General features: G+C 43.2%; 1 protein-coding gene and 1 long non-coding RNA gene across 2 annotated transcripts; one reads left to right on the top strand and one right to left on the bottom strand.

The window, feature by feature from the left end:
- Nucleotides 1-6479: 6479 nt before the first annotated feature.
- Nucleotides 6480-19739, bottom strand: LOC142363319 (uncharacterized). Its single transcript, XR_012765655.1, has 3 exons — nt 18110-19739; nt 16942-17029; nt 6480-7697 (listed from the first exon to the last, which is right to left on the bottom strand). It is a non-coding gene; the product is annotated as an uncharacterized LOC142363319 (long non-coding RNA).
- Nucleotides 19740-20105: 366 nt separating this feature from the next.
- On the top strand, nt 20106-41060 carry EMP2 (epithelial membrane protein 2). Its single transcript, XM_075436987.1, has 5 exons — nt 20106-20362; nt 36305-36416; nt 38602-38695; nt 40038-40184; nt 40765-41060. The coding sequence occupies exons 2-5, from the start codon at nt 36339-36341 to the stop codon at nt 40947-40949; spliced, it is 504 nt and encodes a 167-aa protein (XP_075293102.1). The 5' UTR covers nt 20106-20362; nt 36305-36338; the 3' UTR covers nt 40950-41060.
- Nucleotides 41061-72089: the final 31029 nt, after the last annotated feature.

Consider the following 72089-nt stretch of genomic DNA (forward strand, 5'->3'; position numbering starts at 1 on the left):
AATTCCACCCTCCTGCGGAATTCAGCGAGCACTGCCAATCAGCATAGCAATCTATAAACTATCATGAATACTTTGGAACAACTGCCAACAGATTTATTGACAGCTGATTACTTTAAACTTCTGTTTTGATGCAAGTAAAAGCTTTAATCCTATTTAACAAACACTGACAGGTTAACATAGATGAGAATGCCTTGCACCACAGGAAGCAGCTTTTATCTTCTACAAATGTGACTGTCAAAACTTGCAGGGGATTAAAAAACTAAAATATAATCTTGTTAAGACTAACAAAAATCCCAGAACCTACAATCTCAGAAACAAGCACAATTTTAGGATCACAAGATAAACACTCGGAAGTCAAACTGTCCAACTTAACTAAGTATCAAGTAACCTGTGCCCTTGTAGCAGCTATTACAATAAGGTTTATTATTAGATCCCATATTGAGATTACAAAATAAAGTAAATAAAAGCCTTGCCTTCTCTCTTCTGAGGGTAACACTGCAGAAGTAAGGATATTACAGGAATGGCTTAAAGACTCCACATGGTTTATATACACAAGGGGATGAAACATAGTGCAGTACTGGCTGACAACATACAACAGTTTCCATATGTGTGACACTGAAGCAGTTGGAAAAAGTGAATCATCTTGTACAGAATGTGATGAGCAGTTTATGGCATTTAAAATGCACATGAATCTAGATTCACAACTTCACAATAGCCCTCACTCATAGCTGGACTCTTCTTTATAGAAAAAAAAAAATATTTTCTTTAAAGCATTCCCCCCCTTTTTTTTAAAAAAAAAAAAAAGTATTGTACTTCGGTCTTACTGGCATAACTGAAGTCATTTATGTTCTCAGGTGCAAGTAATTATCTGCAAGTGCACCTCGCTAGCATATAGCGGCATGCTTTGGGCTGAAGAAGTTAAACTGACACTGCATAGTATCTTGTGGTTTGCAAGAAAGATAACAGCTCTTGCTGTGCATGTTTTGATAAAGCTAGTGCTGGAAGCAAGTAATAAGTGCAGCTAACTCCAAAGATGAAGCTGATTTTTTAAACGCTGATAGCAGTCCTAGCAAGTAGAAGCTCCTTGTTTATAGCAAAGCCTCACTGGAGAAAATGGGTAGTGTTGTGTACCTCAGTGGACTCGCTGTCTCCTGTTCTTTCACATCCACCTCAGGACTGCAGGTTCCTTTTGACTCCTTGTTTACCCTGAGGCTGCTGCCAGGGCCAGCTCTGCACCAAGGCCCCAAGATGTGGGCTGTCCACAGAGCCAGCTCAGGGCACCCACCTGGGGTGGCTCAGCACCTTGCTCCCGGCTGGAACCAGTGGGACAAGCATCAGCAACTAATTTATGAGAACCCGAAAGGACAGGGAGTTAGGCAAATGTTATAGGCTAAACACAAGAGGAACCGAATATATAATTCTTGCAATTAAATGAGAAAGGCTATATATTATTATTGGGAATGTATTGATAAATTGGGGGAATAAGTCACTATGGTGGCAACAAGTTTGTGCATAATTAATAAAGGAGTTAAGAGAAAAGATTTAGAAAATTTTTTTCAATTATAGTTGAAGAGACTATGAAATAGGCTCCCAATGAAAGGAAAATAAACTGCTTGATATGGTTCATGCAGAAGACTTCAGTAACACAGGAGGCTCAAAGTTCTCAGACTCCAGATCTTTTCAGACTTCAGTGCTGTCTTCCTAACACATTGACTGGAATGAATTCTGCTTTTCCCACGTAAGGAAAGCAGCCTGTCTCAAAAGAGCTAGAACATGTAAGGAGAGAGAATATATGAAAGAGAAACTTAATGCTGCTGCAGGATCTTTCATATTTGTGCCCTTCTGGGGCTTAAACAGAGAGCTGCTCTTATCGGGTTGAGCCAAACCTGTTCATAGCGAAGGCAGGATACCAGCTACACTTAATTCTAAACATCTAATAAAAAAAAAATTATCAGAGCTTCTTTATTAAACAGGCAGCGTTAGCTTCCTCAAACCACAAAGCTTGAATAGAAGTTGGCCATGTGGCTAACAAAATGGGACATGTGGGTGAAGAGAGGGAGGAACTGATCCGATTTGGGATGGGTATTGGAGGTACCTCTCTGTGACGGCAGCCTCTCGGGCAGAACAGGTACTGCACCATTAGACATGTACACCCAGAAACCGACACACAAAAATCCAGTCTCTCTTCAGTTCATATTGCATTCAAACCAGAAAAAGCCTGTTAGGACAGACATGTACCTAAAACCAGAAGTTTGCAAACTGAGAGTCGATGCAACCTTTTCTTAAGATGAGGCGAAAAGCTCCCCAGGAGCTTCTGCAACACCATCCTGAACTGAATGAAGAAACCTAAGACAAATATCAATGGATGAGACTAACAGAGAAACTCAGATGAGGACATATGGGCAAAATGACTCAACCCAACAGACTTCACATGCTCTTTCAGAAAGAACTCAGAAATCCCACACAGCTTTTGAACTCAAGCAATTTAAATGCTGATGACAGAATGTTGCTACAACCCACCAAATCCACAACCATTTGCACTTACAAAGCATTGTTAGGTCTATATTTTTACAACAACTACAGTCTGTTTAGATCTGTTAACTACAACAGCTTCCACATACATAAAAAGCTGCTAAGGACAAGACCTTTACCTTCTAACATGTTCTGCAAAGCAGCACTGCACTGAGACTAGAGCATTCCTACAAGGTTGTGGGAGAGTAATGAAACAAGCCAATTTTTCCTGTTTGCAAGGAGGAAAAAGCCCAGAGGTATTAAGAAAACATGGAAAGTGCTTCTAGCTTTCAACTAGATAGAAGTATAAGAAAACAAAATATTCTCTCCCTTCTTTCGAGCTAGGGAATCAACCAACAACCCAGTCCTGGAAGAAGGAGAATTTCAGGGACTACAGCCTTACAGAAGTTACTGATACACATGAAATATTCTGTTCTCATCCTTTAAGGGGAGTTTTCCCAAGTACAATGTTTTTCCTGGGATTGCCTATCATTATGCTTCCAAATATCTGACGCTTCTTAATGATGTTATGTTTGACTCTGGACATGTTTAGATGCTGTTCACTGCTGCCTCAAGCCAAGCAACAAAGCTCTCCAGAAACTAATAATATTTGACATACATTTGGCCAAGGTGTAGCTTTCTCCACCCTTTCACTCCTGTGCAAGTGTGAATTTACATATATCTATAACTGTTCCAGGAAAAATACAATTATATTTTCAATACCCTAATTGTGTTATGAAGTGGGTTCTTTCAGGGGGTTATTGGGGTACTTCCCCCAACAGCTAGAAACCACTGTTTCATACAGACATTGAAAGAATATGGTCTATGCCAACTGTCCAACTTAACGTAGGTGGATTACCTGATGAGCAGAACATTAATACAACAAACAACCATGCTACCACCAAACTGAAAAGCACTGGCTTCACAGACAAAAAAAGCTGTGGCTCTTTCATCACTGCTTTGCAAAGTATCCATCATACTAGGTATGATCTTTTTCCTAATCAGAGGAAATGAAATACGTCTGAACAAGCAAGCACACTTCAAATAAGCTTCATATCTAATGGAACATTACCATCACATCCCTGCCTTCCCAACATTCACCATACAAGACAAAGAAAGAAAAAACCCGCACATTTACTTACTCCACCAAAAATCCTCTGATTTTGTGACTGACCCAGGCTAAAGACAGCAAGTTCTCCCCCCCGAAAGCCTGCAACTCACCTAAAGGTGCCCAGATAGATTTATACTATGCAGCTGGGGGACACTGATAGCATAGTGGCAGCACCTGCTCAGATTTCAAACAACAAGTACTCAGTATCCTGGGTGGAGAGCTAGCTTAAATAGGTCATCTTGTATGCTACCATGATTATCCTTCTCTGTACCCTAATTAACTGGTGCAGTTAGTCTAGACACAGCTGTACAAGTTACAGCTCTGTCTCTAGCTTACAGAAAATTTACCTTTTCGGACACCACTGATGAATGATCTAGGAATTCCTACCTATGTTGCAGAGCCACTTGTTGACATTAATATTACTTGCTGAGGAAAAAAGAATCAGAAAAATAGATATTGCACCAGCCTGACAAAACCAACATTATGAAACAAAACAAAGGAACTACCTAGTGCTCTAGGTAGACAAAGGCATTTTATTACAGCCCCAACCTTTTGAAACTGTTACAGTTAACACTGCTAGCTCTTTCATCACTTGAAAAGCCATCACCCATTCCCAGAGAGGTGATAAAAGCAGGCTTGTCCAGACCTTGATGATAAGAATAAATTTAAATTCACAAAGAAAGGAAAATACATTGTGGCACTCCTGAGTAGCCAGTGGAGACTGGCAAATGTGTACATTTCCAGTTACATTCACTCACCGTTTATACCACAATACTACTGAAAAGTGTACTTATAAACTAGAAAGAGAAGGCACTAGGAAAAAATGGAGAATAAGATTTGAAGCAAATCCAAGGATCTGCTGTGGACATGGTCTACAAGTGACAGAAAATTAAGAATCAAAGGATGACCCAATACCTACAGACAGATTTATACTATGCAGCTGGGGTACCCAGCTTAAAATGCAGTTGGGTGTCTGTTCAAAGTCCCCAAAGATTTTTGACAAGTTTAGTAAATTGTAGATTCACTGTGAAGATGCAGATTCACAAACGCCAACTCGTAGATGGAAGGAATAAAGCAGTCATTACTATACAGAGTTTCCAGGCAAAACATTTTTGTTTGTTTTAAGGAGGAAACTAGAAGGAAGAAAATCGTTAAGTAAAAGGTAGAAGACTTAAAAATAAAAAATCCTATTTGAATTAAGTGCCTGTCTCAGCCAGATCTACATTTATCTGCATGAAAATCCGCTGCTAGGGCAAAAGAAGAGAGAGCGGAAAAAACCAGCTCAACCCTTCTTAAGGTCATTGGGTTTTTTTAAATGGAAAGACTCCACACAATTATTTGACTCCAGATTTTGTTACCTAGTAAAAGCTCTTAGGAGAAATTTAGAGATAGGTAATAAAAATCAGGGCACGGGAAATATCTTGAATGAGGATGCTTAAAAAGAATGGGAGTCTTCAGCTCATTGAAAAGTGAAAGAGACAGTACAGAAGAAAGTAAACAAACTAGTGAATTGTATAGTTACTGTACTTCAGAAACATTTGTTGCATTGTGCATACTGAAAACTCACATTAGAAGAGGTGACAAATTCAGAGCTGGAAAAACAAACACTTTTCAGCAGTGCATAGCTGACTCACTGTCACAAAACATCACTGATGTTTATTGCTTCACTGGACTCAGAAATGGGCGAGATGATTCTACTAATAATAATATCCACAGTGCTAAAAGAGGCATTACAAAATAGCCAGAGCTCTGAAAGAGGTATCGCTTCAGCTTTGGAATGGGAAGAACTCTGGCCTTTTGAAGGTTAAATGAACTGTAGTAGTAGTGACTGTAGTATAACTGGTAGCACATTAACAGCATTTTACCATATGATACCTAAATATTTTAAATTTTTATATTTATCATACTAAAAATGACCAGAATGAATGCCAATACAGTCTGATTTTCCAGCAGTACTCTTCCTTTCAGCCTGTGTATGCAGACCAGCCTTTTCTCCTTGAGTGGAATAAAGGACGACATGGAGAATGTGAGATGTCTAAAACATTCTCTATGTTCACTTCTTTGCTACAAGGGCTGAAAGTGGATATTACTGGAAAAAAACCCCAACTATTCCATGTCCCACTTTATTATTTATTCCCTGTATTGTCTAATCTCTTCCAACTTCTGCCCAACAATGGAGTCTGTCTGACAGCAGTTGGCAGGCACAACAGCAGACTAGGCATTACGCAGTCTGCCGATCGAGGGAGAAATTCTGCTCTGTGGTGTGATCTCAGTGCGCTGCTTTTCTTGCACCTCTCTAGTACGAAGGGGGGAAAAAATCTATGAATATAGTAGATGGTCCACATAAATAATAAAAGAGCTTCTTGATCAGACCTGCTGGTGGACAAAGGTTACCACGGGAGTGCACTGCAAGCAATTAAAAACTTCGCACAGGTTTGTATATGTTTCTTTGCAAAAGGCATTGTTACTTTTATACTGATCTAAACGGCCAGTTCTTACAAGCCCTACTACGAGCGGCTAGAGATCTTGTCTGTGCATTTAGTGACTTCGTAATGTATAGACCATTAATGTACTGAAACGTGTTTGCTATGCAGTAAATCTCCTCAAAGAGGGACTATTACCAACAAAAGGTTGCATATGAGTGATCCTAAACAAGTTCAACACCCTTCCTGTGAATTTCAACAAAGCAAACACATACTGTGTTGCAGACTGCTCCACTGTTTGGCCTTCAAACAAAATGGCAAATGGATAGTTCTCAGTCAAAAATGACGGAGGTACAGGAAGCAAAACTAGCAAATAGAATTTAGGACTATGCTCTTGGCAAACAGAAGTTTATTAGAGCATAGAGGAAAAGATTTGTCAGTGTTTTCCAACAGAACCAGTGGTACTTATGAGCTGTACTTATACCATTGCAGTTTTTCACATTGAATGTTGCGAGATCCAAGAAGTAAAGACAGTTTCATGCCAAAGCATCATTAAAGGTACTTCTGTAAATTTATCACTAGAACACACTGCAAAAATAACATAGAGGTTATATTAGTTTATGTTATTATACTGTTTATATTCACTTATATTTTTTATATATCCCTTGACATCAGGTCAATTCCAGTATACTCTATCACCTACATTCTTAACTCCCCCTTGCTTTGTGCTGTGTTTAAACAAATCATTTTGCTCTACTCTCAAAACCCTCTTAGATGAGGATGGACACTGTAATTTACTAAATTATATGTATTGCTAAGCATACTGGCACAGTGACAAAATAAGAGCCATTAAAACCTGTTAACTGAAACATTCTCTCACCCTGATGCAGTGACAGCTTCAGCCCAAAAAAGACCAAGCCAAACAGCTCATTTGTAACTTTCTTCTAGCGCGTTCATGCTAACATATGCCCTGTGCCACAGGGGACAATTCCCAAATGCATATTGTTGCATACATAAACACAGAGCTTTAAATGATTAATTTATACATAACTGGGAGCAAGATAATCTTGTTGATCTTGCGCTACTGAGGGCCATAGTTTCTCCATTCCTAAGACAAACTGTAGGTTATACAAAAATGTAAATTATCATATGTCCCGACTGGTAGATTTTATATTGGATATTCTTCTCTTCACAGAGGTCTCCAGCACATGGCCCCTGCAGGCTCACAGATCTTTATTCCTAGGGTAACCTGTGCACATGTGAGCACATTCAAGTAGAAACAGTAGGGAAGGGTTAGACACCTACTATTCATACTTCATGTATGGCTGTCATTTTTAGAATTTTTAGCTTCCTGACATGTATATAAAAATCCACTTATTGGCATCTAAAACCTGACTAAATAGGGAACTAATGACACAGATATGTCCTTACATCATTAGAAAAAGCCATTGCTAAGAAACTTCTTGGCAGGCTCAGCACCCGATCCCCTCCAGTGCATCGTGCCCAGCAGGCGTCGGGCAGCCCTCCCTTGCATGTGTGCAGTGCTATTCACCAGACGCAGCTGTGGTGGCATCACGCTCGCAGGCAGATCTCTGGCTCATTCTCTCCCTGACGGTTTCATTCTGTACTGTGTAGGAAATTTTCCACATGTCCTGCAAAGAGAGAATTTGTTTAGGCTGGCGAAAAGGCAGCTAACAGGAATTCTACTAACTGCCTGCAACTATCTGCAAGGGATTTGTGACGACCGAAGAGCCAAAGTCTCCCACGTAGTGCTAAACAATATAGCAAGGGCAATGACCACAAACTGCAGCTTGGAAGGTGCAGATTGGATGTTAGGAAACCTTTTTTTACCAGGGGGGCAGAGCAGTACTGAGACAGGCTGACAGACAGATGGTGGGATTTCTGTGCTCCGGGGATTTAAATAGGCAGCTAGGCAAGCTTCTCTCAGTCTTCCTCCCAACATTTTTCTAACTCTGTCGTTCTTCAGATGCAAGTGGAACTTGGATCACCATGAAAGTAACGCAAAAGTACTACACTAAGAATCATTTCGGACCTATGGAAATAATCATAACCGCTGTCTTGAAAGGTTCATAGAATTCTTCATACATGGTCTGATTAAGCTTCATAAGAAGTCTGGATGGCAGGGAAGTATAAATTCCATTTCATAGGTAAGAAGTGAAATCACCAGCTAAGAATTATGAAAAGAGTCAAGCAAGCAAAGGCTCTGGAGTCTTGAACTTGTGTTCTAGACAACGGAATAATTTACCACAGCAGAGAAGCAATCTCCAAAACCCTCTGCAGTGTTCCATGAGCTCCCCAAGAGGGGGGGGGTTGGTTACCTGCTCCAATCTCAAATTACAATAATCATCATCATCATCATCATAATCTGATTTTGAGGTTTCTAATCATTGCTGCGAGTGCCCTTTTACCAAGATTTTACCTTCAAGACAGGTTCAAGAGATGCACTTGGCCACTTTGGTTACTCTATAGGCTAAACAGACCAATTTATTCACATAATTCATGTGGAAATAAATGGCAAAAGCTCACTTGAACTCCTGTTCTTCCTTTCCTTCTGAAATATTTTGGAATTTATCTGCCATAAAATCTTTATGAATACACACCTACCAACAGTTTTGTACAGGAACAAAAATGAGATACAGATTGTCTCAATACTTAGTGCCCTTCCTTGAATCTCAGCAGCTATTAGCAACCCAGTTTAAGTGAAAGCAGAAGAAGTGCAAGGCTAGATTTTATAAGAGAATATGCTTTTCCACATATAAGATTGTAAACAGCATCCTACATGACGTTTTTACCACAGAGAAAAGAACACAAGACACTTTAGATGGAATTCTTAAGAGGAAGAGAGATGAAGCTGCTGTGGTTTTCCGAAAACAGGCCAGCCTGGGCACTCCAGCCGCAGCTCGGTCAATCCGAGCAGCCCACATGCAGCCAGCAAGACATCTGTTTCCTGCAAATCGCCAGGAATGCAAAGCAATGCTAGACAAGTCTAGACTGATCGCAGGCTAAACGCAAGAAGCAAAGAAGTGGATCCAGCTGTGGGGTAGATGACATTTGCCTGGCAAGGGAACAGTTACAAGAGTTCAAGTCCTGGAACGAAGCGGGATGGAGAAGGAAACGATTTTCCCAGAAGTGCACTTGGTTCCAGAAAAGAATTCATCTCCCATCGGCAGGGAAATTCAGCTTAGCTAAATTTGCTCTCCTTTTTGCTAGACAAATACATCTCCCTCTTTCTTAACACAAGTATGTGCAGCTCAGGTTGAAAAGCCAAGTCCTGAACACAGCTACTGCCCAAGTCATGCAAACCATTCTCACTCAAATCTCTCTGCTTCTACGCAAAACACAACATTCTGCCCTTAACTGTTGCTCTCCCCACCTTTTGTAGGCACATACCTGCTGCCCCTTCAGTTATCTGAAACTTGTTTGCACAGATCCCATAATCTGCCCTGTCTCACTTCCTGAACATCCTAATGATGCCCTCCCTTATAAATAAAAAATAAAAATACAGCTTTAATAGTTTAGCAAAATCTACAATGCTACTCCTGCCTTCAGCAAAGTCCTGCTCCTTGATTTAAACCCTACCACTGTCCAGTTTACTCCCAATTATGCTATTCAAATTGCCTAGCCAATTTGTTACCTTTAATGCAGGGCAGATGTCAGTCTTGGACAAGTGGCCAGCCTGGTGGAGCACACTCCGACTTGCTACTCCCTTACACATGTGTACCTCCTTCCTGTGGAAACAGGGAGTGGGGCAAAGGGAAAGGGGAGGAGGGCTGTACACACCCAGGTCTGCAAGCCCAGTACAGACAGACCCAACTCTCTCATTAGTACTTTCCTTCTCAACTTCAAATCTTCTTCCAGTCATTAGCAGTCTTTTTTGTTTGAACTAATCAGTATCTTTTGTTCATTCCCTTTATATCAACCCAATTTTTACAATCTGTTGCAATGCTGTAACATTTACTTCCTTCCCAAAGTTTACTTAAAATCAGAATACATATACAGGTCCCAGCTATTACAGTACAGCTGCATCTACTTTGTGGAATTCCTAATGTTTTTAAAATTTGGTTCAAGGCCCGTGTGATAATATCTTAGTATTGGCAAGTATCTACACTCAAGAACCACAAGTCAGGTCACCATATATTTTATGCCTGGCTTGAAAAATGGTAGGTTTCAAAAAGTGAATTTTGGGCTTCCTTTAGATGACAAATATGTTTTCTTCCTTTTAATTAATATGAGGGTAAAAGGTTTTCTCATATTGCTATGACTGACTGTGAGAAAACACTAAATGCCTTGAGACTCCTACTAATGTTGCAAGAGTTATGACACACTGCTGTTTCCCGATAACCTCATGCACTGTTTACATAGGAGTTAAAATGTAAAATTTGTAAGAATTGTTAATGCTTCAAATTTATGGTTTTTATTAAAATTGCCTGTAATTCACTACAAACTCAGCTCTTATTAATGATAGGGTTTATGCTTTGCCCATTTAGTATTAATACTTGGAATCACTATGAAAACAATTTCCACTTTCAGAGCACGCAGGTCCAAATCCTGCCTGTGGCAACATCCACTTAAGTCAATGAGACTAAAAAATGCATATCTAAAGGTAGAATCTGGTTCATTGCCACGTCTGTGTCTCTTGCAGCACCCCAATGCTCCCACGAAGACTTAAATGCCTATTCCACTGATTTCAGCAAGTGTTAAAATCTGGTGAGGGTAAGTTTTCTCCCTTTTCTGCACTGCCTTTTCTGTGAGATTTAGTTAAGTGAACATTGAAATACTTAAACTTACATAGGAATTCAGCAGGGATAACACTACTGTGTTCTTCTAATAGACAGCCTTAGAAGGAGCTAACACTTACATGCACGGAGACATACCGTAACAATAAACAAAGATGATGAATTTCCAAATGGTGTACAGAATAAGAGCCTTTGTAGTGTGTGCTAGTCATCAGAAAATATGCTAATCCAAAAATTCTTTTCAGATGACCCAGTTCCTGGATTTGAATTTTTATGCGTACAAATTTGGAAGTGTACATGTGTATGTGTGCACACATTTGTAGGGAGAGAAGTGTATCTGCACAGCAGGCTTGCTCTTTAAGTGAGAAAGCTGTAGGAATGCTGTGGCTTGCTCCCCGGGGAGGGCAGCAGAACCATCTCATAGATGGGTCAGAGCCCAGAGCTGTTTATTTACATGTGTGTTTTGCAGAAGAGATTCGTACAGAAAGACAGTGTCCTCAGTGGTAGAGCTGTTTGTCATGCACCTTTGGCTGCAAATGGGTAAGTCTCCTCATGTGTTTGGACACTAATAAGAAACAAAAATGCTGAGTAGCTTATTTTATTTTACAAATCAGATGAAAACGTGATTTATTCATTCCTTACATTCTAGATATTTGATGTTCTTAGGAATGTGCTGAGAGTGAGCAGTTCCCTTGGGGGAGCAAACAGGCATATTTTCTAATTAACGCTTAATGATTTGTGAGTGATTAAAGATTTGCACTTTCTTGGATGACAAGGTCAGTAACCAAAGTGACAAAATATACCCTTCTTCTAAGCAGTACAAGTGGCTACTTTTTAAAACAGTGTCTTCTTGTAAGGGCACTTTGACTGAGTTTTGGGTTTTGTTTGTACAATTGAAATCTTAGTCCTGCTATTTTAACCACACACTCCCGCGGATTTCAAACAATGGTAAGTTTTCTGTGGCCAAGTCCTTCTTACCCCTCTTTAACAACACAGTTTAGTCTCCTGTATTCATATCTCTAGCAGAGTGACTGGTTAGAAGTTATTTTTCTTTGCATTTGATTTGGAAAGCTGTATGTTTGGAGGGTTGGGTTGCTATTGCAATCGTTTTGGCAGGATGGTAAGCAATGTACAGGTTTATTTGTAACGTATTAAGTCCTTGGCATACTTTACTGTACTTCAGAGGCTCCACTATTTATTTTTTGTTGTGGCTTCCCTTTAGTCCTTGCCAATTTATTTCCCGTCCTTTTCCAAACAAAGCTATGGTTGTCAAATCCTAACGTTAAAGAATTTTAATAGCTAGATCCAGTTACGGAGCTAATTTTTAATTTAACATTGTTCTTACAACTTTGACTAAACAGAAAAACTCTGCAAATGGGCTAAAGAGACGTGACCCACTAGCCAACACTGTGAAAATACCCTCCTGACTTCAAGGCCCCTGGACTCCATGCTTTTGCTACCTTCGCCCATAACCATTTTCTGAAATACTGCTTTTAAGAAGTTCTCACAATGAGATCACTGGACCGACAAACAGCTTTGTCTGATCCGGTAATAACATTTCCAGGGGCAGCACTACAGTTTGTCCTGGTTAGTTTTTGCCAGAAATTTTTATTGGTTTTCTTAAAGTAACTGCAACATTAACACAAAAGGAGCATTTTTCAAGAGAACACACGGGAGTGGGGAAGACACAAGAGTGGGGGAGCAAGGAAGCATAAGCTCTTCCTCTTCATTTAATGTCATGCCTACAGATTCGCAAATCCTGCAGATCCGCATGGTAAACAAAAATTTGAATTAACATATCCTATATACGTTTGCTGTATAAACCATGGAATGTAGCTCCCTGACATGTTGTGCTGTTTATGCCCAAGTCTTTCACTTGTTCCAGCAAAGCCTGACTGCAGCTAACTAAAGCATTCCTTTTCAGGAATATTTCTGGACTCGTGCATCTTTTGGTTTGGAGGGTGACAGTGGGATAAGAGGCAGTGGAGAAGAACATTAACTGAGGTGGAAGTGAGTAATGAGAACAAGGAAGTATCTTCAGATCCCTCAAGATCCGTAAGTTTGTCAGAACTCCTTCCAACCTCCTTGTTCTAGGCTCAGCAAGCCTTAAACAAGGACTCCAGTTCTCAAGGAGTTAAGGATTGTTGGGAAGCTGCTGCTCTTACTTCATCTCACCACAGTTCCTCTGGGGGAGGAGGTAATGTTCCCAAGGCTGGAGTGGGAAGGGGTATGTGGGAAGGGGTATGTGAGTAAGGTCGTTTACCAAGGACACACTAAGGTTTATAGAGGTCTGAGACAATTTTTATGAGCGTACCATGGCTCTTGGGGATGAAAGCAAAGAACCCTTTGACACCTGCAGAGGGGAAGGAGAAGGGAGACAAAGCTGTGAGAACCCTGATGTGCCTTAGTGGTTTTTAAGGTGACTAATCACATGATGTCCCACACTGAGGATGGCAGCTCCCTTTGTATGGACTTTTAAAGAACCGCGAGAGAGGAAAAGTCCATTTCGCTCTTTACTTTCTCTTTGTTTTCCCCATTCCTCCCCTCACAGAGCTGTCCAACAGTGGAATCGTTCCACAGCATGCTTCCTAAGGTCCACAGCGGGGAAGAAATCATATTCATCTGGATTTTGATCATTAGCAGAGTGTGATTTTGCTCTGAAAGACGTAATGCATATTTATGGTAAACTGAATGGTATTCCTGTCTCTCTGTCCCTAACACTATGTGCATCACATGATCAGGCATGGATGCTTCCCAAGCGAGCAGTTTAAGAATCTCAGGTCCAGATTTTCCAAAATCGCCAATGTTGAGCATTTACTGTCATGTTTCACGTTACCTTTCAACTCTCCAGGCCCTATTTTACAGAATTTCCTGCAAGAATTTCTAACTGTAAATAAACAAAATATGAGTCTCACTTTAGCATTTCTGCAGAGCTTTTCTGCTTGTCAGACCTTATGTTCAGAAAAAGTGACAAACAACGGAAGGATAAAAGCTGCAGCATGGGAAGCTCTGTGGACGACAGCTCTAGGCATTGTGGGCAACATTTTACTGTTCCTAGGAACTGCTAGACAAAGTGTTACAAATTACTTTTTTTTTTGTAAACAGGTGCATTTGTAAGTTGACCTTTAAATTACCCAAAGCTGCATGCTAATTTTCCCCATGCCGCTGTACCTGGTAGGAACTGATGGAAGAAACACATGAGGTTTCCTCCATCAGTGCTCTTTTAAGAATGCTTTGATGTCCATTCCACTCCTCCCTAAGTATTTGGCAACCTCTGCCTCTTCATGATTAAAACTATTATGGAAAAAACATAGCTCAAAAAGCAGTATGTTCACTCTCAAACAGTGGGGTTTTTTGCAGCCAGAGGAAGCAACAACTGGGGTAATTCAGCATCCATCCTGCTGGAAGACAGAAACTAAGAGAAATCTAACAATATGCAATCTACTTCTTAGATTTGTACTTTCAAAAAATATAATGGTCAAATCACAATGGAAGGGTTATTCTCGTGCTCGTCTATACACAACAATCACCAGTAAAAATATCCATAGGAAAATATCAGATGTTTCAAACAGGTCTAATGTTTGACTTCAGAGAAGAATAGGTGAGTGAGAGTAACACTGCCTTATTGGACTTTAACTCATCTCATATTTGAGGAATATATAAGCCGTCTGCTGGTACTGAAAAAACAGTTCTAAGCTTGCTAAATAAAGCCATTATATTCAAACTTTCATTCTTCTATTTTGGATGCAAAACTAGATGTGTCTTACTAAAAACTTAGTAATACAAAATCAACCTGACAAGAGACTGAGTTTGTTAGGTCATCTTACACAAACTGCTTATACAAACCCCTTACACAAACCCACGAGCTACCGTTTACAGGCCTAATGCATAAGTCACCAGGTCTAATAGTGGTAACCATCCTATATTCCAACATAAGAAATGAAGTCAATAGGAGGCAAAATAAAACTAACCCAGAATGAAAGACCCAACTACCGGAAGAGAAATACTCCTTCAACACCATCGCTCCGAAATGCCTTGTCCAAATGGTTTAATGATATCATTAATGATATTATCACAACCACAGTGAGATATAGGCTGGAGAAGTGGACTATACAGTGGCTGGAAAATTGTCTGAATTGCCAGGCTCAAAAGATCGTGACCTGTGCTGCAATGTCCAGCTGGCAGCTGGTGACCTGTGGCATCTTTCAGGGGACAATACTGAGACCAATGCTGTTTAATGTCTTTATTAACGAGCTGGATGATAGCATGGAGTGCACTCTCCAGAAGTTCACAGTCTACAGCAAACTGGGAGGCACGGTTGATAAGCGAGGTGGCAAGGCTGCGAATCAGGAGGACCTTGACAGTATGCAAAAATGGACTTGCAGCAACTGCAAAAAGTTCAACAAAGTTCAAGAAACTGCAAAATCCTGCAATGGGGACTGAATAATCACAAGAAACAACATAGGCTGGGCACCAACTGGCTAGGGAGCAGCTTTGCAGCAAAGGACCCTGGGGTTGTGATGGGCACTTTGAACACGAGCCAGCAGCGTGCCCTTGCAGCAAAGGAGGTTTACCACATGATGGCCTCTGTTAGCACGAGCTGCCAGTAGCCTAAAGGATACGGTTATTCCACTCTACCTGGCACTTTTTAGCCCACCTAGGGAATCCTGTGTCGAGCTTTGGTCCTCCCAGTTCAAAAGAAACATTGAAAAATTGGAGAGGATCAAGCAGAGGGCCACTAAGATGACTAGAGGGTGGGAGAACTTGACTTCTGAAGAAAGCTTGAAAGAATTGGGTTTGTCCAGCCTAGAGAAGTTTCAGAGGAGATCTAATCATGGTCTTCCAATATCTAGAAGACAGTTACAGGGAAGACAGAGGTACTCCCCTCACCAGGATGCTTGGTGACAGGACAAGAAGTGACACAAAGTTGCTTCATGGGAAATTCTGTCTGGATATAAAAAAAAAAATCTTCACTGTGATAAACAACTGTGAGGTTGCCCAAAGAAGTGGTGGAATCTACCTTACTGGTAACACTCAAGACTCAGCTAGACAGGCTCTTGGATAACCTAATCTAAGGCCCTGCTTTCAGTAGAAGGTTGGCCCAGGTGATCTCCAGAGGTATCTTCCACCCTAGACTTTTCTATCACTCTCTATATGCAAACACTTAAAAAAACCCTAATGGGTGAAAATGAAAAAGATTCATAATAGTGTACACACATATCGTGGAAAGCATATTATTTGACCCTTCACGCTGTCCTTAAATCATGAAGTAAACTATTCCATAAACCAATGAAAAAACCGAGCTATTTTTAAAGTAAAATGACGTTGGTGTTTTATTACAATGGAAGACTAAGCAATTTAAACTTCTAGTCCCATTTATTTTACTAGTGATACCTTATGTCTGAAAGGCCTTATGGAAGTTAAGAGTCTCCAACTTCCTATCTGAATGCTAAGTTCAGGCTTCTATACCCTTGTTGAGATCCCTAGATTGAAATCTAGTTGTGCTTGCAAGTAGCCCTGGGGTTTTTTTCATAAATACGTAATTTTGGGTCTTTCAGCTTGTGAGCCTCATTTCCTGATCAGTGGCAATGAGCAAAATCAAGCCTCCAACTTTCAGTCTTGCTTACAGAATACGTACATCCATATCTCTCCTCCTAGCAGACTAAGAACAGTTTATTCAATGATAAAAATGCAGCACAGCCATACAAGCCCGCATTTGAGCTCAGTTTCATTGATGAAACCTCTTACGGTTCCGCACTGGCTCACCAGTATTACTTCTGGCTACATGGCTGAATATTGGCAGGAAATGTAACTTCTTTTTGAAAAGTAAGCACGAGAAGTAGTGTTGTATGCTACGAATCAATAATGTGGAGAAGTCTCACACAGATTCTTGAAGGAAAATACCGTGTCAGCTTTGTCACTGTGCTAAAAGTCTTTCATTGGTACATTGTCTTCTGTTGCGACAAACTAACCGATTGGTATTACAAGGATGCCTACAGAGAATGTTCCCTTGTGTTCCTCTTATCAGGAGTTTTCGCACAGCATTTCCACTTTGAGAGAAGTCGGATTACAGCCTATCCAGGCAGAGATATTTTTATCAGGAGCCATTTAAGATTTGGACAAGTAATTACTCAGTTACCCTACTGATGAGCAGCTCCCTCAGTCTGAAGGCTTCTCGGAGTCATTGGCAGTCATGAGGTTCCTTTCTTGCAGGTTCCCTCCTTGTCCTGTTCGGATAAATCCAAAGATCTTGTTAGCCTCTGTTTCTACTTACAACCTCTAACTGCACAGCAGAAAGCATGTCCCAATCCCTTCTAGCTACATAAATACTGCACTTGTTTACTAATTTTGGCAGGTACAAGATAAGGCATAAACTGTAGCTATGTAATCACTAAATGTTAAAAAAACCCAAAACTTATTATTCCACTCCGTATACTACAAATTATAATGAGACCAACACTTATGCCACTGTCCCATTTCACATATCTGCAAATTGTCTGTAAACTGTTTCACATCGAACTTTGAACGTTCAATGCACATACATATGCCAGTAAGACCAGCATCTGAGCCTGTGTTTCCATTACACAGTCTCTCTTGGTCATGATGACTACCCAGCCCGCACTTTCAGACCTCGCTCTGAAAGCTCCTCATGTATAAAAGATAATTATGACTACTGGAAAAAATGCTTATCTCAGATATACAGGCAAATTGTGTCCACTGTGTAACAGCTGGTAGTGGGCAGTGGGAGAGATACATCTGTTTGTTTATGAATTCTGCCTGGTTTCAAAGATAGTCTAGGATACGGCAAGACAAGCAGGAAAAACTGGCAGAGAACCGTTGTCTTGTGTTTGCCCACTATGACCTCTGTTATCAGTAACTGCTTTCAAATAGCTTATGCCTCAAGATAAGCTACCAAGGTAGAAGGAGGTACGTGGATATGCCATCTTTTCCTTGCCACTGTCATCCTTCATGCAAATGAGGAAAGGAGAAGGCAGGAGAAAGGTCAATACCACTTTCAGATACTTCGCACTGAATTAAACAGAAAAAAAAAGTCCCTCAAAGCACATCAGTTCAACATAAGTCTGAAAAGCAGAACCTGGATATTTTGTTTCCAGGAAAAGCCTGAAGTCATCTGGCAGTGTGTTGATACTGCTTTAAAAATGTTTATTCTTAACTTCTAGCCAAGATAAAATATGGATGACAACTATACAAGAATTAAAAACACAAGTGAGAGAAACTGAGGAAGAAGAAGGGAGACTATTTTTAGTGGTAAATGTTTTCTTATAGGGACAATATTATACACTTACTAGCTAGCAGAGCCTTTAATGCAGTGCATGATGAAGTAGAACAGTCAGCTTTCTTCTTTCTAGTCACTTAAGCTGTAAGCAAAACCATCTTTTGTTTAAATCTCCAGCATTCTGTTTCACACCACAATTCCACTGGCAAACTTAGCTCTGCGTGAGGGGAACGTTTCAGGTGACTTCAGCCCAGTGGAAGTCAGGCTGCTTATGCTCGTAGCGGTTGGCTCAGCCTGAGGTACCGCTTTCTTTCCTGCAATCCCTGGGAACTGACAACAAGCAGGGCTGCGTCCTTCACCGATACTCCCAAGCTTCTCGCTTCTGCTCCTTCAGCCCCAGAGCTATGAGCATCTCCCCCAAGAGCCGCTTCGAGTCCCTATTCCAGCCTAGCCACAAGGCAATGACCACAAAACAGGTGAAGTATGAAGGAAGCAGCCGCTCGAGGCCTTTGCCAGTCCCTCCTACCCAGAAACCCGGAGTATCTGAGCATACAGAAACCGAAAGATTCGTGAGCCGTGGGGACTGTCTATGGCACTGGATATTCTTGTGTAGGATTCCAAAGTGATTTATGAACACAGGGGTCTTTTGAGGTTTGATAGTCATAACAGAGCTGAAGTCAGTACCAGCATGAAAGGGATTGCCATGCCACCAAATGCCAGTTCCTCTGGTTGAATTGCTTGTAGTGTTCGCTGGAGCTGGTGGCACTTCAACTGCCGAAGCAACACTTTCACAGCCTGTTATTTTGCTTTTTAGCAACACATGGGATTCCTAACAGCTGTACATGGCCACTCATGCTGCACTTCAGAAGGGGTGAAGGTGAAATGAGGTAAGGTCATGCTACCACTGTTTGAGTAGTAACCAAGAGTGTTTTGGTCAACATAGTAGTTGCCATTTTTGTGAAGGCTTCAGGAGCAGGGATGGTGTTGCTGGAATTCACTGCAGTTCTTACAGAACAGGTAGTCTCTGGGATTGGGAAACACTGCCCACAAACTCCCACACACGGTCTGAATCCAAAGAGTCACGGTCTGGCTGATTTTTAGATAACATCCAAACCAAATGTTAACAGCAGCTTGTGTGGAAGTGTAACAGAAGGTGAGGCAGAAAAGAAAACAAACGTAGAGCCAGGCCGAGCAGCCAGGCTTCCTGGCCAGCTTTCCGCAGTGGTACGAGCTAACCCGGGGCAGCAGGCGAGGCCTCACGACCCTCCGAGCGAGCCGGGAGCCTGGGCCCGCGCCAAAGCCTGCACGGCAGCCAAACACCCGAACCGCAGCCTGCGAGTAGGAGAGAGTGGCATCACCCAGCCGGCGGTGGCCGTTATTTCATAGGCTTTCTCACGTACTTGCTGAAAACGAAGCTGGAGACGGACACAGCTCCTTCCCGAGGCGCGCTCGCGGCGATGGCGAGCGGAGGTTCGTGGGACCGGAGCGGCTCCCCCGGGGGCTCAGCGGAGCTGCCCGGGGATGGCCCCGCACGCACACGCTCCCTCAGCTCTCCCCGAGTTCCGCTCCTCGGCGAAGGGAGCAGGCTCCGGCGGGCCGAGTCCGACGGGCGCTGCCGCTCCCGGCGGGCCGAGGCGCCGGAGCCCTTCCCGCCGAGGGGGGGGGCTGAAGGGCGGGAGGCGGCGCGGAGCGGCGCGGTCAGCTACGCTTCGGCGGAGGCTCGGAATGGCGGCGACCCCTTCGCCCTCTCTGGGCCCGCGGTGCCGGGACGCGGTCCCCGGACGGGCTCCCCTCCCCACAGACGGCTCCTGGCCCCGGGTCTCCTCCCTGGGGAAGCGCTCGCCCCGCCACCGGGCAGGCACCGTCCCCCCCCCGCCCCTTCCCTCGCCGTGGGCGGTGGGACGGGTGTGCTGAGGCGGCACGAGCCGCCGCCGCCCCCCGCTCTCCGCTGCCGGGCACGACGCGGCCGCTCCTCCGGCGGGGCCGGCGCCCGGCCCGCTCCCGCCTCAGCCAGCGCCGCCCAGGCGAGGGCGGGAGCCGCCCGCGGGCATACGTGCGGCCGGGGATCGGCCCCCCGCCCCTGCCCGGGCCGGCGCCTGGCTGCCCGCCCGCCGCGGCGGGGAAACGGGCGGGGAAAGGGCCCTCCCTCGCTCCCTCCCTCCCTCCTTCCTTGCCTTCCTCCCTCCCCGCATAGCAGACGCCGCACGGCCGCGCACACACCTCTGCGGGCGGCGGAGCGGCGCTGGGGGAAGGTGCCGCCGTGCCCCAGCCAGCCCCGCCGCTGCCACCGTCCCGCGGGAGGGCGGCCCGGAGGCACCCGCCCGTGAGTAGCCTCGGCGGGGGGCACGGGGGGAGCTCTGCCGGCAAGGGGAGGGGGAAACCGCCAGAAAAGGGGGGAAAGGGGGAAGACCGAGGGGGTGTTCACCACAGAACGCGTCTGACGCGTCCCGGGGCGGGACGGCGGGGCCGGTGGCGGGGGACTCTCAGGCCGGGCCGAACCAGCCCCGAGCCCGCTTCTGCGCAGCAGAGCTCTTGTTTTACCTTCCCCCCCCCGGTGGAAGCGGGCGGAGTCCGGTGCGGGCTTGAGTCTGAGGAGTTTTTGCAAGCGTTGAACTTTTTTCCCGCTCGAGTCGAACGCTGGGTTTCACGCCGGGTTTGATGAGCCGCTGGGGCGTTCTCCCTGGTGGGCTTCCATGGGAGGCGGCTGCCAGGCAGCGACCGGCAGCCCGCAGAAGCACGCGTCGCCTGCGGTACCCAGCGCTGGGCCTTGGAGGGCAGCGCCTTGTTTGGACATCTCTAGAGGAGCCGCGCACTGCCGGCCTTCCCGCCGCGGGCGCGCCCCGGGCTTGCCCTTACTCACCCAATGCTGCCGCCAAGGAACCTGCAGTTCGGCCTGGACGCTGTTTTCTTGGCAGAAATACTTTGTTCACATGGTGCAGGAAAGTCTTCCCCCCCCCCCCCCCCCCCTCCCCGGGAATAATATGTAAATGATCAGTAATTACTGCAGTCGAGCATCTTAGAGGCACCTTCTGACTTGCTACGGGGCTGTGAAGGAACGCATTGAGTAGCTGTAAAACACACACTAGATTTTCTTCAGAATTTTCTTCAGGAACTTTGGAAGTAAACAGCCATGGTTAGCTAATCTCCATTGGAAAAGAAAAAACAGCACTTTCTGTTCACTTAGTTGCAGACTCCGTACGTACCGTGCTGGTATGTTAACTATGTAAAATAAGCCTGCTTGCCTGCCCGAGCAGATGTTTTTCTTGTCTAATAAAATAGCCTGTAATGACTCTTCCAGCGAGACCCGCTCTCTGATGCTGGTTTTGCAGGTGGTGCTGTGCAGGCAGGGCAGGGTGGTTCAGGAAAAGCACGGTGAGGCTGGGCTGCCGGGACGGAGCTGGCACGAGACTGTGGCGACCGATGCGCAGGAACCCGCACAAATGGCGGGGGAGCGCTGGGCATGGGTTTCGATCAGGGGAGAAATGTGAATTGCCGTTTACTGGAGAATCCAGCTGCTCTTTAGTAAGGGGGTGTGTGACAAATGAAGTGCTGTGCTACGGAATGCAGCTGGGGTGTAGGTACTTACCACAGCTGGTGAAATCAAAGTGGAGTGGAGACAAAGGCATCTGGAAAACATGTTCACCAGAGGCTGATGTGAGTTCATAGGACATGGAAAGAAAGAACTCTTTCTATCCTCTGCATCCCTTGTGAACTTGTAGAATAAAGTTGGAGAATAGACTGCTGGGACACCTGGGGGAAGAGTAATCCTCCGTGCTGAATAAAGACGTGCCCAGAATTTACCGTGTCAGCTGCATGGCTAACATGGATGTTATCAGGCCAGCTGTCTGCCCAGACAGGAAACCAGGAATTACTCTGCTGATAGTCATCAACAGTAACTCCAGGTGAAATGCACTATTACCATGGAAGCTCTTGGGAGATAATCACTTTCTTGTTACTATACTTCTTTGGGAAGGAAAGCAGTCCGTTGATACAATTGGAAATAAAACCAGCATACTATCAGTAGACAAGACACTACTGGCGGTGTGTTCTTTGTTTGTGGTCTCTGGAAAGACTCCTATGGTAAGCACCCCAACAGTGTTGATTGTGCTGTGGATCTGCCAGTGAGAAGAAACAATGTGTTCTATTTGTTTACACAAGATTTAAAACCTTGTTAATAAAGGAAGTTGTTCAACAGACTGAGCAAGTCAAGGCTGAAGGCTGCTGCAACATCATCCTCTTAGACCAGGGTTCTGGCTCAGTTCTTAGACGCTGTAGTTCATGTTGTTGGCCAACATAGCTTACAAGAAATTGGCATCTCTACCTTCATCTTATCATAGAATCATAGACTGGTTTGGGTTGGAAGGGACCTGAAAGCTTATCCAGTTCCACCCCCTGTGCCCTAGACAGGGACCCCTTCCACCAGCCCAGGGTGCTCCCAGCCCCGTCCAGCCTGGCCTTGGACACTGCCAGGGAGGGGGCAGCCACAGCTTCTCTGGGCACCCTGGGCCAGGGCCTCACCACCCTCATAGGAAAAAATTTATTTCTTATATCTAATCTAAATATCTTATATCTAAAAATCTAATCTTATACCTAATCTTACACCGCCTCTCAGTTAATGTGTTCTTCACCCCTTGATTTTTTAGCAGCCGTTGCTCCGTATCTTCCTCTTGCTTCCATTGTCATGGCTTTTCTTTTGTTGTCTTGTTTGTCTCAACGTTATTTCCCATCTTGGGTTTGATGTTCTTACAGTGATTAGAAGAACGTTGTATTGACGAGTCCCATATGGAGGTTTAGAGGAGCAAGACCTTCCTCCACTTTTGCTAAGTATATTAGCAGTAGTCTGTCTCCTTTCATAATGCTGTTTCCCTGTCCGTTTAAAAATGAGATGGATGGCAGCACAAGGAGACTATTCCCTTTCCACAGCAGTGGTTTGTGTGTATTTTGATTTTCCACTTACACGTCATGTTCTATTTGTGTCTTGAGCATCACGTCAGACATGACACCACCACGTAAATCAGTACAAGAATGTATTTAATTAAGAGATAAGCAGATCTCTGGGGACTAGATCTTTTATATTTCTAGCTGGCAGAAGATGTGCTTTCCAGGTGCTACTACCATGTTTCTGTGGGAAGAAGACGGAGCAGAGTGAGGCACTGTGTTACACAGGAACAAAGAAGAAAGAGATTTGCTCTGAAGTGTACCGAACACTTTATATAAAATCCATGCAATACTTCAGCGCAGCCAAATTTGAAAGTAGAAAGGAATGCACAGCTTTTATTGAGATCAGATTGGTCTCAGAGGGAAAGCAGGAGGAAAACAAGCACAGCACTAAGGAATTCCATTCATGGAGCTGTTCAACTTTTGTTAGGGTTTGTTTGTTTTCAGGAAGCTCAAAGCAAACCACTGATCTTTGCGGTGGGGTCTCAGTCTTCGTTATTTTTGTTGAAAGCTTTACTACTTTAGAGAGAAGGTAATTTCATAAAATATATCTCTGTGTGTCAGGTGATGCTCATGACTTCATCAGGAAGATAAGCATCTTAATTTTCAGAAAATAGATCTTGCTGGGTGGGATTCAAGAGAAAGCCTGATGGCCTGAATTCATCCATCAAAGGAATTATTATTTCTTCGCTGAATGGGGAAAATGTAATTACGCCTTTTTATTTTGCCTATGAAGTTTCATGGGCAGGTTTAATGACGGTATGTGCATGCCAGGTGAAGCCTCACAATTTGGGTGTGACCTTAAAATACAACCCTCTGGCTGTGTAGAGCTGTTCACAGGAGTCTGTAGGTGGGGCAGAAAGTGGACTGACTTGAACACCCGTAGAGATGGCTATAGGATATATATATATTTATGGTTTACTTCACTGATTCTTAAACACTGTGCTGTGTTTGGAATGGCACAGGCCGCAGACAGCCGAGGCGGGCAGTACGAACTCTCCCTCCGGTGTTTCGCGCAGGTGTTACCTGTCCTGAAATACATCAAAACGATGGCCTTCTTCCAGGCAGCAAGCGGCCTTCCGGAGTCCCCAGACAGCCGTGCTGGGATGCGCGTGCTGACGGCGGTCCCTGCGGTCGCTCTGCAGACTCGTCTGGTCTCTAGGGCTGGCGGTGCCCGATCCATGGAAGCAACAAACCAGTCGCTGAATTCGAACGCCGAAGCAAGCCGCAGCCTGAGGCCTGTGGAAGAGCCCTGTGCAGAGCTGGAGAGAGCTGGCTGAGCCTGCCCGTCTGTCCTGTGCCGCCACGCTCGGCGGGGCCTGTACCTGGCGCAGCGGCTTGTCCAAAGAGACGTGGCTCTGCCGCGACCCAGCGCTGCGAGGTGCAGCCGCAGGGCAGAGTGCAGCCGACACGGGGCTCCGTCTCCATCGGGCAGCCGGAGCGCAGGACAGAGCAGCTGCGGTGCTCGAGTGTGCGGCGAAAGGGTTAGGAGTCCTTCCACCTGAGCTGGTAAAGTTCACACGGCAACCTTTAAGTTCTCCTTTAATTGCCAATTACGGATTACAATGTGGCATTCTGAAGGTGGGCTGAGTATTCGATCCAGTCCTATGCTACAGTGTTGCTGTGGAACAAAATAGTGGTAGTTGTGGAGGAGTTTGCTCTTCTTATTTTACGGCCAACTGTTGTACTGCCAGTAGGGATGTATTTTCACACTCTTGATAGATGATGTGCAAACTCTGAAATAACTAAACCCCAAATTTCTCAAGACAGAGCTAGTCAAAGCCAAATCCAAACAAGCAGTTTGAAAATTTTACAACAGTGAGTGTAACACATTTAATTGCTAGCAATTTCCATAGAGCATCTGCCAAAGCTAAAGCAATATCAGCTTTCATTTCTACTGAATTAAACACATTGCTTTCAGTCTGGAAAGACAGGCCCTTTCTGCCTTTGTTTGTTGGTTAATTAGGTGGAACAACATAAATCATTCGAACTGTTCTGGTGTATCTGGAATAATCTCTGGGTAAGCAGCAGCCTGTGGTCAGTTGAGCTCAGGGTCTGAGATTTGCTCTCAGAACTATGTCAATGTCTAGAGTTCAACCTGCAGGTGCAGGGTTTTTTTGTGCTTTTCATTGCGTCAGACTGAGGACACATTTAATCTGTCAACCTGGTGAAAAGGTCGGGTATTAGGCTTGGTCTGTCCCTCCCTGCCCTGACGAGGTATTGAACGGGAACAACCTCGATGCCAAAATGTGGCCACGCAGTGATTGAGCAGGGGTGAGGCCAGGCCACACCTGGGCTCGGTTATTTGCTTCGAGAGCAGGTTCCCAGGAGGCTTCTCATAGCTCGGGTAGCTCCTTGGTACAGCCCGGTGTCTTGCCCCGGCTCCGCGCTCTGAGTCCCTGAGCCAGGGGCAGGGCTGTGCCCACAGGCTGCAGAGCTCTGCGGTTCCTCTCTGCCGCTCGGGAGGGTCGGGAGGTGGCGGCGGTGGCCCTCAGGTCACCTTCCCAAAAGGGGGTCAGGCCTTGCTCGCTCCGTGTAACTTCACCACCTGAGAAATGAATCCTTCCCTAAAGCTGGCTGTGTGTCGTCAGTCCCGTGGTCACCGCCTGTACTGCTCCACTGTGCAGATCAGCAGCCGGCCTTGCTCCTGGCATTACGTGAAGTCTTTGAAAGACAGGAGAGAGTTCAGCGGGGTGCCAAGGGCCTGGGCACCATGCAAAGGCATGTTGCAAAACATGCAGAGACCTCAGGGAAACTCTTGGGATAGCCTTCATGGGAGTGCAGGAATCGGGGGACCTTTTGGGTCTCCAGGTCTGCTCCCCTGCTAGCACAAGCACTGAATCACGTAATTGCTTTGTGTGGAGGCAGGTCTTTTTTACCCCTGCTGTGGTGTTTGTAAGGTTGTTCCAGAACTGACAGCTCGGAGAGTTGCGATTTCCATCGTAAATATGGTCACACCTGATTTATGGCCATTTATTTTCATCTATAGGTCAAACAGTGCTTCTTCCTTCCATGTGTTTGCCTTGACCTGCAAGCAAGTCTATCGCCAGTCTGTCTTCATCTTTGAAAATGAGCAAGTCAGAACGAGAAGTTCTTGTCTTGTTTAGCTTAGGAAAACAAGCTTTTAGTACTTTCAGACCAGCTTGATTGTTAAGAAGGTTTTAATGTATACCACAACTTTGTTTGTACTGAAGTGGTACCTGGTGTACAACTGAAAACAAACTGGCTGAACAGAGAGGGTGTGTTGAAAACCTGAAATCCTGTGTGCTTTTATTTCATTTTCTAAGGGCACAATTAAGCTCTGCCCATGTATACTTCGAGTTACAAACATGTTTTGCAGATACCACTGTGAAAGCTGAGAGAATACATTCGTGTTTTGTAAGAAACCAGAAACTACAGTATACAAGCAGTTCCTTCTTTCAAATTACTGCTGAATCTTCTCAAATACTGTGTGCCCTTTGAGAGCTAATCTCTCGAAGAGATTGCTTCCACGGAGCATCCTTCATTAACGACCAGTTTTCGTTAGCATTATTCCAGAGGCATGTGACTCTACGTGTACACTCAAGTGGATGAGCAGACGGCGGAGGGCACAAGCAATGGCTGTGATGGGAGATGGAGAGGAATTGTGACCATTTCAGGTGTTATTTAGTAATGAGGCAGCCTACCTTGCACCGCTGTGGGTTGTGCTGGGGATTAGAAGCAGACATAGAACAGGTTAAATGGGAGATTGTGGTTATCTAGTGCAAAAGTGCAGTTACAAGAAAAAGCACTCCAGGGAAAAAGAAGTATATATAAAAGATTTACTTTTGAGGAAGATGCTGGTTGGTGCTGCTAGAGGAGGGCAAACGTTGTCTTTCTGCTGAACACACAAAAACCTCTAAAGAGCAGTTTTGAAAGCTTAAAGACTATTATTTGAATATGCCTGTAGTGAAGGGTGTGTCGGAGTAGGTAGCTGGCTTCTGTACCTGCGAAGCTGTCTTCCAGCATATAGGGGCTGTTGCGCTTCTCTTCCAGGTTTTGCTGGAGTATTTGAACACATCTATCTTGAACCTTTTGATCTTGAGGCTATGCTTTAGGATTTTCAGGTGAGATATCACAGGGCTTGTTTTCCCTGTACGTGCCGCTTCCCCACCCGGCGACAGGGCATTGGGTTCATGTTTTTCCAAAGGTGCTGCCTGCTCTCTTTTGCTCAGTCAGCCCGCGAAGGCTTCACAGCAGGGTGGCTTCCCTCTGCAGCGCACGCAGTGGGGCTGTAGTGAAGGAGTGGTAGGGCAAGTCTAAACCCAGTCCAAGCTTGTTTGCAAATAAACGACCGACAGAGTTACAGAAGTGGCAGCATTGCTGGCATCCCCAGGTTAAAACTTTATTAAAAGCATTCCTAAGAAATTAGAAATGTCAGCTTCTTTGGGTCTCAGTACTCAAAGCTTTTTTGCTGTGATTTTTTTTCTTGTTTTTGTTTGGGAACTTGTGGGATAGCAGGGTTATAGTTTCCCAGACTTTGGAGTTCTGGCTTAATGGCATAGATCTAATGAGGGGGACCTGGTGAGAAGGAACGGAAGAAGTTGGGGGAAGATCTGCCAGGCCTAGCTGTCAGCACAGTCTGTTCTACTTCTGGTAACTAGGTAGGATTTCTGAGGAGGGGCGAAGATGTAGTGTTTATGCAGTGGATTCAGGAAGAGCTGAAAGGGTGCTTCGGTATCCCCTGATACTGTATTTCACTATCACTAGCCCCTGTATTTCACTATGAAAATACATCAGGCAAAGTGCTTTACTTGTGCTGGAGTTTGCTGGGTGATAGGTAGGCTGAGAACACGAGCTTGTTTGCTGTAAGTTTGCTATTGTTGAGGCAGTCCCACCCAGTACCAACAGGGTGGACACACACCCAACCGCCATTGTAACGAAAGGCTTTGTCAAGCTGTAGATGCACGTATGTGTTACCCTTGGTGCACACAAACCTCAGGGCTTTGGTTGCACAGCAAGATTTTCTGAAAGAAGCTGGATAAGGACTAGATCATACCATATCTTGTCAGTTTGTCTCCAAGTCTCTGTATTTCACTATCAAAATACATCAAGCAAACTGCTTTAATTGTGCTGGGGTTTGCTGGGTCTTAACGCAGACTGCTGCAAGGGCACCCACGAATCTGCATCTGGCAGAATGATCAAACTTTCATTTTCTGCAGTTGAGTTAAAAAAGCTGAAATGATGTAATTCAAATGAGCTCTAGAAAATACTGTGAATTAATTTTTGCTGTATTGATTTTTTTTTTCCTGCATACAGTGCTTGTATGCAGAGAGCATTGTTTCATTTCCTTCTGATTTCCTTGCTTTGTGATGAAGGACTTTGAAAAGCAGCTGGAAGTGCAAGTGAGAAACTCTCTTCCTTCCACATAAAATAAGTAGCACAAGAGATGCAGGCTGGAGCGTGCTCCCAGGTAACGGTCACTCGTAAGCAAAAAGAGCTGATGGTGTCTGTGCTTAGCCCTCTTGATTCCGAGTCCAGTGTCAAGCAGCGTCTCGAAGAGCGTACGTTGTTCTTCATGCTTAGCTTCATACCAGGAGAAAATCGGGTGGGCGCCTGTCTGCTGGGTAGACTGTTCCTTTTATTTTGCAGTTCCCTCCTGGGTTCCTGTTCAGTACTGTAGAGGTCTACTCAGAACCGGCCAGCGCTGCTTAGAGGTTTGGTAGCTGGCTAAAGAGGTCGCTGGTTGAAAGAAGACATAACGTTTCTGTCTTGACTGTTAGCTCTGTAATACCTGAGCGTGAAAACAGGGCAGAATTCGAATCTACGCCTGAGCGTGAAGAACAGGTCAGCTAGGGTCCTGTTCTACAATATATTCCATTCCCTAGAAACACAGAATATGGGAGCAGGAATACAGAGACTTCCACATCTGTTGGTAGACCTGTCTTTTAATTGCTGAATTACACTTATAAATAAGACTTCAATAAAAGGGGAAACTCAGTTTCTGTGTCGTACACCTGTGAGCTCTAACAGTAGCAGCTCACTTCACGCCCCAGAGAACTATCAATACGTTTTTCAGGGATTATTGGCAGCAAAACCTTTGCGTGCAGTTTATAAATCTACGTGCAATGTTAGCTTCAAGATCAGCACTCCTGTCCTACAAAATGTTTAAAGGCTGGTTCTCTAAAGTAAGGCTCCCAAGTCATCATCTAAAATAGGACTAGATTGCTTTAGTTATATTTTCTTTTCTTTTCCAATATGCATTGATGGTGCAGAAAAAAATACAAAAGAAAGAAAGAAAGGTAAGAGGATGTGCTTGTCCTTTCCAGACTTCTCCTTGCACGGCAGAAGGGTTGCTCTGTAGCTGGTGTGGGAAGGATCCAGACGTGTCGCGGCTGGGTGTGTGCGCAGAGTCGCCGAGGACAGCGAGGCAGGGCTGCTGCGCCAGGCACCTGCTTTGGGCCAGCCCTGCGGCTCAGCGCCCAGCCGGGGTAGCCCTGCAGCTACGAGAAATGACGAGCAGGGGAGCCAGTGGAAACTACTCAGATGGTAAATTAACGTACAGATGCCATAGGCTGCAAGTAGGGCCAGAGCAATAGCCAGATTGTGGAACACTGACAGGGCAAATACAGAGTTTGGATATCATCTGCCTCGATTTAGGGAATATCACTCAGTAAATTACAGCTTGTAATGTTGGTGTTCCAAATTGTTAAATTAGCTCGGGCAGAAGGAATAGTGAAATTGCAGTGAGTTGTTTCAACTGGTATAATTATTCCCTTGGTGTTAAATTTCCTGACTTTCTTGTCCTTTATGTTATTTGATATTTAGGCATTAGAGGATTGTTGAAATCCTCAAAGCTTCTGCTGGGTTGGGAGATACTCTGCTGTCTGAACTCACTTCACTTTTGGTTCCAGTTCTGAGAATTACACAAGAAAAACAGAGCCCTTCATGTTTGGTAAAAGGGGAAAAAAAAAGGAAAGAAATGAAAAACACTGAAACACTGGAACGGGTTGCCCAGAGAGGTAGTGGAGGCCCCATCCCTGGAAACATTCAAGACCAGGTTGGACAGGGCTCTGAGCAACCTCTTCTAGTTAGCGGTGTCCCTGCTCGCTGCGGGGGGGTTGGACTAGATGACCTCTAGGGGTCCCTTCCGACCCAAAACTTTCTATGATTCTATGAAAAAGAAAAAAGTGAACAGTATCATTCTGTTCCTCATAAACCAGAGAATTTTACACAAGTCTAGAGACAATCGTACAGGAGAAACATGAGCCAGCTCCTGAGTTCTCTGTCATGAGACACCATGAGACGTGGCACAAGAACACCGAGCAGAACGAAGTGATTATCATGTAAATCCGAACATCTCATGATGGCATCACAAGATGACAGAATTCTCAGGCCACCAGGGTACAAGCTTTTTCTTCTAACTTCACATATGCAGTCTTAATCATAGCACCGAGGGGCAGAAGAACTGGCGATTAAGAAGGCTTGCTTTGATTCGGTTTTACACCAGTGACCTCAAGAAGGTTCAGCTGAAAGGAATGCTTCGTGATGGCCCGAAGACCTGCTGTTCCAGTTGCGATGAAACATCTCGGAGCGGAAGGCTGAAGGCTGCAGGTCTGGGAACTCGTTCAGCAGGATCCTCTACCCCTGCCTTTGGGTGTGCCTTTTCAGCACGCTGAGTGCAGGTGACAGCAGCCTGCGCACCTCCAGCCTTGGTCTGCACAGAGCAGGAGCTCTTCTGCGGTGTTCTCACGGTGTTTCCAGGAGTATAGGCCAGGGTTGTCTGTGCTGAGATTTTCTTCGTACGTGGACTCAGATGAAGATGATACAGAAAAATGACTTGATCTTAGGAAGTGAGGGCAGCAGACAATGTTTAGGGTAAGCTTTAGCCTGCTCAATGTAAATGAGTGTAGGCTACACTTGCTGTACCACGTACGTATTTCCCTGGCTGCAGAAATCAAGTGTACACAAATATGGGAAACGGCCTGGCAGCAGGACTGAGCCGCATGGGAAGGAATGGAAGCATGGGTTGCGGAGATGACATCTGGACTGGAAAGCAGTGATAAACCTTCTGCTAACAACTGTCAAAGACAGATTTTTCCTTTTTGCCTGCTTGATGTACTGAACAGCAGAAAAATTCAAATAGGCACATTTCTTTGTACTGCTGGGTGTTAAAGATAAAGTTTATCTTAAAGATAAACTGAGGCTTTTTTTGCGGGGGGGGGAGGGTGTGGAGTTTGACATAGGGGGGCAATCCAGTTTTGTAACTCATTTCCTTCCTACAGGACAGAAATATGGGGAACCCTGGGGTGGAAACTTTTTTTACTGTGGTGCTCTGTGACTGTGGTACTGTTTTATCTGGTGAAGAGGTACGCGCCTCTGCACGTCTGGAAGGTTAGAGCAGAGGCCCTGCTTAGCCGCCTCGTCTAAAGCACATCAGGCTCTCATACCGAAAGTGCACATTACTGCTGCCAACAGCCTGTGTTACTGAAAAGGTGAAAGTTAATTGTGGCTGCGGCAGTTGTCCTCCCTGTGTGAAAGAAGGTAGCACTGGACTAATACCCAGAAACAGGTCTTCTGCACTAATTGAAAAAATCTTTGTTGTTACTGTAACGGGCCTTCTGCTTTCAGTGTGCTTTCTGTAAGTGTCCTGCACTTCACAGCGTTTGTGAGGAGCCCTGTTACCGCAGCCAGTCTGGATGCGTTCAGTAGGATCCTCGTCACTTGCTCTTTCTGGATTCGCTGGCAGCCTGCTCTTCTAACTCAGCTGTACCTGTACATTTCTGCCTTACAGCGTACTTTGTAAAGTGGCATTAAACGGTGAGGCTTCCAACTGAAGAATTCATGTTGACATCCAATGTCATTCTTACCATAACCCCAAAATATGTTTTTAATGTCACGTGTGTTGAGCGAAGTCAAATTTTACGTTCTCTGATGTCAGGGCGTTGCTGGAGGTTAGCACAGGGAGGTTCCTGAAATTGCTGTGGATGGACGGGAGAGTGGGGCCAGAAGGGGCCTCTGGAGGTCCCGAGTCCAGCCTCCTGCTCCAGGCAGGGAGTTAGTTCAGGATGCCCTCAGCCTTGCTTCAGTCAAGTTATGAAGATGGCCAAGAATGGAGATCCCACAGCCTCTTGGGCCCTGGTCCAGTGCTTAATCATGGTCATTGAGTATAATGAACACATTTTTCACAATTGGAATAGTCCTTGCTGTAACTTGTGACTGTTGCCTCTAGTCAACAGTCACAGTCTTGCCTCTATAGTGTGTCCAAAAAGCTTTTTTTTTGGGGGGGGGGGTGGGGTATAAGAACTATTAAAAGAATTCAGACCCTTCTGGGGAATGATGAGCAGTATCTGCTGCATCATCCCAGTCTTCATCCATGTCTAAAGGCAATGTACTTAAAAATCGAAACAACCTTGACTTAGGGGGTAGCGCATATTACTTCAAATGATAGAAGTAAAAAATGACTGTCCAAGAAGCTTTGTGTGATCAATACAAATGCTCTTACCTGTAATCCAGAGACTAAACCAGAAGAGTTGAGCAATGCTTCGCTTAAGAGCAAGACTCCTGTAAGAGCAAGAAATGTCTTCATAGCAGCATGTATTAGCACTGATAATAGGGCAGTGCTTCCAAAGCTGCAAAACAGCAATGGAACAAAGTACAGCAGGACCCCACGTCACATCATGTCACGTCACACATGGATGCCAAAGTTTTACTTGAAGAGTCTGATCATTTCTGTGCATCTGCTTAATATAGTTGTTTGCGGATTCTTTTTCAGTGCAATAGTATAAAGTGCTAGAGTCCCCAAATTATGTGATTTAAAAATCTATTTTCTGTTCTTACTAACAACCTCTTTTAAGCAACATGTTCTTGTTGCTGCGTAAATGGAATGTAAGAGATTATAGGCTTTTAATGTAGGCCAGATTGCTGGTTGCTGTGTTGAGCAGGACTAGCTCAGCCGGGTCAAACAGTAGTGCTGGCTCCTTTGCTCTGGCAGGTACCCTCCATTTTGCAAGCGTGAGGCAAAAGCTGTTGCCAGGCGGCTCGCTGTTGGTTTGGCAAGCTGCGGCCGGGCTCTCGGCTGCTGCTGAACGAGCCGAACAATTGGGAACCTGAAGAGAGCCCTCGAGAAAGAGCTAATGGTGAATAAGACACAGGAAGGACTACCGCTCATACGCAGAATAGGATGTTACCAGAGTGTTTGGCTGGTAATAAATTATTACAGTACGAATTCTGAATACTCATGCAAACAGTGTTCCCATAAATTCTCTGTGTGTAAACGTAACTGTGTCCTTCCCTTGCTCATCAAGAGGAGAGGAGAGGAGCGGAGCGGAGCTGCCTGCTGCGAGGAGAGGTACTCAGGCAGGCTGTGGTCTGAGGGTCGGGGAAGGAAGAGCTGCTTGCTGAGGGAGTGGAAGGATCTCGAGTCTCCAAAGCAAACTTTGAAGTTGCAGCACTGTCTGAAGTGGAGGAGGACTGGATGCTGATGGTCGCCTCTGAGAGATGAAGTCTGGCATGACTCTGCCTTGAGAGGGATGCAGATACTGTAGGACCCTCTGCTTCATTGCTGGCTGCATCTTAGAAGAAGGGAGCTGCTCTTGGCTTCCTGCATGTGGGTTGCGGTAGAGGTCAGCGAGGAGAGCCTCTACCCCTGACGACTCCTTGCGCCGGCTGCGATGAACCAGGGACACTCCGGCTTTGGCTCCGTGGGAAGAGAGAGTTCCTAGGAGTGACTGAAGTTCCCAGATCTCTCTATGCATTTCTGGGTCCCGGCTCAGGCATGACAGATTGGGTAACAAGTTGTTGTTGTCTTTTCCTGGTGTTAATTACTTGGAATCGGTCTGTCTCCTTCCTTTCCCCCAGTGTATTTAATTCCCGTATCTGTGTGGTTGTAGCACTGTGTGTACAGAAGTTGTAGCAGCTTGTGAAAGGAGCCATTGCTGGGAGGTCAGGAGGAAGTGTCTAAAAATGGCTGTTAGGAAGGTTTCTCAGAGCAGAAGCATCAAACTATTCGTACTGTCCTTTACTTTTTTGTAAAAACAAAGCAAAAAGCTCTTTGATTCAATCTTGGCTTTCTTTGGGTGAAACACAAACCGTCTTCTCCTCGTCACCCATAGGTGTTTATCCACCCTGTGTGAAACGCTGCTGTTTGTGGCTGAGAGCAGCAAAACAAGCACAGTCACTTGACTGAAGTGGATCCTTCTGTGCTGGCAAGTCCTGACTTTGCAAGATTGGTTTTAATTAGGTTACGTTTTTCTGTCTCTCTTACTTCATGATGCTTCATGTAATAAAATGAAATTGTATTGTTATTCTTAAAATAATACCGAGGACAATTTGATTCTCTTTCCTTATATGGCAGATGGCAGTTGCACTAGTGTCTGCTTAGATGCCGTCTGTGCAACAAACGAGACGCAGAAAAACCGAACCACGGGACAAGCGAGTGCTCTGTGAAGACTGGTACATTTTACAATGAAAATATTTCGATGTGGTGTTACACAAACCCACAAAATATCTTCTTTTCCTTCTTCCTTCCTTTCATTCAGGAAAGGCTTGACAGAGAGCCGTGAATGACATTTCTAGAAGCAGAACTCGATTCAGGGGATCGTGAGTCATACAGCAGTGGCGGCTCTCTGGAGGAGACTGGCGCTTCTGGTCTTTGTTGTGGCTGTGAAGGCAAAGTTTAACAGTGAAAACATGGGAAGGGATAGAAAGTTGAGCAGCTGCTTCCCTTGTTTTAGGATTCGACTTTGCTTTCCCATACAGTCATTCCAATGGGATATGGGCAGAAGAGTATCCGATCAGTTCCCAGTTTGTCAAAAGCCCTGTCATACTGTCTGGCTTTGTGCAGGTTGTATCGCTGTACGGCAGAGCAAGGCTGTGCTGCGGTGGAGATGGAAGCGACTGGGCGGGAACTCCTGGTCTCTAGTCAGCGGGTTTAGATGCTGTCTGTTACCTGCTTGGGAAAGTTTTGCAGAGTAGTTGGGTCTTGGCTTGATGAGAATGCCAGTGGAGCTGCTTTAAAACCGCTGTCAAAGTAGTCCTTGTATTTGGTTAAATTCTCCGTGTGGTTCGTGATTCTAGTAAATGGCAGCAGGCGAGAGAGGGTTAGAGATGAAAAAAATCATGGAAGTCTTAAAAAAAAAACCCCATAATGCGTTTTCTTCTGGATACGTGGTGTGTTACACTGAATGGGATCCTTTGACATAGCAGAACGTGTCGGAAGCAAAGTAGGTGGAGAAACATTCGTTAATGTACTGATGAGTGGTAACACGCAGATAATGCTGCAGAATGGCGCGCATTAAATGCAGTGGAAACAGCTGCAAGGCTGCAGATTCCTTACAGCATGTAGCCTTTACTAACTGGCAAGCATTTTTACAAGACAAGAATAAAAAGGTAATAGATATACCGAGCAATTGTACATTTCCATGTATGAATAGCAGTAGTTTTCCCTGAGCTATTTGTTATGTGCGCACAGATTTCCTGGGGACTCCAGGTCAAATAGAGTCTGTGGTTCCTTTATACATAAGAATTTTAATTTTTTTCATTTGAGATGCGAAATGGTAATGAATGGGTTAGATAAGGTATGAAGATAACAGGTAGACTAGAGAGACTATTGACTGACTGAACGTAACATAACCAACTGGGTTATTCTGTGACTAATGGGTTTATTCAACCCTCTCAGTCCGAGCAATATATTGGGGAAAATGGTAGCCTCAAGTCATTCATCAGTGGTAACACTTGTATCTTGTATGAAGACAGGACAACCCACACGCGACCTAAGGTGCAACACAGCTGTCGGTAAATGCAGGAGGCAGCTCCTGATGCACGTAGCTTTTGTTGTACAAGCACCCTTCTGAAATCTGCGTCCCCTCCTGCCTTGAAAGCCTGGCTGAAACAAGGCCTGACTGTAGCCAGTGGAAAATCTAGCCTCCCGTGCAAATGAGGCTGTAATTGGAAAAGCGCTTCTCTAAAAATCACCGTGAAGGAGTGTTTCGTATCCTGGCTGGAGAAGCGCACAGAAAGAAACTCCTCTGTGGGTTCGCTCACTGCAGCCATCCCACCGGCACGTTGCAAAGTGCACCTCTTGGCTCCGCTGCAGGTTCTGATTCGTTTTAGCGCCAGTGATGCTAGTTGCGTGTCGCATGTAACAAACAGAAAGCTGCTATGCTGCTGTAAAGTCTGATTAGGTGAAATTTTTTACCTCTGGAGAAAGGGTGCCTGCTGCAGGCTCAAACTGCATACGAAGTTCCTGACGAACCGCACCTCGCTCTGACATGCACACACGCTGACCCTGACTGCTCACAGCCACGGTGAAAGGGCATAGTGACAGGTTGATCAGCTGACTGTTCGTATACGCTCTTATTTTTAACAGATTTATCTCGGAGTAAAGCCTCCACAGATCAAGGATGTTGATTCTGCTGGCTTTCATTATTGTGTTTCACATCACCTCGGCAGCACTGCTGTTCATCTCAACGATTGACAATGTAAGTGTCCTCTCTTTTTCTCTCAAACACGCCAGTGTTTCGTTGCTCCATAGAAATGAAATAATTCTTCTGTAGCTGTCTTCAACTTGCTTATTGAAAGCACGTAGCTTTGTTAGGCACACCGGTCCGCTCGTACCTTTTTGTCACAAAAATGCCGTGGACACGCGTGTCGCTGGTGCCCCTGGGCAGGGCTGTACAGGTGCGTGCCGCAGACCGGTACGGCAGCACGTCGGAGGGCCAGGTGGTGCCACGCATGTTCTCCCTGCGGGACGCTTGGCCAGGGAGCAGGTTTACAAACATGGCCGTGCTGTGGGGTGGAGCTGTGGGGCTTGGCTCAGCTGGATACGAGGGAAGGGGGAGGAAATCTCTCGTCCCTTTCTGTTGAGTACATGAAGTTAAATAGCTCATGATTAATGCGTGGGGATAATCTCAGTCGAGGTGTGCTTGGCCTCCGAAGCAGTTGTCCGAGATGCCCAATTAAATAATGAGACACCATGAATTTATCTGTTTCCACTCAGTTCAGCAGTTTCAGCACAAAGTTATAGAATAATCTATGTTGCATTCTTGTCAAATTTCCTTTTTATTTTTGTGACCAGAAAGAATTTACCTTCCAATATTTACATCTAGCTTTTAATTTGAATTTTCCTCTTTCTAAAACAGCCCGCTATCCCAACTGGCATTCTTAACTGTGCACTGGAGTCTTCTGTTCTGGAAGATGTTCAGTGTATGTACAGGCTTTTGGGATTTAAAAAATTGTCTGCTGAAAATACTTTACTGTACTCAGTGAAGCTGGTTCGAATCCCGTAGTCTTTTCCGAGACCGTCCTCTGAGTGAAACAATGCGTCACCCACAATGTTTTATTGCAGAATCGTACGAACTCAGATGTTACCTTTCAGTCAGCTGGGTGGTTTGTTCCGCTGAAGTAGGTCATTAACTGAGCGCTAAAAGCAGGTTGTCTTACCCTGCTCCGCTGAATATTCAGAAAGCTGGGACGGTGGACAAAGCAGCTTATTCTTAGTTCAGGTCTGTGACATACAGATGAAATTGTTATAGAAATAAACCCCCACGCACTCTGCTTTGTGTCAGTAGCTACTTTGAAACATTTATGAGCTTAAACTGCATAACCACCTTCTATTAGATTTTATCATCTTCAGAGGCTTTTTATAGCCATAAAAATAACTCTGAAAGGATTAGGTAGTGCTCAGAGCTGAAAAATCAGATCTTGAACTTGGGCTGCAAAATCCAGATGAATGGCATCCTGAGGAAGTAATGCTTTTTCTGAAAACGGCGTGTTACTACTACAGATACGCCTACTGTCGTAATACATTATAGTTTTTATCGCAGAATTCTTTGCAAAGCTGCACAGTAAGCTGTGAGTTTTCTGGAATGGCTGTTTAAGCAGCAGATGCTACCAGGACTCGTATTTGAAAGTCGTATTTTTCCAACTCCAGTCCAAACAAGGGCCTGGACAGCTATCGGAATGGGAATGGGTTTCCTGAGGAAATGCCACTCGTGTGGAGTGTTTGCAGCGTTTCCCAGGCTACTGTAGAGATCTGTTCAGTCACTGGAGCGCTATTCTGTGTTAAATGTTCAAATGTCAAAATAGAAATACCACAGGAGGATCTTCAGTTGTCGCTGGCCGCTCCCGGTCAGATGCTGGAGGGTGCATCTGCGCGTTGACAGCACAGCTGCAGTGAGTTGAGCTTAACTCAGCTCAGTGTCAGGAACCAGAAAACGTGAGCGGTGTCTGTGGCGTAGGTGTGCTCCCTGCTGTTCCCGCAGATGTGAAGGTGCTGTGCCTTGAAAGAGGCGTGCGTCCTAAACTGGGTCTGGGTGGACAAAGCAGATCTTGACTAGGTAGCTCAAGGAGCAAGCCGTCACTGACTGTCCCAAATTTCTGCCTAAACAGCGGAAAATCCCTTGCGCACTGGGATGGTTACAGCTGCCATCTCTTCCCTGTTCCACTTTGCACAGGTCTAAAGTGGAAATGGCATGTGACTAATGATACACCCTCTGTTCCAAAGTGCCGTTAGAGCTCAGATTTAGTTTGAACGGTTAATTATCAAAACTGAATGGAAATTTCTTCCAGCTGGTGTGTCTGATCAGGAGACTCTCGGACAACTGAGGACTTCTGTGCTTTTGTTTTGGTTTTCTCCTGTAAGAGCCCTTTACCTCTATTTTGCAGGCCTGGTGGGTGGGAGATAATTTTTCTGCAGATGTCTGGAGAATGTGTGCCACGAATGCTAGCACCTGTACGGCCATTACCGATCAGTTCAGAGGTGAGTGTGTCCCCACGCCCACGTCTCAGTCCCTTTAGCAGGAGATCTGGTGAAATCGCTATGAAATTTGCAGGGGCAATAATATCTTAGTTCAGGAAGCTGCGTGCTCTGACTGCTCAGGTCTGCTACACACTTTGATGCTGGCTTTGCATTTCGGAGGAGCAAACTGTTCCAACAGGTTCTGTAGGAGGGAAACAGGGAACTGTCAGGTGCATTGAAAGCCCAGTGCAAGAGAGCAAACACAAACAACTGACAACGAGGGCTAAAGAGTTTTTAAAAAATTAGGTCAGGTAAAAACAATGAAGTCATCTGAAAGTGCAGCTGAAGTGATAGATTGGCCTCAGAATTGAACTTTAACTTTGAACGAAGGACCTAAAAATACTGGCTGTGTACAGGGATGGGGGAAAGAGTGGAAGAAAGTCAGAACACAAGCTGAATTTTTGGCAAAGAGGACTCAGTGTACAGCACAGCCCAATATCCCGCTTTGCAAAAAATAAAAACAGTCATCTCATATGTTACGTTTACTTCATTTCTATACTTTGAATATTTGTGTATATGAAGAGGTTGAGGATACCCATAAAGTTGTGTAGCCAAAGTAGCTTTGCTTTCCAAGCATCCAGTTGGTTTAGAGCCTGATCCATGCTGCAGTGAGATGGTCCGTTATGCGCAGGCGTCTCTAAGCTAACACGAGCGCAGTGAGTTTGCGTCTGGTGTCTGCGTTACTCTGCCCTGACCGACACCAGGACGTGAACTGGCTGGGTGGTGAGCAGCTCCGGAGCGCCGGCTGCTCACAGCCCTGCTGCCCGTGGCAGAAGAGCTGTGCTGGAGCAGAGGTGCTCTCAGGAGCTCACCCGTGTAACTCGGCGTGGCCGCGTCAAAAGCAGCTGCGCGTAGTTACAAATGCATTAGTTACTGTAGCTCCTAGTTACAGGGAAGCAATTGATGGGATGGAAAGTGGGAATCAAAGGGATCTTGGGTTCCGAGCGGGGCTGTCCCGTCTGGCAACATCTTAGCGGGCAGAGCTGTCTCCAGGTGCGGCGAGAGGCGCGGGTCCAGCAGTTCTGCTGTGCATTTGGTACGCAGAGGGTAGCAAAGGATGCCGCGTGGGAGAAATAGGCTCTTCAGTGTCTGTAGTCAGGTTTGTGCAAACCTTGTGAAAGTCCATAAGCCGCTGGCCATACGAATGCCACGGAAGCAGAGAAGAACCACCGCAGGCGATGCACCGGTGTGCTGTGTCTGCTGAACTCCCGCTTCCAGAACGCTGCTCTGCCCCTCCACTTGTTGTAGGAGGAGGCAAAGAGAGAAACTGTGTGTTTAATCAAGGCTGCTTTTGTTTTTGCAGAGTATCAATCAATTCAGGCTGTCCAGGCCACCATGATCCTGTCTACTATTTTCTGTTGTGTGGCGTTTCTGGTTTTCATTCTTCAACTCTTCCGCCTGAAGCAAGGAGAAAGATTTGTGTTAACCTCTATTATCCAGCTCCTGTCATGTGAGTGACGTTTCAATACCTGTGACTTCAGTGATGTTTACTTGCAAGTAGGAAAGGGAAGGGGAAAAGTCTCAAAAAGAAGGAGCTGCATGAGAAATGTAGAGGGCTCTCGAGGTCCTAGCTGATCCTTTGTGTTTGTTTAAACAGCGAACTGCTCCATTCTGTACTATTTAGGCTGTTAAAACATGGATGACATCACTGCTCAGAATAAAGTCATTTAAACTTTGAAGGGAAAGAATTTGAGATTCTGAACTTCTTGAACAATTAAAGAAGTCTGTAATTGCTGTAGGCAGGTACCACCTTCATTTCTGTCAGTCTTTAAAACTGTCCAGATGCTTCGAATCATTTTGTCTCCATTGCAAATGCCACAAATACAGCACAGCACTGCAGACGTGATCCGTGCCAACGACACCAAAAGCGTGGCCGGCAATGCCCCGCCTGCAGTCTGGGGATGGAAAACGAGGGTCTGCAAAACGGGACACGGGCAGCAGCCGCTGGCAGGAGAGAGGCAGTGAATAGTTACTGTGCAGGTTGATAGTAGTTCAAGGCGCTAAACTTTACTGTTTTCTTCCTCCTCCAGGTCTGTGCGTTATGATTGCAGCTTCCATTTACACAGACAGGCACGAAGAGCTACACAAGAGCAACCAGTACCCCACTGACATTTCTGAAGGCCAGTACGGCTACTCCTTCGTCTTAGCCTGGGTCGCATTCATCTTTACTCTGATCAGTGGCGTGATGTACCTAGTATTAAGGAAGCGTAAATAAATGTCAGCAGCTAGTTATTTCTGTCACTGCAGTACAAAACCAAATTCCAGTAACCATTTTGTATATAATCATTTACATGGTTTTGTAGTAAAGGTATTGTTTCTCTAAAAATGTGCTGTCTTCTTGGTATGAAACAGGACAAGAACAAATGGCAGCTATAACGGAACGCCTGGTGCCTACGGGGCAGGGGTCTGAGCGGGACAGAGCCAAGTTGTTTGTTTTACGTATTTCATCATCAGAAATGGTTTTCCCTTTAGTAGACTTTAACAGTTTGTTCCTGGCCTCTAGCAGATCACAAATAAAGCCCATGCAAATTACTTCATAAGCAATGTGCTACCTGTATTCTGGACCAGCTGTATCCCTTTGGGATGGGATAAATATAGGGGAGTGAAGAATGAGGCACCGATCAGAGTGAAAAAGCAAACAATTACGAAAGCCCACAGCTGCCCTCAGCGCGTCTGCTCTGGCAGAGGACTGGCAGTCTGCTATTTACAATGTGCAGGGAGTTGCATCGAGCTTCTGTTAAAACCACTTGCTTTGCAAAAGTAAACAACTCCTCCTGGTACTCCAGCAAGTGACTCCCTTGACTGATTCTCTTTCACATCTCATTTAAGCATGCTGAGCACGTGGCGGGAGAATTTACCAGCAAATTCGGTGCCAAGCATGGGACCAGAGGAGTCTGGGCAGTAGGAAAGGCCGATATCCCTGTATTTTGGCATTGTGTGTGGTCTTTCTGGAAGGAAGAAGGGGAGCGGGGGAAGCATAAAAGCGTTGCCTTGCCTACATCTGCAAATTTGTCAGCAAATTAGTGATCAGGCAATGCCAAACTTTGGTGTTTACAGCCAAACTCCATGTGTTTATTACAGCGGGCTTTTACTCTGTAGTGATTTCATGGCTACTATTTCACTTCCAAAAGCATTCCCTGAGTCTGCCCATTGGGAAATTGGCCTTTAGAAAAGTCATTCCAAATTCCTTTGAGGATTTGCCTTGAACTAAACACTCCTGCTGAAGAAATCAGAGTGCAAGTGCTATGCTTGTGAAGTCCAGGATAGTTTTTCAAGATGAAATGACTTGGTGATTTTTGTTTTTCAGTAATTTTGTGAGATAAATCTGTAGTGTAACAGCAGGCGTAGCTGCTCAGCAGTGTGACACTGGCTTTGGCTGATGGTGGTTTTGGAGTTGGGAGATTGGTGTGGAGGACGAATGAAGTGGCTTGTTCTGGTTAGTCACAGCTTTGGTGCTTAAATATAGATTTGCCTTTGTAAAAGCTCTAACCATTTATTTATTTCAGTATATTCACTACTGCTGGCCCAATACATAGGCAATAAAAAAGTAAATAGCTTGTGAATGAGGTTTCATACTTAATGGAGAACAAATTTGTGATTACAAAGTAGCACAGCTCTACTAAAGTCGGTACTTACTGCATTATACATCAGCTGACAGTCTGACCCATTCCTTCGGATAATTCGTCCTTGATTTCTCACCAAGGAAGAGTTCAGGTGCGTAACTGTGGAGGAACTGTCTTCAACGTGAGTAACAGGGCGTTCAGTTCCACTTCCATGCCTTGAACACCCTGCAATGCTGGGGCGTGCAGTACTCGGCGCTTGGGAGCGAAGAAAGTGCGACAAGACTGGGAAGAGATTAGACCAGTGGGCAGGACAACGCAGTGAAAGTAGTGAGGAGAGTAAAACCCCCAAATCCTTCTGAGCAAACTGCATTCTCACCAGTCTAGCGTGGTGCTAGTATTTTGTCAGGTTTTTTTTTTTCCTCGTAGTGGGAGTGCTCTGAATTTCAAGAATTATTACCCTACTTTTTAAAAAAGTTTTTCTGCAGTTTGCTGAATACATTTCAGATTCAAAATCTGAATTTTTCTAGCAAGCGGAATTTGTCTTAAATAAGCAGATGCGGGTTTAAGGTTGAAAGGAGATAGACTATTAGCAGGGCATTTTGCCAGTTTTATTCAAACTTGAAATAGTAAGGGAAATTCTTCAGCAAATAGGGATTACAGCTATCATATCTAGAAGACAGTCCTGTAAAATTGTAAATTAAGCTGTTATGCCGCTGACTTAAAGAGATGCTTCTTCGGTTTCTTGCCTTGGTAATCCTTGGGTCATTTACAGAGCAAATATTTAAAATAAAGATGTATATATACATGAACACACAGCTTAATTCCACAGTAAAAGCTCTGTCGCTTTCACTAAAAGGGAAAAGCGTGCACACCGCGGCGTACACACTGCAGCGTATGCATGATGACGCAGGAAACAGGACAGAGGGGAGTGTTCTGCATACCAAGAAAACAAATGCCAAACCAGTCTGAACGAGGGTTTTAACAGGACAAACAGATTTTGGGACATTCTTTCTACCTAATATGCCTTAAAATATACCATTTTCTATGCTCTCTATACTCTGAAACTGTACATGAAAATAAAGCTAAAACAAATTCTTGTACTGTAATAGCAAGCTCGATACATTTAGCAATCTGACCTTGTCTTTAAGCTTGGGAGATATTTACACAATGTTGGATGAGAAATAGTTGAGTATTTGTGTGAACAGGTAAAATTAAATTCTTCCTGCCTGTACTAGAACCACAAGCTGGTTATTTTTGTCCTTTGTTGAAGACCTTCCAGGGTAAGCAGAGAAAATATTAGCGTATGGAACATGTAAGTGTACGGGGTCAAAGGATAGCTACTGAGTAGTGTAAGGTCCACAGATGCTCTGATAAGTAGTTTACTTGCAATGGGGTTTTTTTCATCATTTGCAGAAGCAGCTGGGTATTTAAGATTAGGTTGAGTGCCTTGCCCTTGTGAGAAAACAATGTTAGAAACAGGCCAGCGGCTCCTGTGTCTGCTCTGGCCCAAGCCTCAGGTTTGCACCGAGATGGTAGAACCACGGACAGGTTTGTAGAGATTCATCCAGAACAACCCTGGCAACTCCCCAGACGCGATCTCCCAAACCCCTGAGACCTCTGCCTTCTGATCACAGCGAACAACAGGGAAAAGTCGGAGCTATCGCAAAATTCTTTACCAGCTGTGAGTCTACCTCGACATTTTTCTACCCGGCAAGTAAGCATCTGAAAGGAAGTACGGGAAACAATCTCGGGAAACAAATTCAGAATATTTATGTCAATAGACTTTTGAAAAAAATATGGGTTTTTTTAGTGCATTCCATCCAGGACAAGAGAAAATGAAGTTCTGCACTACTTTGATCTTTAAAAAAATAAAGAGCATTGTAGGTGATAGAACTGTGCTGCTTAGCCATTAACTATTTGTTACCCTGCTACCTCAGCCGTTCATTTTACTTGGTTCTTAATGGCTTCAAAATAATGAGGGACTACAGCAGCGTTCTCTTATCTTGAGCATTCTGGAAGCTTGTGCTGTTCAGCTAAACAGAAAAAATAGAAAAGTCCTTCCTATAATTTCTAAAACTAGGAGTAAGACAAACCACTGCCTTTCCAAACACTAAAGGCAGCGAAGATCCCTAAAGTCACGGTTCATCAATGCCATTGAAATAAAGAAAACAAGGAAGCTGAAAATTTTGTTATATTTTCCGATGCTTTCGTATGTGCAATAATTCCCTCTGAAACAGTAAGATGAAAGAAAGTGAAATGTGGAAGTAAGTTAGTTTTAAAAACAAGACTCCCATTTTCAAGGCTGTAGAAACAAACTTGCACAATTAACATAACAGACTGTAACAAGTAGGAAGCCTATGGAAATGAATACTGTCTGCAGTGCAAGCAGTGCTTTGACTCGAAACTCGCTGCAGGTAACAATACAGGATGTCATAGCGAAACAACAGCAGACGGCTTGCTAAGGTAGTCTGGGCCTTCTAAAGGGTTTTTAAGGAGTTCTAGACTGTACATCACAAAATGTCCTCTTTGAGCGGACAACCTGTGACCAACAGCAAGCCACTGGAAGTGACAAAGCCCTTGTTTTGCCTGTTTTCTTCCAGCGTGATGCCGAATTGTAGTGAGGTTTTCACGGAGCAGGTACAAGTGAAGGCTGTGCAGGGAAGCACTCTTCGGATCGGTCTCTGTCAGGGTCCGCGGCAGTGCAGTCCCTTTCGCATCTTGCACATAAGCCACTTCAGTTTCAGGATTCTGAGGAGGATCTTTGAATTCTTCAGCAAGCTCTGGAAAAAGAGGGATCCTTGGCAGGATCTTGGCAGTGGAGGAAGATATGGAAATTGCTTCAAAGTCTAGGCACCAAGACAAAACCTGTTGTTACTGAAACAACAACAACAATGCCAGTTACACTGCTTTGTATTCATACTGCCTTAGCTTCATGTAAATGTATAAACTTCTGAACTGTTGCTGTCTGTATAGTTTCCAAGCTAACGGCAGTGTCACAGATTACCTGATGCTCATGCAGCATGTTGCTGCCGTCTGGGGTTTGTCTGCCCGATAAGATCTCCCCCAAAGTCGAAAACTCTCCTTGGACGCAAGTAATGCCAACTTACGACGACACCTCGTGTGCTAGCCAGAGGAGTGCCGCAGAGCTTACCACTGCACCTAGAGCCATGCCTGCTTACTTTGGATTCCTACTGCACTAACCGAATTTCTAGGTGTGGGGGGTTTTTTCATTTTTTTTTTCTTTTTTTTCCCTCAATAAATTTAGCCAAAAACCCACAAACCTGTGCATGTACTTAGTTACTTAGTTTTAAAACAGTTGTATGTTGCACAGGTGAGTAAAATTGCAGGTGCCGTCCTGAAATTCAGCTGCTGTGATAAATTTCAGCAGATGTGAAACAGTCCTGATGCTATCCGAACGATATCATCTGGTGCAGATTTTGGTCTTTTTACTGCTGCTTCTCGGGGAAGAAAGCTTATGTTCTATTTCTCTTCAAAAAAATCCCCAACAGTGAAATGGTATTTCTAAAAGCAGTTGTGTTGCTGTCATAAATGCTAAAGTTCAGAAAACTCCATTTAAACCAAATATGCACACATTGATAGAAAGGAAGGGGTAGGAATACGTGTGCACTGCTGCACAGACCCAACCTTCTTAATATATGATCAGCAAGAGGTAAAGAAGGTGCCATATTCTCTTTTTCTTGAGAGGGTTTTTTACATTAGTTTAGATATTTTTCTTTACTTTTTAGTAAAATATTTTCAGCAGAAAAATCTTACCTATGCTTAAAGTATCTGTATTGAAGAATTAAAACTGTTTTGGAACCTAAAAGCTCATAGAGTAAAAGTTTAATTCCTGTTAAATGATGTTTGCACACATTTTTAGGCATGACAAATTTAAGAGGGGGAAGGAGGGAAAGGAAGGAGAAAGACCAAGTAGGGGACAACGAAGATAGCGGGGGCAGGAGGGCTGGAAGGAGCCTGGGGTAGGGTTTGGCGGTGTGTGCCCGACGGCAGTGTCTCCTGGCCCGCCTGGTGTGCGTCCTGCTGCGGAGAAGGGGCGTCCCCGATCCGACAGAGCCGCCCCGGCCCGCGGGAAGCCAAGCTGGTCAAACGCTGCTCCTCTCCCCTTTGGAAAGGTCTTTGTAAAATCTGACTTGTCATCAGGTTCTAAACCATCTTGCAATATGCAAATGCACAATTAAAAATTAATATCATACAAAAGTTCAGTAAAAGAGTACTTTGATGTTTCTTCTCTCAGCTTTAGGAACCCTGAACTGAGGCACAGTGGCTTTGAATGATGTTTGTTTGATAAATAGTTCTGATCTTATTCTGTTCTGCCTGCAAACAAAATGCAAGCTTTAAATGTTATTTTTCTACCTATCAAAAGGCAGCTTTGTTAACATTCTTACTTCGCATATGAATGGTTTTTCTCTACATGCTGTGGGTTTTCCCCTGTTGTGAAACGTGATAATGTCAGGCTCAGACTCTCATCTTTACAAAACAGTCCACCAAGTGGAAATTCCTTGAAGCTGGAAGATCCCTTCAGTCCAGCTAGATTATCATTAAGAGAAACTTGAACAGAACGAGTCCATTTTGAATCCCTGTAACCACCGATTCTCACCTTTCAATCATACAGACACTAGAAGGATACTATTCACCTAGAATAATTATAAATTATTCTAATAAGAAATGTGACCAGTAACGATTACAAAGAGTCAGGACTCAATTTTAAGATTAGCACAAAACAACCAAAACCTAGGCCTAGCTTCACCAGAAGTACTGATCTGATACACGTTCATAGCAAGAAGGAGAATCTACCCGAGTACCTGCAAATGTTCTCTTCTCCCGTGCATTTAGACTGTCAGACTATTAGCGTACAACAGAAGTTCTTCAAACATGCTTGCAAAGAAGAGTAGTTACAGAGATGGCGAGTATTTCCTCTTAATCCTAGAGCCACTCTTAATCTGTGTAACTGTTAGGGGTGCAGCCATCGCAACCCACACATCCACTGTTCCTAAAATGGCTCAGGAACCCCTACCCTGGTTTGCACTCGTCCTTCAAGTGTTTTCCAATCAGATTGATCTGCAAAAACACCCTGTAAATGTAGTACAGAACACATGAAATATTGAGGGAATTTGCAGAATTATGATCTGATTTCATCATTACTGATCTGTTTCTTTAAATTGTCCCTGACAAAAATTAAAGTGCATAATCATCTTGAAGGAGGAAAGCTCACAGGCAGAACTGCTGAATTACACCAGCTCCAAAGGTAAAACAAACAAAACGAAGGCAAATCAAAATAGGGACACAGTGATATTTATATGAAATTTATTAAGCAAAAATCAAATGTACAACTCACCTGCTGCATCTGACAAAGACTGGTTTTATATTAATCCCAAAGGTCCACCTAACACATGCTTTTCTAACATTTTAACAGCATCTGCTTTTTCATAAAGTGTAACTTCATGCTTTCGTAGCAAGCGGTGTAAGAAAACTCAGCGCCAGACCGCACAGAAGGCAAAGGTGCTATTTGCTTTCCCTTCCTCCACAAGCTGACTGCCCGCCGGCACTCAGGCAAGCGCCGGCTTGGAGCCGGGACTCCAGAGAGGCCGGTCAGGATTACTTCTGCGCAGCAACAGAGGACGAGGGAACAGCAGCGCTTGCATCCTTGGCGTATCTCCTGGGCTCCTTTTGCTGGGAACAGTGAACTGGTCCTTTGTACCCTTTCAAAAATGGAAAGTTAAGGTCATCTTTTGCTTCTGGATCTTACGGCACTCTTTGTGAGTCTTCAGCAAAACTGCTGAGTCAGATCCCCCCCCCTTTTCCTTTTCTAGGTTTGCTATAGCTCTGCTTGGTTTTTGTCATCTTATCTTATCTTACGGCTTCAGTTTGTTCTTTGTCTTCTTGCTCTCTGGTCACGGAATGAAATTGCACACACACGCATACGCAGAGGCTGTGGTCCATGAAATGCTAAGCTCTGCTAACAACCCGTGCTATCTTTTGACCCTCTCTGTTTCTCTCTTTCTCTTGCTCTTCCTTCTGGTACTTCTGCACACACAAATTTCCATTCAAGTTTCTTTCATACCGATCTTCATACCTCTACTGCAAAGTTCTGTGACCTGATTGTCCCAAACCTCTCGAATGCCACCTCTTGCCTCAGCACAAGCCTCTTGAGGAACTAAGAGAGCGATGCCTCTTTTTTACCCCAGTGAGGCACATCTGGGCAGTTCCCATCACCCTGAGAACAAGCCTCTGCTTCGCTGGATGGAGAACGGGAGTCCCTGCTCTCTGTATTCAACACCACCTTTACAAGCACAGAGCAGGACCAGCTTTATCACCCAGCAGTTAACACGACGGTGCCGTCTAACAGCTTGTGTGGCGACAAGGTGTAAGCTGGTAACTTCTCCTTGTAGGAGTAGGGGTTGTGACAGCAATAGGCAGAATCTGTAGTCAGTAAACACACATCCCTTATGAGAAGACAGACTTTTTAAATACTGCTTTTGATTGCCAAACTCAAGTTGCTGTTATCACAGAGATACGCATAAGCAGCTGCTATTACCAGAGTGGTTTGCTTTTGAGAAACTGTGGTGGGTTAACTGTGGGTGCCTTTCGGGTGCCTACCAAGACGCTCTCTTACTCCCCTCATCAGCAAGACAGGGGGAGAAAAGACGGAAAAGCTTGTGGGTCGAGATAAGGACAGCGAGATTGCTCACCAGTTACCATCATGGGCAAAACAGGCTTGGCTTGGGGAAGATTAATTTAACTTACTGCCAATTAAAAATAGATTAGGATAATGAGAAATTAAAAAAAAACCAAACTAAAACCACCTTCCCCTACCCTTGCTTTTTCCCAGGCTCAATTTCACTCCTGACTCTTCTACCTCCTCTCCCCACGAGCGGCACAGGGGGATGGCAACTGGGCATTATGGTCGGTCCACACCACCCCATCTCTGGGGCTCCTTCCTCCTCACGTATTTCCCCTGCTCCATCATGGGGTCTCTCCCACAGGACACAGTCCTTCACAAACTGCTCGAGCGTGGGGTCTCTCCATGGGCTACAGCTCCTGCCAGGAGCCTGCTCCAAGTATGGAGGAGCAGCTTCCTTCAGGCACATCCCCCTGCTCCGGCATGGGGTCCTCCCCAGGCTGCGGGTGGGGGTCTGCTCCCCCATGGGCCTCCATGGCTGCAGGGACAGCCTGTCCCACCATGGTCTGCTCCATGGCTGCAGGGGACCCTCTGCTCCAGCGCCTGGAGCACCTCCTGCCCTCCTTCTGCACCGACCCTGGGCTCTGCAGAGCTGCTCCTCTCACAGCTGCTTTTTTACCCTTTCTTAAATATTTGATCACAGAGGCAGCGCCAGCGTTACTGAATGGCTCAGCTTTGGCCAGTTGAAGGTCCGTTTGGAGCTGGCTAGAAACGGCTCTGTCCGACATGATCCAGCTGATCCGTCTGACGCAACTCCTCCTCTCTTCTCACAGAGCCACTCCTGCAGCCCCCTGCTCCCAAAACCTTGACAGGTAAACCCAATACAGCAATGGATACAGTTTTATGATTCCACAGAATTATTTTCTCCCTAAAGTTACTAAATTAAGTTACATAGTTACAGCTTAGGCCTTAAGTTTGGGGAGATGCTGAAAAGTAAATTAAAATATTTTTCTCTTTTACCTTTCCTACAATTGTGTTTTTCTTCTGTTACATCGTTCATTTTGCGTTTCCTTTCTTTTATTTCACTCTGATAAAATAATATAGAATTAAACTGGAAGGCTTCTCTTTCATCAAGTATCTCCAAGACTACTTAATTAGCAGAATGGAACACTATCTGTTAGCTTAGATTTCTTACAACAAAAGAAAAACCTTGTCAAAATGCAAAGTCACAGAGCCAAGAATAGCATATATCCAGAAATTCAAGCAAGTAAAAGCAATACTTGATGGTTCACAACAAACTATTTAGAACATTGTCTAATTGTTTGAGGATACTTTCTAGTGCAATCAGACCTAGTACCAGATACACCAATAGTAAGTTTTTTCTTTGATATTCTTATGGAAGATAGTTACTCGATTGATGCATGTAATAAACCATTAAACACCATGCTTTTGTAGCTGTTTTTACACAAATTTAGACCAATAAAATTGTGTCAGCTCCCCCCTCCCACTGAAAAAACCCAGTTAACTTTTTCCCACTGACTGAGCTGCTGTCACCAATCAAATTGCACTGACTTAATACACTGGGAAGAAAGAGGTTATGAAAAACACCTCAGTCCCATCATGATCTCTAGATCTCTCTGAGGATGTATAGACTGCCGCGGTAAAAGACATGCTTCTCAGGACTTGGATTTTTGCAATTATCTATGATTATTTTCCCCAAGCAATCCAAAAATTTCAGAGGTGCACTACTCAGAACCAGAAGTGCGCAAAAGGCATTCTGAACTCATACTAACACAAACGTCCTTTCAAATGGGAAAGCATTAGCTTAGTTTTGTTCAAGGGATCAAAAAGCAAGCTTGACTAAGCTGTCAGCGCTGGGAGAGACAGACTTACTTTTTTTCTTTACATATTGACCTTCTATCCAAAATGAAGAATAAATAAAGCTGCATAAGTGCTTATAAAACTGTCATAGTTCAAGATTGACCAACATCTCTCATTTGCTCAACTGTCTGTGCCCTGCAACCTAATTCTTTCTGTAGCTTTCCACGTAATACGATCATCCAGGAGACAAGGTCTCCATTTCCAAGGGGAAAAGCAGCATGGCATTTCATCACCACTTTTCACATCATTCTTTTCTCTAGAAGTTCACCTTCAAGAAGGTGACAATAATAAAAGCAAGAGGTAGGACAGTCCACGTATCTACATTCTGTGTTCATATCTTTGCCCCAAATCTAAGCACCTATAATAGTAGCTCAAAAGTCAGGATATTGTAGCAGTCTGTGTACCATCAACAACAATTGGTTTTATCTGAAGAAATGAAAAATATCTTTAGTTTATTTTTTACCTGAACAGTTGCTGACATTTCTGCTTGTGTAGACATTTGATTATTTGGAATAGCTGTAACACAATTTTCACAGAAGTTTAAAATACATACATGCATTTTATCTAATTTACACTGTGACAAGAATACTTCTTAATCTTTGTCAGAGCAGCACAATATTACCAGTCCCCCTCTCCCAAAACACGGAAATGAGAGGCCCACCAGGAATGCTCAGTATTGCCTCTGCCTAAGAAGCAACTACCTAGCAAGGTAACTCAACCTGCCCAGAACTGTCCTAGAGGGGCTCTGAATATCAAAGGCATCTCCGCAAGGAAGCAGTGTGAGAAAGTGTGCGTTCTGAGACGCTATTCAAGATTTTGAATCAGATTAGTTCAATTGCAATGAAGAAATTAGATGGGTAGAGAGGACAAACAGCCTGCTGTGTACTACTCTTGATCAAAGGGGGATACTTCTTCCTTTAAGCAGCAACTGCTATCAGAATGAGGAGGGGGCTGCTCAGAATGCTCACTTTGTCACTATATTATTTATAGGACAGAGTCAGCTTGGTAAAAAAATGTAGTATTTTTACCATTTTAAAATAGCTACTAAGTTATAATAATTTGATTTAAAAAGATTAATAAATCTGCTCCTCTTTCCATGCTATTCCCTGAAAAGAATGTTGTAATAATAAAACAGCGGATTGGATGCATAAAAGTTTTCATCAGTGCACCTCATGCTAGACTTTTAATTGTTTTCATTTAAACATTTTAAAAATAAGGCAAGTCTACGGATAGACATCTTGATAAAGTGAAAGCATGCTAATGTTTCAATTAAAAAAACCACACACATATATCTGGCACATCTGCAAGAATTTCAGAATCACCATTGGATTTTAATGACATTTTAAAAAAGAAAAGACATGAGTAGTTGGCAATATTCCACGTGTCCTTTGTACATTCTGTAGTAAATTTATTAGCATGCATGGACTCAACATTAAATTTCAATACCTGAATTATCTGACGTTGCTATATTTTGGTTTTCCATGGAGACCAGCAGGACTTCATCAGAACTGATAAAACAAAAAAAATAGATAAAACTTTTTTGGAGGCATACAAGAATGAATTATTTTTTTAAAAAAAGCATTAAAAATAGTTACACAAATATATCAACTATTAAAAGTTGAATTAATTGTTTAAGACATAATTAAAACAACAAAATAATGGCACAGTAAACAAACTTTAATAAACCACTTCATAAATTATGGCAGTAAGAAAAAAATTTAAATCCATTCAACCTACTAACTTGTGCGTTGCTACGCTTTACTATTTAACAGCAGAACATGCTATGCATCAGGAACATTCATATTCTAGACATCTTTTATAGAAATAAACCCTCCTTGCTGCCATCTTAGTAAAACAACAAAGTCATTCCATTTGCTTTATGAACACAGGGGCACGCATTCATTGTACTACGTTTCTGTGCTCTCTAAATTGTAACCATCAGTTACTCCTATTACCCAAAACCCGGCAATTTCGTGATCTCTGACCGCGTAATAAATGGCACTACTGAGGTACACTTCGAGATCTTCTGAGGTACATTTTGTTATCTCAGATTTGGGGTCACTTAATACTCAAAAATATCAAAGGATGCCATTAGGCATACTGAAACAATTTTATACTGTGGATGGTAAATTAATTCCTGCAGACTTTATAGATGTATTATTGGCTAGGCTAACTCAGTTGGTCTGAGGTGTAAAACATTTGTCTAAGACTAGAGGGACTAGAAACATATGAAGTGTCATTGTACTCGGACAAATAGATAACATCAAGTAAGGGGACATTTGTTTGGCAGTTGCACTGCCCATACTGCGGTACACTTGTCTAGGCTGGCCACCAGGATACTGTGTAAGCAGAGGAGATCTTAAGTACCCAGGATGCATTAGATCTACTGCATCTGTTTTGACCAAAAGCACAGCAATTTAGCACTACAGACTCACTGTAGAAGATTTCCCAAAAAGAAACAAGGGAATCCTAATCACATTTTGTGATAGCTGCAACCACACAAAAGCCAGCTCTTGTATTCCTTCCTCTGGATACCCTGTTGATTACTGGTTACGATTAAGAAACTTATAACCAAACTACTTGAGCTGTGTCAAACATGTTTTGGATATTATTCATATTCAATTATTAACCAACAAATTTTCTTTGCTGATTTAATTTTTGCCATAAGCAAAGATTAATTTGGATATTCAGAAAGTAAAAAAAAATTAATACATTTTTCTCTAAAATAATAAAAAAATCCCAGCTTGAAGTGAACACACTGGAAAATAATGCTGATCGATTGCTACCTTTCAGAGCAAGCTAAGAAATCTTGTGCATGCTTTGAGCAACGCAAATTTGACTTACGATGAAACCCAAAGGCTGAAGATAGACAGTTGGTGTCAGCCATGCAAATGTCAGCCACCTGTGGTCCTGCGCTAAAAAGGAATTTCAGCCACTCCTGGACACACAGACCATACTGTCATATTTTCCCAGTCCCGTATCACTCAGTTGCACATTCATAAATCATTGCTGTTTACAAACAGCAGCCAGGTAATTGGCAAGTTATATGCAATAGTACATACAATCCCTTTTAGTCATGATTCCTACTAAACCTCTTACATGCCTATCAATCACTAGGAGTGAGACTTGTGAACAGGGCACAGTGACTGCAAAAACTTGAAACTACTTTGAGAAAGGAGCGTTAATTAATTAAATTAATTAATTAAAAATTGCAGGTGGACTGCAGATTTCTCTCATTCTAGAAGCGTCTCAATAATGGAAATAGGATTTGGGATGTTCATTATTTTACATTTTCTATTAAGAAGTTACCTGGAGGATTTTTCCTTCCATGACCACTAAAATACCTTTACAGAGATTTTTTTTTTCCTGTCATTCAGTAAGAAATCAGCACCCGAACGGATGTTGAAGCACTTTAAGAATCAATCACCTAGCTTTAGGTGCAACGGATAAGCTGGAGACAACAGGAACAGCACTGGACACCTAACAATTGAGTTTATATCCAACTATCAGAACTTAACTGCCAATAAAAAGTTGAGAGAATGAGTAAATTTTCTCATAAATGCTTTAAAGCAATATAAGGACATTAACTACATTTTACTATGCAACTCTAGATACGTACCTTGTATATTGTGAAGCATGTGCTGAAGTGAAACCAGTGTAAGGCAAGAGCAAAAGTGTATTTGAGGAACTTGTTGCTATGTTTATCATACCAGGACAGAAAGCAGAGGGTCCAGGCTGGTTTAGCACCGTATTTTGATAGTCTGCACTTGGAAGCATTGCCTGACAAAGGAGGAAACAAATACTGCATTGTCATAAAATCTACAGTAGAAACCTGGTCATATTTGCAAAAAGTGCTAAAGTAGTCAAGGTATACTTAAAGATAACAACAAGAGAAAATCACACTAAATCCACAGTAATACCAAACCACTTTTTTATTTTTTCTCCCTCAAAGCTTAACTTGATTTAAAAAACCCCAAACACTTATTTAAGTTTTGAGGCTTGTAAGCATCTTATTTGACCTTATCATGTTTCATGCTTTGTTTACAGGTTTTGGGAAAAGGCCAAGAAGATATGAAACTAATTTTGTAAAACACGTGAAGGCCTTTAACAAACAGACGAGACTGCGTGTTTGTCACATGCAATGCTTCTAGATGTGAAAGAACAAAAAGACAGACTCCAGAGACTTCTTTTAAACCAGCATATTTCTCTAAAAGTGAGATTTCTTCGTGAAATATACAGTCAGCATGAAACAGGAGGCTAGCAGTTCACAGAACTTCTTCTCCCATTAGATTAGCTAAAAAAATTTCAGCATAACGAAATACGCTGATGTTAAGGACATGAGAAATTCCTGTTCTTCATAAGAATCAAAAAAGACATTTTGTAATCTTATCATTTTAGTACTAATGTATCAATACCTCCCATGAAAAATGCTTATGTATTAGTAGCTATGTTACTAACATTTTCATTTACTCTATCATATTTTCAATTTCTTTGCCTAAGGAAGTGGTTTTCAACTTGCAGTGCGTGGCCCCTGTGCAGCTGGTGGATTATAGCTAAATGGCTGATGAAAGGTAACTCAAGGAGGCAGGGACGCTGCAAGAAGCTTGAACTTTGTAATACGGAGGCCTGACCCTTCACTAGAGAACTTCCAATGGGTCTCCAATACGACACCATCAAAGCAAAAGCTGTCAACACATGTAGTGTCTACGCCCTGTTTTGAGTTTGTTTAATCATGACGACTGAAAAGAACTATGTCAGAGTCTAAAACTGAAGGCAAACAAATTCTCAAAAGATCAACCAATTTAAGAGCTCTACATACATTTTTTCTGCTCTTAACACAAGCAACAGCAACGTAGCTGTCAAAATCACCAGGTTTCAGTGTAAACATCCACCGTCATCTATTAGCTTACAACTAGGCATTAATGTCTGTATCAGCGTATACATCTGCATCATACCTGATGAACAGCCATTTTGGAGAACGCTTCCTGCTGAAATGCTACCACAGCTTTAAGATGACTCTCAAGTTTTGATACTTTCTTCTGCAACAGAAAAGACACACAGCATGGGTTAAGAAACACTTTGAGTTCATCTGAAATAAGGAAGTTATGTATTATTATCATATGAAGAGTAGGCAGTGAAAAAATTGCAATCAACAAAGGCTAAAAAAAGAACTGTTATTAACTTACCTTTAAGTCACACAAGATGAAAATATTGCATACTTTTGGGGCTTTTCTCTACGGCAGTCTAAGAGTCATGTGATACACATGCAAAATATTCATACAGTTATGCAAAGAAACTTACTAGGAAAGTTTTAGCTGTTTCTTCATGGGCTTTTTTGCACTGCACTTGTTCAACTCTTCTCTGTAAACTTTCTAGTTTTTGATTAAAGAAGTCATTGTTTAACATATCTATCTGCTCACCAATCATAAGTTTGATCTATAAAAAAGAAAAGCTGTGTTTCAAATCTAAATATCAAAATGACTATACAAACACAGTGCTAAATTTAAAATTTAGCTAAGGTTCAGGAGAGTAGGGTCACTTCCTTTCCATTGTTTATATAGCATTTCTCACACTTATGGCACTCTCCATAAGACTTAACTCGCTTTGCATAGGGAAGGTGTCAAAACATACCTACCTTCTAAAATGTAAAGAGGCACAGTTATTATTTTTTCATAATCACTGCCAGTGCACTAGTATAGCTTTAAACATTTTAAAAAATTTCCTACATAGAAAATCTAGGATTTTACTTGCTACTGGACTGATGGTCAACAATTGCTGAGGCAAGATCTCTGCTTTCAAGCAGAGAGTACTCATGAGCAAGAGAGGCTTGTTAATCTGAGAAATAAACTGTTCTTAATGACTATATAAACATGAGTAATTAAATTTTAAATAAATTATAAATAATTTTAATTATTCCTATTAACATTACTTGTTGATTTCACACATCAGGGCAGGTCTCCTTGATATCAACTACAAGAAAAAAAAGTCTATATAAGCAAGACTGAGAGGATATCTTAATGTCAGGAAAATAAAGATTTTATAATCAAGTAATGGATTTCCTAGGAAAAGAAAAAAGTTTCCATTAAAAACCACATACATTCTGAAAACTATCCTCTACATGGAGTACTTGTTTTCTGCCTCTGATAAAAGGAAATTGCCAAATTCATTCCTTTCATTCAAGGACTTTACTGAATCGCTTCTGCTTTCTTGCAACAATAGCTCCCTCTTTACAAAAAGCAAAAGAGCTAAGAAAGTGTTTAGATTCCTTCCAACCTCCAACATTCTGTGATTCTGTTCTACCTGATAATTGCTAAAATGTTGAGGCTTTTAAAATATGCTCAATCTTAATGACTTGAACAAAGTCCCAGTTTAAAAGAGAAATCTCACTGTCTCCAAGACAGATATTGATGAACAATAGATAATGATGTGCTACAATACTGCTAAATATGAAAGATGCTTATGTTGATGACACTCATAGGACCAGATTTTTCACTCTTGATGGCCACTCACTGCAGCCGTAAATCGAGAACTATAGATTTCCTATATAGCTGTTCTTCCTCCCTCTTTTCCCTCCTTCAGCTATCCTCCAACACTTGTCAGTGGTTCCTCTCCAGTTCCAACGCAGACAGGAGGAAGCTTTGTACTAGTAGAAATTGTGCCAAATGAAGGACTAAGTCTCTCTTAAACTCCCCTTCTCCCAGGGACTTCTGGCATCTAATCAATTAACTCAGTAGCACCTGTGTTCTCGTGTGTGTACAGCTATTTCTTTCCAATCTTGCTGATTGCCAGAACTTCTAATTTTTCACCCAAGTCTAGCTCCTCCTTCCAACCAGTACCAAACATTACCCAAGTTCTGTGTCTACAACCCCTCAGCACCTTCCTCCTGCCTTCCTACCCAGAAGTCCCTCTGCATCGGCAGGGCCTGACTGCTGGAATCATAGGGGTAACGCACTTTGGGAACCATCAGACTGAAAGTTCAATTTCATTTTCATGGAAAAGAGTGCTGGAATTCAAATGCTTCAGTGACATACAGAGGTCATAACTTTGCTCTAAGCAGTATAACATAGTTGAACTATTGGACTTCCAGTCACGTTATATTTTTTTTCCATGTGACAATACATTTCATGAATATCCCCAGAAAGCAATAAAATCGTGCTTCCCACTGAACACAGTGGGAGCATTACAGCAATTTCAAGACAGCTGACCAGTGTTTAATTGTTAGTTATTCGACTTAGAAATTTATTCAGGACCAACTGAATATGTTTCAGTTTCTCCCTTAACTGAAGCTGCATAAACGGTTCAGAGGTCTCCAATCTATCTTAGATATTATGCTCCTCATTCTAGGTCTCAAACAGTAACAGTTAATAAAGAAATACTCCCTTAAAGTGGAAAGGAACTAAAGGAGAATTTTCAGGTATTCTCCACAAGCGAAAAAATAAATTATTATCCCTCTGAGTAATTCTTCCTGTTCCTATCTTCTGGAAGGAGCAAAAGTCCATATTGTCTAAAGAAATTATCAGATGCAGGAGCAAGCTTGCAGTCTGACACACTTTCAAAAAGTCTGACACACTTTTCAAGAAGTGTCAGATCCACTCACAAAGCAAATGTTATTTCACCTAAAACACGCAAGAATTAGATGCAATCATATGTAAATTTTGTATCATATAGCAATGAAAATATTTTAAATTTTGGAAAAGTAGAGAATGCATTCAAAATAACTTCAGTATTTTCTCCCCTCCAAGCACCCATTTGTGTTCTCCCTAGAAAGACAGTTACCAACATTGCTAATGCAAACCATCAGTCCTCCCCACAAATATAGTTTAAGTCTAGGTGATCTAGGGTGATCATAACTATTTTAAAACACATATAAACCAAAAATTCAAACATTCAAATCACTGCACATTACCTTTTCCGAAAGACTTTCTTCCTTTTTTGTCATTGTATAAATACTGGTTTTCTTGGATTTCATCAGAAATCTTAATACATTTACACTGGGTATTTTCTTTTCTTACTGGGCTTACCCTCTTCCTTTGAGTGCTCCCTGAGGAAAAAAATAAAAAGCCACCATCAACCTTTCAAACTTTTTTCAACACAACAAAATGAATAATTACAGCTGAGGGCAGTGGAGGAAGGAGTTGCATCATTCAAATCACTGATGTTCCCCATTAAATAGGCCGCAGCAGTTTGATCTTGAACTAGAATTGGCATATAGTATTTTGTGCAAAAAGAAGCAGAAACCAAAAACTCAGGCAAAAGCATGGAGAGAGGGAAGAGGGGGACAGAAACAAGACCAGGCTGTGGCTATTAATTTTCTCACTAGTAAATTTTATTAGATACACGTATTGAGAGCTATTTTACCCTCTTCCATTTTTTTTCCCAGTGACAACAACATGCTCTCTACCTCGAGAGAAGCAAATAAATGAAGATAATGCTTTTTCTGCTGAAAAGACACTGAGATATGCCTGAAGGCTTTTCCTACCTGATTCTGGGCCAGTGCCTTTCATATCTCTTTTACCTAAGAGATATTTGATATATCATAGAAAGCCCCTTCCCAGGCTTAGGGATTCCTTAAGCCTTATGTGCTGAGAAGCCAGCCTCAGAGGCATGTCAGAACCATCATCATTTCAGAAACACTCTTTCTTACCACCAGCAAATGAAATATCTCTCCTCCTACTGCTCTTATTATTAAAATAAAAAATTATATAGGGGAAATTATTCTCTAGAGGGTTTAATGAGGTAATACTTTGTAGTCAAGGAAGAATCTTGCACTGCAACTTAGAATAAGATTGTACTTATCTTGCCCAAAAGAACAGTATTCCTGACTCTTTACTGGACCATGCTGCTGTATAAATTTAGCAAGTATTTTATGACTGTAGAAGAGCCGTTTGGCACCACAATCAAGCAGAAGAGGGTACTTCTGTTTCACTCCACCGTCATTCCAGCAGTAGCACCAGCAGGAGATGCAGTTATTGAAGTAACTGACAAGGCTGGAACTAACTCCTCACCCCAGAACACTGTAAAAGCCGACGAACTGAATATGAAGAGGTCAGTAAGGACATTGGCCTCCATGAAACTTTGAATTCTTACTCATTTAGAAATGTAACTCAGCTACCTTTGAAATGTGAAATGTGAAAAACTTAGTTTTAGTACAGCTAGGCTTGTACAATTGTCTCTTACAGCAATACTTTGTCACTTATTTTAAGCAGTTTGCAGAAAGAAAACTCTCTTGTCTACGTGAGATAGGAGAGAGTCTCTCTACTTGCAAACCTGAAGAAGGAAAAGGAACACTCTTCCTCCTAACTGTAAATGTCCAGTTGACAATTAAGGATGCCGCCACACATTCTACAAGTATACCATTATTTCAGCTAATTAATGTCTTGATACTGGAGCAACAATTCCCCCGCTATGCTACTTGGTACACAGCAAAGCATAAATCGTGGTTACTTTTTAAACATTTACCCTAGTTAGGAAATAGAGATTTGTGTAAGCCAGAACATCAGCAGGAATCAGTTTTAACAAACCCTCTTTTTTCTAGGAGCGTGAACGGAGAAGGATTTAGGTGTTTTGGTCTTCACCACCTGCCTTTCCTCCTTTCTTCACAATGTTTTCAGAGGCTCTTAAGAAGAATTAAGACTAGTTGTATGTGAACAAAAATAAGGAACTAGTAAACAATCCAAATTTAAAGTTACTATTGAAGCTTTTTTTAAAGTCAAGCATTTTGAACTAGGACAAAGTCATCTTTGAAAAGTCATCATTGGCATCTTTGAAAAGAGGTGTTTTGCTTTGGTCTATTCCCTTACGCACAAACACCGTATTACTGAAACATAAATCAGAAACAAAGCTTACAGCCAGCTGCAATACAAAGTAAAAGCAAAGTTGAGAAAACTGCTTTGGTTTTGCCTCACACCTCCAAACTAATCTGTAACCATTTTATTCACTCTTCTATTATTTCAGATTTGCTTTGATATATTTTAGCCAAGTTGTTAGCAATTGAAGATGTGAAATAGTCGTTAAGCCCTGTAGGGTTAATGTTCTATCACGTATGTGAATAAAGGTACGGTTTCAATACAGTCCCTATAACTGCAAGCCCCAAATCCAACAACTCCTTCCGCCTAGGAAACCCTAAAGCTCACTTAGTAAATTAGTTGCTGATGCTTGAACACAATTTATCCTGACCTATGCATTCAGAGTAGGTCAAGATATTTCATGATGTTAGGTAAAATGACTATTAAGAAAATGCTACAAACATTCCCATAGCATAGGTTGATTAAAGGGCAGAGAATTTAAAATCTAAACTACAACAATTTGCTCAGGAAAGAAAGTGTTCTGTTAAAGGGCATATTTTCGGAACAGTGGGCTTTCTAATCTCATAGTTTAGGGAAAAAAAGAAGTGAAAAATAATTACTCTGGAATTAGTTTATAACTGTATTTTTCTTTACTTATTCTTAAAAACACACAATGTATCCAGCAGCATAATTTCATCATTTTCCAAAATACTTGAACTGCCATTTCCACTCCACAGTTTACCCCCCCCCCCCAGCAGTTTTTCTGTCTCTTGTAGTCTTTACGGGAGCAGTTAAGCCAGAAAAATCTTTTTCCTTTTTTGAGGCATCTATTTCACATATATTTTTTTAACACTGGAATGAATTTTTCATTCCAGATTTTTTTCCACGTTTTATGCTCAGTTTTTGTAGGATGCTAATGGCATTGTTAGTTTTCTCACCCTTGCAGCCTCCACAGAAGCACTTTCTCTCATGGGATCAATGGGCAGTCACCCCAGACTCCAGCAAAAATGCACCTCAGCTGGTGGTGATGGTGGTATGTTTACATCATTACGTCTTTTAAGAAGTATCTGTTTTAAACATCCAGCATTTAGAAGTTGGTTTGCATCTGAATTTTTGTTGCAAATGATCTCAGGCACAGGATTTGGACACTCTCTTTGAGTAGTATTTTGAACAACACTGACACCAAAAGAGCATTCTGTGCTAGCCACTGTTCTGACTGTTGGTCAGAACACCGGTGGTGTTTTTCAGTTAGCACTGAAGGCACATTTGATTCAGAGCACACTTTTCTTTTGACATAATCCTTACTTTTGCAGATTGTATCTAAGGTACTAAGTATCTAACATAATATACTAAGTATACTAATATAATATACTAAGTATCTAAGTATCTAAGTATCTCTTCTTGTTTCAGAGTAGGAAAACACCATCATAAAGTTGTCATCCCTAACAAAGGAAGAGTGTTCCCCACACTACATTTAGAAATGACAATGGGCAGAACACTAAACAAAATGCAAAGAGCTAGCACTAACAGTGCCCAATGCTGTTTTTTCAGACTTCCCAGTCACATTCAGGTCAGCACAGAGCACTCGCTAGCTGTGCTGGAAAACCTTTGTTCATAGTAAAGATCAATATGCGATTGATATAAACTTACGGCTGTATTGGTTCCATTGCTTCTATTTAACTTCAGCTAGTTAAAAAATACTCTTAACAGGGTTTCTGTAGCATCCGACTTTCAAAGGTAAATAGGCACCGGTTTCTCATCTTCTGAAGCCACTATCTCTGCGGTCCAGCTGGATTAAATTCTATTTTCCACATGATTCAACACAAAATGACCGGGAAGTTGGGAAGACAAAGATGAGCATTCAGAGCTGCTTGGTGCTCATTAGACCACTTACTCATTCCCCGGCCCACAGTATGATAAACGATAGCTGTATTATCCCTGGCAAGCACGTGTCAAAACTCTCACCACCAGCTGAAATTCCACAACTACCCCAACACATGTTTCAGTCTCCACAAGTTTACACTTCACAAGTAACTGGCAATTTAAGCCTGTTACTTCCCTCACCAGTGTGAGGTAACATCTTAGCAACACCAAAAAAAAAAGGAAGAATTTCCTCTACATCTTCCACAGTTTTCAGACTTTCCATCACATGCTATACCCACGCTGTTTTTGCAAATTGCACAAAAGGAGAGATCCCAGCCTCCTCAGACATCTAAAATGGGTTGGCTTTTAGCCTCAGAACTAGCAGATTCTGAACCAGACCACACCTACGCTGCAAAACAAGTGGATTGAGCTCTTTTCTAGACCCCATGCAGTGCATTTTTGGGGAAGATCAGTCCACTTACGGCCTTACAGAATTGGCAAGGCGGAGGCAATCTGTCGGAAGGCTTGCATGTCCCATGCCGAGGGGTTACAAGGAGGATATTGGACTAGGTGACCTCCTGAGGCCATTCCAACATGAATTATTCTATGATTCTATTCAATATGCTTAAGTCTTATTCTATACAGTCTATATCCATACTGTTTAGACCAGGCCTGTGAAGAAATCATTATGTGTTCAAGTAAAAGTAAATCAGGGTTTGGGAGTGAGAGCAAAGAAAGACAAGCCAAACTGATCACGTTAACACACTTTTTCTACAACTGCAACTAACATCACAGCACTTCAGCCAGTCACCCTCCCTAGCCTTGCTCTCCCTGTGCTCCTTCATTCACAGAATCATAGAATCGTTTAGGTTGGGAAAGATCTTTAAGATCATCGAGGCCAACTGTAAACCTGACACCGACAAGTCCACTGCTAAACCATATCCCTAAGCGCCACATCTACACTTCTTTTAAACACCTCCAGGGATGGTGCCTCAACAACTCCCCTGGGCAGCTGGTTCCAGTGCTGGACAACCCTCTTGGTGAAGAAATTTCCCCTCATCCCCAGTCTAAACCTCCCCTGGCGCAACTTGAGGCCACTTCCTCTCATCCTTCGTTTGCTTTCTGCTGTGTAGCCAGCAAGATTTTACTAAAATCATCTAATAGTGCTTCTTCAGTCTCTGATGCAAATACAACAGCGTCTGACAATGAAAAGCAAAACCAAGTGGATTGCATGGTTTTCCCCTTGACAACTTTTCCCCCGTCCCGCTGTCACCATTTCACCAGTTTTCCGCTGGTTGTCTTGACCTGTATCTGAAACTCACATTCAAAGATACCTATTTCAGTTACAGGTGCTTTATTTTTTGATGAAAATCACACGTAACACTTACGTACTAGCACATTATTCACCTTCCACAGAGGAACAGCTGTGCTTCCTCATGCCAAGGTGACCGTGTCTGCTTCGGGAGGCTGTTACAGGTCAGTTACAAGAAGTCAGTTACAGCAAGTCAGTTACAACAAGTCACTTACAAGCCCGTTACAACAAAACTCCTGGCCATTCGCAAGAGCCCACCCATATCAATTAGATCTCGCGCCATGACATGTCGTGACAGCTCACCACCAAGCAGTAACCCGTGCTCCTGCCGCCCACCTCGGGCTGCCCTCAGGCTCCCCGCGCCTCGGCGGGGCCCCGCGGCCGCCAGGACCGCTCCGGGGCCTGGCGGGCAGCCGGGGGGTTGCTTCTCCTCCCCTCGGGGGGCGAACGGGAGGCGGGGGACGAAGGGCCGAGCCCGGAGCCGGCTGCGAGCGCTGCCCGGTGGCGCTGGGGCCAGCGCCGGTCTCCGGGGACGCGACAGGGAACGGCGGGCTCGCTGCCCTCCGCTCCTGAGCGCCCGAGGAAGCCCGCCCGGGGCCACTCACCGGCGGGGACAGGAGCCCGGGAAGGCGGCGAGGAGAGCCGCCGGGCTCCTCAGGGCTCTGCCCCGCGTCTTCCCCGTCGCCTGCGGGCTGGGGGAGGGCAGGTCCCGCCGGGTCTCGCCTGAGGGGCCGCGAGGCCGCGCGCCGGAACGGGCGCTCGCGGCTGCTGCGGCGCGAGGAGCCGCGCGCTGCCCGCCAGAGGCGCGGGCCCCGCGGCCTGTCGCTACAGCGGCGAGCTCCCCGGGCATCCTCGCGAGCGAGCGGTGACACCTGCGAGTTTGACGGCGGGCGCAGGCCTGTAAGAACTGATTACGGAGGTGGCGATGGCCGGCTGGGAGGCGGCCTGCTCGCGGAGAGGGGAGCGGCCGGTCCCGACCAGCCCCAGGCTGGGACCAAGATGGCGTCTCCTCACACCTTCGCTCTGTCAGCCCCGGCCAGCAACGCGTGTGCTGCGGCGGGTCGTCCCGGGTCCGCGCTGTGCTGGCTGTGCGCCGGCGTTCGGGCCGAGGTCGGCCCCGCTTCGTGGTTCCTGCCCCAGCTGTGTGGTCTGGGAGAAGGTAGGTGGCACTTGGAAGGAAGTCTTCTGAGATACTTGTGTGCTGGAGGAGGAGTTAAGGGAACAGAACTTCCTGATGGCAGATCTCAGTGGTGGGAGCGGTTTCTTGTGTGCAGGAGAGTCTCCTTTCTAAGACACTCACCCCCTTGTTACCTCAGAAATTGTGTGGTCTTTTCATTGCTTCAGCCTTGCCCTTGATACCCAGAGTCATCTCATGTCAGTTTTGATTTATCTGCTGTTCTTTTAAGTGGCAGTACACATTAGCTTTCAAGGTTTGGACTTCAACTGGTATTTCATATGCGTATCATAGAGAGGAAGAGTCCAGAGTCATACGAAGATGGGATAACCTCCAAGGCTTAGAGACTTTGCAGAAGAGGACCTCGGGGTCGCGGTGGGCAAGTTGGACACAAGTCAACAGTGTGCCCTTGCAGCAAAGAAGGTTCATCGCGCGTTGGGCTGAGTTAGCAAGAGTGTAGCGTGTGGATCCAGAGAAGTGATTCTTGTCTTCTCTTTGAGACTTCTGCACCGCACCTGGAGTACAACGTCCAGTTTGGGCTTGCCAGTGCGAGAAAGAGATTCCCCGTGGGTACGAGGTGAAAGGATTTGCTGGCCGGCTTCAGGGAAGAGAAAGTCTCAGAAGTTTTCACAGGCTGTAGCTCCTTGCTGTCTGCTTGAGCCAGTGCGAGCTTTCGTATCTCAGACCCGGAGTGCCTCTCCCAGGAGAAGATGAATAGGACTGGTGGAGCTCCAGCTATCCTAGGCTGGTTCTAGGCACAGAAAGTTCCTCTGTGTGAAATGCCAAGGTAAGGCAGCCCATCTCTGTAATGTGCTGCTACCTTCACTACATGAAGATGTAGTCAACAAGCAGAAAATACTATGAAATATAGTTAAAAATATGAAAGGACATTCATTTCTTCATAAAACCTGAATTTTAAAATACATATGTTGCTTTATCAATGCTTACAATGCCCATTTGTTTCCTCCTGGTACTGTTGGTATTTGTTTGTTTCCGTGGATGACAGGACATGCAGAACTGTTTCTTTCAGCTGCAGTGCCAGTGTATGCCTTAGGTGTGCCTCAGACTATAGCCTCGAGCTTTTCCCATTTGGGACACAGGAAAAATCAGACACCTCCTCGTATAGGACAGAAAGACTATCTGTGAAAGGAATCCAGAACTCAGGGGGGGTTTCGTGCTTTTTTTCTCGGATAAAATTTAGTGACTGAAAGAAGTATGATTAATATTATAGGCTAGCTTTGAAGAAATGCAAAAGTAGGGGGTCTCTTTCCTATATTAGTCCTTGTCCATGCAATAGAAAACCTATCAGTTTGTTTTTTTGTAACAGTGGAGTTCAATTTTAGAACAGTTTTCCTGTGTCAAAGACAATAAATGTTTGAGATTGAGCAAGGGCTTCTTCAGCCTTTATGTTGGGCTCTTTTCTAAAAGTAATCAGTCTCGTCTGTTTTGAATCTTATTAGGTTTTCATGTATCATCCTCTGCCACTTTTTTCTATAACAGTCGTTTTAGCTTTTCCACTCTTAAAGTTAGATTTTAGCATTATCAATACATGAAATGCTTGTTAAATGTTACTGTATCACTGATCACTGCAGTATAGTAGGTATTCAATTTAATAAATTAGGGTAATAGTGGTGACTAATAGCTAAAGGATATCTAGGACTTACAGTAAGAGTTTTGTTGCTCTGTTAAACCGAGTGAACATTTTATGATTCATTGTTTATTTTGAAGCATTTGATACTGCAGTAAGAAAACAGGCTCCCGAGATGCCTAGTTTTAGTAGATTTGTTACTTGCATAACAGAGTAGTCTAAAACTGTGAATGCAGACATATTTTATTAATGGTATAGCAGTGCATTAAAGCTCATCAGGCACGAATGTGTTAGTCCAATGATTGTTTTGGAAACAAGAATATTTGGAGTGCATTTGTTATCTCTGTGACAGTTTTTCAGATGATTCCCTCTGTGGAGTCTGAGTCTTTTTAATAAACAAGGCTGACGGCTATGTTTCAAATCTGCTTTAAGAAAGGGGACTATTGTTTTTATCTATGTAAGAGAAAAGATTCTGCTCTGATTTTGTTCAGGCTTCAGAGGATGCCCCTTTGCGTAACTGTGTATGAGGAGCTGAGAGTGAAAGCAAGCACTGGCGCTAACCTCTCTAAAGCGCTGCTTAAAGACAAGGGCACACCCAGCAACAAAAAAGATCTAGAAGAACAGCATTTTAACTCTAATTGATAGTTAATCTTTTTATGGCTGACAGTTGATTTCTTTTTGGTCATGATAACATTTAGCAGTGCAGACAAACAAGAACTGAACACACTGGAATTCACACTGCAAGCCTAAGCATTGGTTTGTTAGAGCTGTTCTTTCTGATTGTTCTGGTTCCAAAGATGAGGAGAAGCATGACTAAATTTAGAGGCGTTTCTGCTAGCAACAAGCTCTTCAGATGTTAGTGTATTGCCACTTTTAATTTGAATGTTTTTATGTTGATGGTATTGTGGGAGAATTGAGAGAGCCAAGCTCAGGAGGTCTGATTCATTTTCCTCAGATCTCCGTGAGAAGCAGGACTTTGAGAAACTTATTCTTACGGGCCAAGCTTTGCTGCTGCACTTTTTTTGAGGGAGGAGGTGAGACAGGGGCTAGGTTTCAGAAGAACACAATGTCACTTCATGCTGCCTTTTGAATGTCAAGAGTTTGTTGCTATTTTAAAATTTTAAGAGTGTTCCATTTTCTAAAATTGTGTCATTCATTGTCAATAACTATTATTTTTATACATGTTTTTGTATGTATATTTCTATATCAAAAGCTATTTAATGAACATTAGAACAGTAATTTAAAGACTGTAAGTCTGAGGACATACCTATCTTCCATTCATAACTATGCATAATATTTTACTAGCTCAGAAGCACCTTGTGAAGCATTTTTAGAAGGAAGATTATTTGTGATTCTCAGCTGCAGTCTGCTGTGAGTAGCATTGATGAATACAGCTGGGGTGAAAGGCTGTTTGGACACTAAAAATGTGATACTTTGCATTCAGAGTTTTTTTGTTATTTTATCCTTAGGTGAAAAGTAGCAACACAGAGGAATAACGGATGAACTTTGTTAAGTTGTAATCGTTTATCTTGCTGGGTTTAGTCACAAACTCACAGTCAGAAATACAGAGGAGTTTGGGGTTTATTTGTATTTTTCTCTGAAAGGTCTGTAACATGCATGATTTTCATTAGAATGATTTATTATGCTTCCAGTTTCTCTAGTGGCTCCATCATTGCTCAGACTTCAATCTTACACGGCAATTCTCATTTCCCAGGGAAGTGTATTTACAGCATAACATGTCATGTATTTTTCCTCAGTGACTATTAAACAAAGCCCCCACATACAGAGAAACCCATGTGACTTTAGCTTGCCTATTTCTGTGTAAAAAATAACTGCAAAAAAGTGCATTGTTTCTGCTCTGCTAGGTATAATAGAGGTCTGGAAATTCCTTAGACAAATAGGTTATCGGTAGGCTGGATGAGCAAATGATGAATCTGGGATGGCCTGATAACTCCAGGTAATAAAATAAATTATTTTCAGTTTGTCTGGATGTTAGCTAAAAATATATTTAGTACCCATCCCACAGTTTCTTTCTATTCCTGTAATCCCTTCCTTCTTCATCAAGTTGTTTGAATTTAGACACTAATTTTTACTTTCAGGCTAAATGTAAATTAAATAATGAAATAGACTTGTTCTTTTCACTCAGTAACTGTTTCTTGCTAGGATTATATAGCAAACAGTTAACATCAGCATTGTTATATATGGTCTTAAGCCGTATCAGGCTTGTATACCAAAGTGTGTTTCTGTGGACCAAGGCCATGGAGGTCTACTTGATTTTTTTTTTAGCATATACTTTCTGTTAGAAGCAAGTCTGTTTATAGAAAAGTTGCTAAGAAGCTATGTTGCTGTGTGATTAACATTGCTGGAACCTACAAATAAAAAGAAGAACGTTGTATCAGTGAAACCAAAACCATTTCAGCCTAATAATTCTTAATGTAATTTATAGCTTTTCTCTAGGACGGGAAGCTGAGAGGTTGGCATTTTTAGCAAACAGGGAATGAACACTGGAATAGACCAGACAGAGGTGCTTTAGCTCTACCTAAGAAGAAAATGCCTTTAGCAAGGGTTTGTAAGCAACAGAAGGGCAATTCCGCTTGCTAAGCTGACGAGCCAGTATCTGGACTTGTTCAGTTTAGGTATATGATTGACTAATAAATCAAAGTCTCCAAGAAACAGGCTAGGCTTTGAACACCTACCAGTTTTCAACATCACTACTAGCCTTGCAAAATAAACTTTATCTTGCTAACATTTGTTTTGCAAGGCACAGTCTATGCTGTGTTTTGTTTTTTTTTTTTTCTCCTGGATTGAACTACGATACCCTTTTACTTGCTGCTATTTTGATTTACAAAGTTAAATAGAACAGGGAAGAATATTCAAGTTGCTGCTTTCAGACTTGTTTCTTTTTAAGGATACAAGCTTATACGCTAGCAACGTCATATGCTATGTTACATTTGTGTTGTGCCCAATGCATGATAAACTTGTCTAATTCACTGTATTACACTGAATACATTATTTGAGTGGCTGTTGTGAAGATTTTTAAAAAATCAGATAGAAGTTTCATAATCATATATCGGTTACATTTGTGTTGGCTTCTCATCTTAATCTGTTACACAGTTGTGTCCTCCTCTTTGTCCTCTGGAGGGAGGTGAAAGCACTTGTGTCTCCTCAGTGCACCTGCTTCAGTTCAGACTTTGGCTTCTGTCTGCTTTACCAATGAAGTTCAGAGCAGTAGTGCAGTTTTGAAGGGAATCCCCTGGTTATTTCAATTTAGTTCGTGTTGGTTCAGTTCTTAAAGTGATGTTTGCGTGTATAAATTAGGTTCCTTTCAAAGGAAAGGAAAGGAAACCAGAAGCTCTGCTCCAAATGAATTTTGAAGCCTGATGAGACCATTAGATTCTGAATCTGCCCACAGAAGCTCAGGAGAGCTGATAGGCGTAGTTGGACCTCTCACTGGAGATGCTTCGTTACCCTCTAGAGGGATCACGCCCCTGCGTCTAAGCAGCATTTGCTGGCGCAGCTGTAGGAAGAGTGGGAGAAGAGGGACATTTGGCCCAGCACTCTGCCCACTCTGCAGTGCCAGAAGCTGGCTGGAAGGACAAGGTGTGACAGTTGGCTGGGATCACCCTGAGCGCTGTCAGGCCCTTTTCTTTCCCCCCAGTGCACTGGGGCGTTGTGTTTGCCCCATAGGCCATGTTCATTTCAGCAGAAGAGAAACAGGCAAAGATCGATGGGACAATGCTATACTTTCTGAAGTTCCTTTATGTGTGTTGGTGTGTAATATTTTAGCACGATGCTCCATCTTCTGGAGAAGAGGTGACATTTAACAGGCTTAGAGTGGCTCATTAGCTTCTCTCTATACATCTAAACGTTATGAGTCCTGCTGAGCATGTTCTTAGATGGTTTCTGTTGAGAAATTTGTTTACAGCAATTCACATTGTCTTGCCTCCTATCCTGCTATACGTATTTTTTTGATCCTCATTAGCCAAACCAGTTTTTGTTTGTTTGATTATTCTTTTAGAGAGGTCTTTAGAAATAGAAATTACTTTTTTTTCTTTATGTGATATTTCTAGCCAAGTGTTTGTGTAATTGCAAGGTTTTTAAACAGTGCTAGAGGGTTTTGAATTTGCATTAGTAAGTAAGCAGATGCTAGCTTCCAGTCAGTTCAACCAGTCACAAAATGTGAAAGAGGAAGAATGATACAAATAAAAAATGAGCATAACTAAAAGCGTAGGCATAGGCTATCAATTAATGCATAGGCTATCAATTAATGCACCAGTGTTACCACTCTCTCCAGCTTCAGGGACCAAATTCCAAACTTTTTACCATTTTTGTAGTGAAAGTTTCAGTTCTGACCCCATTTCAAACCTAGGTCCTGAAATTAGGGTTTAAAGTAATTTTTATGAAGTAAAGCTGATCTTCAGAGGCCCCAACACCAGCAGTTCATTCCAGAATTGTGACACATTTATAATGGTCTGCCCTGCTCTATAGGGAAAAATAGAAACAATAGCAAGGTCAATTCTTAGTGCATGAATTTGATGGAAAGAACATTTTAAATAAAATTGAATGCAGTTCCTGAATGCTACTATAATTCATCTATGCTGAAAAAAAAATTCTGAAGCTAAGAAAATTAGTTTTATAACAGTAGTCACAGGTAGTTCTTAACATTTTCCATATCAGTATTAAGAATATGAAGTAGTACTCAAGGTCATATTCAATGGCTTTTCATCCAGAAAGGCACTTGCAGGTTGCCTGCAGAATAAACAGATTTGGGTAGAAGGAAAGCATCAGATTCTGTCCAGTCTTTGGCAGCTGTGGTGTCTGACAGTGGGCGAATCTGACTGGGCACTGATAACACTAAGTTACAGAAGGCTCCTAAATTACTTAGGCAAAATAACGAAAGTTTCTGGTGTAAATAAATTTTCTTTTGATTGGATCCTGCAAATTTAGCTGTCCTGTCATGTGCTGACTAATGCTGGCTGCGGTACTGTCACTTTTGGATGAAGTTTTTTGCTCTTGTCAGAAAATGGGAATTTTTATCCTCCTCCCTGCTCACTCTTGGATTTTGATGTAGGTTGCTTCAGATTCAGGAGGTTGCTTGCAATACTGATGACATTGGATTGTTGATTTAATTCTTAGTTTATGGTGAGGTTGCAGTCTGCGGATCTCCTTTAATTTTGCTTAATTTACTGTGGAAATAGATAAGCAAGATCTGTCTGATGTGCTTGGGTCCATAGTACTTCAAAATGTTAATACATTTTGAACAGAATTAAACAGCTAGCCAGGAGTGATTGTCTGCTGTGGCTTCAGTTACATGGCTGCTCGTTCTTTGTCTTTGATGGCAGAAACAGAGTTGATTTGCATCAGGGAAGAGCAGATGAACACTGTATGGATATAGGGAGTAGTGCTGTGATGCGGTATTTACACATGGATCTGGAGAAATTGGCTTAAAATCACATAAACCTTATATTCGTAAATCAAGATATAGTACGTGCGTTCTTGACGTATGCTTTTTAAATGCTGGGCATGGTATTGCCTTGTATTGTGCATGC

This window comes from Opisthocomus hoazin, chromosome 15 (assembly GCF_030867145.1).
Source record: "Opisthocomus hoazin isolate bOpiHoa1 chromosome 15, bOpiHoa1.hap1, whole genome shotgun sequence".
NCBI classification, from domain to species: domain Eukaryota; kingdom Metazoa; phylum Chordata; class Aves; order Opisthocomiformes; family Opisthocomidae; genus Opisthocomus; species Opisthocomus hoazin.

Excerpts from the sequence above, each read along its gene's own strand:
- EMP2 (XM_075436987.1), top strand. The coding sequence starts at position 36,339 with ATGTTGATTCTGCTGGCTTTCATTATTGTGTTTCACATCACCTCGGCA. Across the intron at positions 36,417-38,601 it reads TCATCTCAACGATTGACAAT|GCCTGGTGGGTGGGAGATAA; the intron begins GTAAGTGTCCTC and ends TCTATTTTGCAG. Across the intron at positions 40,185-40,764 it reads TATTATCCAGCTCCTGTCAT|GTCTGTGCGTTATGATTGCA; the intron begins GTGAGTGACGTT and ends TTCCTCCTCCAG.